Here is a 61,293-nt window from a genome sequence, read left to right on the forward strand (position 1 = left end):
AACAATTCGCATCTTCCAACATTTTGATTCTCTCTTCTCAATCCATCCACCCATCCACCCATAAAATTGTTCTTTTGTAACCAACCCAATGCTACTTATTGATATAATATTGCAATACTGCAATAAAGGCAATCAACTAAAACAGCAGTGAGATGTTTATTTCAAAAGTCCACTTTATTTGCAATAAATATATTTTTAAAATGGGACTATTATTTAAATAGAAGCCATAATGCTCTGTACAACTGCGGCACTAAATAATATCTCCTTTATTGAAAGTGTTCTCCCAGCAGGCGACTTGGTTCTCAAGCGCGGAAGGGAAAGCAAGAGCTGTACGTTGGCAAGAGCTTTCAGAAATGTACCGGGCCTTCGCTGCATCAACGGCAGCCCCTCTGGACACCATACAGTCCTTTCGAGTATCAGAAACTCAAAGCATTCAATCAAGATCCATCAGGACTAAAGCACATTCAGCAGGGATGACTAATTAAATACTGTACACGCACACCCCAAATAAATTATCAAGCGTCTCCAATTGCTAGGTGGTTTACACAATTTAACAATAACACATGCCTTGCTCACAGGTTTACAAGCTCAAGTTCTTTCACACAATAGGGTTGCACTCTTGTCACTGGACATAATTGCTGGGTCAAACAACACGTGCTGCTGAATCACGTGTTGTCTTTCTCTCACGGATTTTTAAATAAAATGCAGTTCCTGTCTGAGATGGAAGAGCTACAAGGGAGAGGGTTTTCTAGCCCTCCCTCTCAAGTGGTTTTTAGCAGCAGCTTTCACCTGAATAGCAAGTAACCTGCTAGGTAGGCAGAATCAGGTCCCGCAGGAGAACTCTTCCCAAAGCAGTCAGTGTTGAACATTTTGTGTTGTGGTTTTTTGAAAAAAAAATCTGAAATGTGTTTTGCTTTTCATAACTTCATCGTCCCTGAGCATCCAAAATGGCTCGAGCTACATTAGTCAACAAATAAAACAATCTCAAGGCTTCAAAGAGAGTTAAAAATCCCATCCTCCGAAAGGAGTAAAAGAGTTTATATATCCAATTGGTAAACCTTAAAAATATTTAGAAAACAGCGTCTTTAAAAAAATCATTAAGACACTTTGATTTGTTTGGCAGGTGGGAAAAGGCACTCTGCTTATTCCTGGATATCTTGTAGGGCAAAGCATAGAAGCCCTCCGGTAATCTCCAATCTTCAGCTCAAGAAAGATACTGCCCATTGGAAGTCAACTGCTTTACCAGTCCTTGACCTCACACAGCTCAATCCTACTGCAAACCAGGCTGTCTTCTGGGTTCCTTCATTGCTTTAACCAGATGCTCTTTCCTTTTTTGCCATCCATATCTTCCTTTCTTAACCCATTCTTCACCCCTGGACAATAGCAGTATTTCTCATCTTGACCTAAGCGTCTCTCTGGACAAGATGGAGGAAAGAAAGCCATAGTGGGAGCTGGAGCAGCGAGAGTACAAGCCTTTCTGACCTATGGCTCCAGCAATCTGAATAGCCTTGAATGCCCTCCTAGGTAACTAAACAGAGGTTTCTGGCAAATCTTCAATTTCTTCATATGTATTCAGAGTGATTTTACTGTTACTTCTTGATGCGTCCTGTATTCTACTGTAATCTAAAAATAAAGGGGAAATAGTTCAGCATTACATTCTACTTAAAATTCACTAAATTCTCCACTTTCCCACTAATGCCGTGTTCCAACTTGTCTCATGTTGAGGATGCATCAGTTGTAGCAAGAGGGACTTCTGCTTCTCTAAAACCTTGCAAAGAGGAAACTTTGTGGGTAGGCCTGCTCTACTCTAAGAGAGGGGAGGAAGCTGGGGAATTTTTAAGTAATCGTCCCCAAGAGAAGGTTTGCTAGTGAGACAGAGTTAGTGTGGCTAGATCTGTGGTGAGTTTGGCACCAGGATCATAACACTGGCTTGAAAAATGAAAATGAAGGATGGTACCTGGGGTATATAAACCTCAAATTGTTTGATGTCAAGTGAGTCAAGTTGGGTCTAAAGTTGTAATAACTATGCTTACTGATAAAGGAACAGATGAACAGTTACATATGCATATCAAGGATTTCCTCTGTGTACACACATCTGGTACACAGGGCGGATTCTCCATTCATTTTAGTGGAATTCTGTTCAAGGGCATTAACACATGTTGCCCACTTTAAAATGAATGGGATCCCCAGTAAAAAAAAAAACCCAATCATGCACCACAATGTGTTCAGAAGACCCAATGTGTGCATTTGATCTCTCGTGTCCAGAATACATTATTAAGCTAGAATTGATGTAGCTATACATGTACACACACAAGTCCATTTACAGTGCAATCCTAAACAGAGTTACTCCAGTCTAAACCCATTTATTTCGATGGGCTTAGGTTGGAGTAACTCTATTTAGGATTGCACTGTTAAAGTGTTTCAATTTAAACCAATACTGTGGCCAAGAAGGCTACAGAACTTTTAAAGAGAAGAATCAAAAAGAGTCCAGTAGCACCTTTAAGACTAACCAACTTTATTGTAGCATAAGCTTTCGAGAATCACAGTTCTCTTCGTCAGATGCGTCGGATCTGCATCAGACGAAGAGAACTGTGATTCTCGAAAGCTTATGCTACAATAAAGCTGGTTAGTCTTAAAGGTGCTACTGGACTCTTTTTGATTTTGCTGCTACAGACTAACACGGCTAACTCCTCTGCATTTAAAGAGAAGGACATGAATCTAACAGTGCAATCCTAAGAAGAGTTACTCCAGTCTAAGCCCATTTAATTCAATAGGTTTAGACTGGAGTAACGCTACTGAGGATTGAGCTGTAAATATGCTGCTATCAGGTTGATGGTACCTGTTGGCCCAGGGTCTTCATTGATGAAGGAAACATGGGTTTTCCATTCTGTCCATTTGACTTCATTAATCCTGTTTGCAGAGTATAGAAATCCTGTCGTTATTCAATTTAATCCCCATTGTCCCAGTTTTAGCAGTAGAGAAAAAGGAATATATTTGTTTGAGGATCTGTTTCAGTTTTTAAACATTGGGAACACAATATCATAATTAGCAATAGCAATATTTTGAATTTCTTGTGACAGAATATCAAACACTTAAGTGTGCAAAACAAAATTCCCCCCCCCCATCACTTTAAATCAACATCCTAAAGGGCCTTATGACCAAAGGACATACATTAAAAGTGAATACCCACAGTTATAAGAGATTCACCCTCCTCTGCAGGTATGTTAAAGTAAACGAGGCAACTCAGGAGCAATCAGTGTACAACTACAGGGCCGATTCCAGATGGCCCTCCCCATGCTGAAACGTCACGCGTCGTTGCGCGGAAAACGCAAAATATCACATTTTCTCGCGCGAGTTTTGTGCGACGTCGCGCGACGTTTCGGCATAGGGAGGGCCGTCTGGAATCGGCCCAGATGTATACAAAATCTTTTCTCTATTAAAACACAGCAGCATCGCTGAACCTGGAAGCTAATTACCTTAAACATAACCTGGTATCATTGTCAGCTACTTTGCACCATTCTCCCAGCTGGAATTTCCTCCGCAGCCATTTCGGTAAAAGCTTTTCAGTTTCCACAATGGTCCTTGCTCTCTAGGGGAAACAATGGTGGTGGCAGCATTATGAAGATGCTTTCAGAGGACCGCTTTCAGGATGATGATTGTGTTTGATTAAAGAGTGGCACGTGCACTGCGCCTTTGACCCAGGAGAGACACAGGAGCGATCTGTCAGACTATGGATGACAGGATATGGCAGACAGATCCCTGGATCATCGCAGCAAGACACAGGTCCTTGGTTAAATGACTTTTATTCAGAAATCAGATCTTGTCCATTTGCACAGGTCCATAGATTTACTTAGAGCCAAAGAAGCATCCAAGCAGTACAGCTTCTTCGAAAGGAATAGAGGCTTGAGGAAAGTACAGATCTAAAATACTCAAACATTTCCCTCCTCCCTAGCCCACAGTTTTGAGCGGGAAAAGTCTGGGAAACTTTTGCTCCTACACCAGGTAGACAAGATAGAAAGGGATGCTAACATTTCACACATCCAAGGTCATTTCGGTGAGCTTCAGAGAAATACAGATTACCAGCCGCATTCCCAGGCAGGGAAGAAGAGAAACGAAAGTGATGCATCTAACATTTGTAATATGAAAGCAAACCACAGTATTGACAGTTAGCATTCCCTAGAACCATGACATGGGTGGAGGGGTACAGACATACATGACACGATCTATGCTCAAGCCCTAGACTCCAGCTGCCCATAACTTCAGCGTTCACTGGCTCCCATATTTACCCACCACCAAGAAGCCCAGAGGGGTGCAATGTATTGAGAAGGGACGTATGGATTGGCCCTTGCCACTTCTTTCTTTTTTTTCTGAATCGGTGTGTTTGTGAGCCTTTTTGTTTTGCCCATTTTTGTGGCCGGTGTCCCATTTGTTTCTTTCTTTTGCATCATTTTAGTGGCATCTTTACAGACGCAAAACAGACATGACTTTTAACAGTAGTAATTCTGAATTTTGTTAGTACATCTGGAGAAACAGGTGGTTGCAATTTCATCCTGAGCAGGGAGAACCCAGAGCAGAGATTTTCTATTCTGTGGCCCCCAAATTCAGTAACACCCTTCCCTATTTACTCACCTGGAGCCTCCAGATATGCTCGCTCTCCTTGGATATATCCTCCACCGTCTCTCCCATCAAAGCAATCAACATGTTAAGGAGCAGAACAAATGTCAGGACAACGTAGAAGATGAGGAGCAGGAGGAAGAGCACTGGGTATTTTGCCTTCTCGTGGATTTCCAAGTCGCCAAGTCCCAAGGTGAGCTCAAAAAGTTGAATCACCACTGTCCCTAGGCTGCTGTTGGAGTGGCACTTACTGTCATCTGGATAAGTATCGATCAGTGCGGCAAGGGCTGTGGTTAAAGAAGAGGTGGGAGCATAGTTTTAGCCTGATATTATAACGTAGTTCTCAAGTTACATAGGGGACAAGCCTGGACGTGGTTCGACCTTAAGGAGGCACGGCAGATGAGTTTCCTACTGCTACCTTTCTTCCCCTAAACACCATGAGAGCATGTGGGAGATGTTCAAATGTGCATGCTTGATTCACAGAATAGCAATGTGGGTGAAGCAACGCTAGAATGTGCTCCGGAATTCATAGCAATATGCAGCAGTGCTATGGCAGTCAAAGCAGTGGCATTGCTCAGATAACAGTTGCACATGTACTGATTGTGCAGATGAGGGAGGAGAGATTATTCTTGCTTCCTCTCCTGACCATTGCATGTCCAGTTGAATATTTGAACAGAAGCTCTGACCGCAAATAAATTCATTCATTCAACAGAAGCTCCTGCATTTGATTGTATTATGCACTTAGCTGGGGGTTCTTCTATTTGAGCAAAGAGCATCTACATTCTATTCAGACCTTAGATGAAAACATGAAAGTCAGAAGCAGGAACAGGGGCTGCGATTCCCGCCCCCCCCATCCCACCCTACATGCTTGTGTTCACTGAATGTGTGAAAAAGACTAATGTTGAGAAGTTTCCTTGAAGGAAGGTAGTTTGAAAACCAAAACAGGCCAAAGGATCCACAAGAGTTGGTTTTTCTCCTCAAAAATAAAAGAGAGGAAAATATTCAATTACAGCTAGGTAGTTACGCCAATGCATTAGGACAACTTTCCCAGGGCCTGTGAGTTTCAATGTAGGCGTCCTGGTTTTACAGCTTGGCGCTCCATTACAGCTGCAAGACCAGGATGCCTACATTTCCCATCAAAACTTGAGGGAAGCTGACAAGTGTCCAACCTGTGTCAGGTGTCACTTGTAGCTTGGCTCAGACTAGCTCTGGGAGACCCAGGTTTGAACCTCCACCCTGCCATGGAAGCTCACTGGGTGACCTTGGGCCAGTCACTCTCAGCCCAACCTACCTCACAGGGGATAAAATGGAAAAGAGTAGAATGTCGTAAGCCACTTTGGGTCCCCATTGAGGAGAAAGGTAGGTATAAATGAATGAAATAAACGGTCGCTACAGCCAGATGCAGCTAACTGCAGCCGGTTGTGCGCCTGCTTTCTTCCCTGACCCAGCACGCAGCTCTGTCTTTATATAAAATACAGCTGTAACAAAATTAGTCTGCAAGAGCTTCTGCCATGCTCCCTTTAAACAGAGACAAATTTCAGAAGAGCTGAACACTGCATATTCTCCCAGCAACACCTTTTCTCTTTAATTTTACTTTTGTTTTGAATAGCCCCCCTAAGACAAATTTCTTTACAATTCAAAACTTCACATACCACTGGCTGTCCCTAACCAAGGGTGCTATTTTACTGTCTTGGCAGATTTTGAATATTTAATATTAGAGACGACATCGGGATACTGCTCTCATTACATCTCTAATACTGCCATATATTCCGAAACATTCCACAACGGAAGAAGGCAAGCTATTTAGCCACGAAAGGAAAGAAACGTCTCTCCAGTGGAAACTGAAGGAGCCACTTTAATAGAATTAGGGGCTTTGTTGGAAATGAAAATTCTTCTATCTCTACCAATCAGATTGACAGGAGAATTTATTTTCAGAAATGCTTATGCAATATTGTTAGGAGAGTAGGAGATAGAAAGTAGAAAGGATTATATGCAGGGCTCATTTCGAGGAGGAACGCGCAGGAACACAGTTCCGGCAGTTCCCCAAAGAGGACACATGACAGGTGGCCCTGCCCACCTGACCCTTGGCCTTTTTGGGTCCGTTTCAGCCTGGATTGGGGCCGAAATGGCCTGGATCAGGCCTCTGACAGGTGGTGAATCACTCTCCCACTCAGCAGCGGCCCGATCCTGACCATTTTGAGCCCCTTTTCAGCAATTTTCAGCCCCTTTTTTCCATTTTGGGCCCAATTTCGGCCGTGAATGGCCAGGATTGGGTCCAAAACAGCCAGGATAGGTGATGTCAGGGGGTGTGGCACATGCAAATCAGTTATGCTAATGACACACTTCTGCTGATGGCAAGGGGTGTGGCATATGCTAATGAGTTATGCTAATGTGTTCCTGCAGCTCTTTTTCTATGAAATGACCCGATTATATGGAAAATATGCGGGTTGCTATAAGAGTAAGAAAGCTGTTACATTTCACAGAACACTGGTGAACATTTAAAGTCTCTCTACACAAGACATCTTACACAAGTAGGATCAAGTGAAAGATCTTCCATTGTGGATACACGTGCGCCGCTAGGAAGACAGAATATAAGACCACATAGAAAGTAAGTCACTTGAGCATCCCCATGTAAGAGTCTGTCTACATAAGATGCCTCAGCGAGTATTGGTCAAGTGTAGGGAGATGCAATGTTAGCCAGGAAGCGTAGTTTAAAAAGACAGAACCAGTGGAGATCACTCCTCAAACGGTTTGTTAAGTTTCATCTTTGCCTCCAGGAAGGCTCTATCAGTTTCTCTAGTCTAAAACTGTGTGGGATCACAACCAGAGGGCAGCCAGGAATGGAAATTGGCCGGAGCTGCCTTCCAGAGTTGGGCTTGGACCTGGAGAGGTTATAATGGGCTAAAGTTTCCTTTCTGGCGCTTCATAGCTCCTTCACACAGCTCCAGTATATAGCAAAGCCGCCGGCTCTGTCTTTTTAAACTACTATTCCCGGATAACGTTGCATCTCCTGACACGTGTTCTTCACGTGTCAGATGTCTTATGTAGAGAGACACTGTCTTGTGAAGAGAGACTCTTAGAAACCATTTCAAAATCTTATTTTACATAAGTTGGGTCTTGGTATCAACACGGCAGCCACTGCGGGCCGGTACAACCTGTGGCCCACCAAACTGAATGCAGGGTAACAAGGACTTAATAAACCTCTCGTTGTTACTGACTGCCTTCCTCAAGCTTCTGGTAGGCTTCCAGATCGAGCTTCTGGGTTGTCTTCATCTCAGTGGGCCATAATTTATGCACGCCTAAACTAATTGAGATCAATACCTCATTTTAACCCACAGTAAACATTTTCACAAGTTTCCCAACTCTCTTGCATATAACCCTGGAAAGATTTTTACCTACGCCAAATCCAAGCAGAAATACGAGATACACCAGTAAAAATTTGATCACGTCATGCAAGATGACCTTAAAAAGGAGATAAAACATTCATGATTAAAATCTAATTTGAATGCATGAAACAGTTTTATACTGAATCAGCTCCTTGGTCCATCAAGATTAGTACTACGGTCTATTCTGACTGGCAGCGGTCTTTGACATCACTTACAACATGATCTTTTTTAAAAGACTGACGATAACGGGGATTGTACCCGGGACCTTCGATTTGCCAAGCAGATGCTCTGCCCCTGAACCACAGCATCTCCTCATAGCCCTTTGTGTTACACCCCTGCCGGCGGGCCAAATGCACCCAGACTGTCCAGCCTGCCAGCTAAAATCTGCTTCCCAAGGCCTACTCTCTGGGCCCTTACTGCCTTCGGAGGCTGGTGAGTGACTAAAGATGGGGCATTTTTAAAAATTAATCTATTTATTAACAGGTGTGTCTACACAGCTCACAAATTTTAGACAATAGAATTTTATATAAAATGCAAAAATACATAAAATAGAGGTTTTGAGGTAAAAGACAAAACCAAACCTCCAAGCTAAACAACCATACAGGCAGGGCTTTTTTTCAGCTGGAACACGGTGGAACAGTGTTCCGGAACCTCTTGAAAATGGTCACATAGCTGGTGGCCCCGCCCCCTGATCTTCAGACAGAGAGGAGTTGAGATTGCCCTCCGCACTGCTAGAGCAGCACAGAGGGCAATCTAAACTCCCCTCTGTCTGGAGATCAGGGGGCGGGGCCACCAGCCATGTGACCATTTTCACCAAGGGCGATTTAAACTTTTAAAAACTCCCCCCTTTTTCCAGCTGACCCAAAGTGACACCATTGGTCCTGGGATCGTGTGCACTTTGCATACGTGCATGTGGTACCAGGGACACCTCCTCCTGCCAAGAGTTGCCCCCTGTACTGGTAACCCACTGAATTCCACCACCTCTTTTCCCAGAAAAAAAACCCTGCATATAGGCATTTGTGAAGGAGCTTTTCAGGTCACTTTATCACCACACAGGTTTTGTTGGCTATGTTTTTAACAGGATTATGTATCCCTCATCTTCAGGCAGGGATCAAGCTTCAATAGAGAATTCACCTCCTCTCACATCCCCTCTGGGGAATTTCCACCAGTTCCTCACCTATTATTGTCTCATTTCTGAGGTAAATATGTGAGGGGAGGAATGGAGGACATTTTTTAAAAGGGTTAGAAATGCACAGAAGTTATTGTTATATTTAAAAAATTGGAAAATTAATAAAAATATTTTTTTAAAGAAAAGAAATGCACAGAAGAAAGATATTTAAATTTGTGTACCGGCAAAGAGGAGATGGAGCAGAACATGATAACATACCATTGGACCAAAATAAAATCTTGTATAAAACAGTCAAAAATTTTAAAACTCCATGAGCGCAATCCAGTCAAAAGTTTAGGTATTTTTTTTTAAAAAAAAGATGTGAGAAAGATGGAGCATTTTCAGTGGCTGAACAGTTTTGAGAGCCGGACTCTACAAGATGATGGAAAGGCAAACCAACAAATACTTGAAATTCAAATCGAGCCCTTGCCTGTTGAATCATAACACTGTAGATTCCCATAGATTGCAATCCCCTGGTGAAGTACAGCATGTTCGCCCATCCTAAGGACATCGCCAAGACGAGGCAGGCCAGATGCTCTTTGTAAGAGAGTAGGTACAAGCAGACGGAGAAGATAACCAGCAGAGCTTGGATAAAACTGTCAAAAATTAGCATTAAAAAAATGGTTACAAGAGGAAAATGGAATAATTACAAACTGGCTAGATTTTAGAAAGGAAGTCACATACAGCTATTGAGACGCAAAAACAGTCTTCTGACACCTTAAAGACCAACCCATTTTTACTCTTGCAGAAGCGTTTGTGGATTAATGCCCACTCTGTCTTGCAGCTCATACACAAGCCCACAAAAGCTTCTGCTAGAATTTAAATGTGTTAGACTGCAAAGGGCCAGAAGGTTCCTCTTTGAAATGACCCAGAATTTCCTTTCAAATGGTACTGTTTCTTCTAAAGCTCAGCATGCCAGATATGCGGCAGGTGAAGGCTCTTTCGTGTATGTACAGAGCTACCCAGATTATTTCAACTGAGGGCCAAACTACAAGCGACGCCTGACACTAGTTGGACACTTGTCTGCTTCCCTCAAGTTTTGATGGGAAATGTAGGCAGCTTGGCGGAATGTTGGACAAGTGACAGTTGAAAAGTCCATTGGACAGCAGTCGGAGAGCCAAGCTGCAAGACCAGGACGCCTACATTTCCCATCAGAACTTGAGGGAAGCTGACAAGTGTCCATCTAGTGTCAGGCGTCACTTGTAGTTTGGCCCTGAGAAGACAATCCCAGTCATGGATCCCTTTGTGTGTAGACAGAGCTCCCCTTTCCAGCGAGGGGAATGGTCAACAGGCGGAGGTAGAATTTCTGAGCCTTCATTGGACGGCATGTAGGGCTTGGGCGGGGTGGTGGTGGTGGTACAGATTTGGATTCTATATAATTACTTTTCAGCTTTGGTGCACTTCTTAATGCTGGCTGCAAATTTAGCATAGATTCCCAATTGCACATTCTGGAATAACTGCTTGGCTCTCCCCTCCTACCCACTCATTTCATTTTATAGATCCATATGAAAGTTGGATTTAACCAGAACATTCCATTTTTAATTCAATCAGGTAGCCAGTTCAATAAATATCAGCACAAGGCACTTTATTGCTGATCAATTAACTTGAATGTATTTTGAACAACACCAAAGTTGATGGAACACATGGCTAGGGAAGTTCAATAGGCTCAACACGGAAGTAGATGGTGTCTTAAAAAGCCTTGTCATAAACAAGACTTCTTTAACCGGAACAGTCATGTCACTTTATGTTTCTACACAGAAAAGTGAGGAAAATCTGGAATGGAAAAAAGCAGAGGTATCCAAGAAAAGCATGCATGTGGAATATCTTTGACAGTGCCCAGGACCTTTCTCCCTGATGTCAGAAAAGCACCTGGTCATAAATTACATGTAAATTGTTACATCAAAATTATGTCTCAAGTCAGGCTCTTACTGATAAATGATCCAAAGAGAAATGTAGGAAGGCAGCTGTTAAAGAAAAATGCATTTCCTGTGAGCTAACAGTTCTGTTGCTGAGAGGCCAGATGGTATTTCAGAGAGGCAATCATCTGGATTCGTAGGCAAAACTTACAATGCAAAATGAAACCAGGCATCTGATAGAATTGTTTGGAGATCGGAAGGCCTTAGCAGGAAAATGGCTACGCTCTATGGGTAGAAACATAACAAAGAGATTACTAGTAGCAAACACTGAGGACAGGAGATGTATATCCCGCGCAAAGGCTTCTAGGGAATCTGGATTACAGCATCTGAAGAAGTTTCCTATTTAAACAAGAGCAAGCTTCTAGTCCTTAATGACACAAAGACAATCTGGGCAACTCCTGCTGAAGTGTCCAAAGGTGGAAGCATGAGTGACTGAGCAACATTCCCATAGTATGATCGTTTGTTTCTCACTGAGGTGCAAGGCAGATTACAAAGTGTACGTAGCAAATCAATGGAATCAATAGGATGAGACCTCTAATAAACAATGTACTCAGGCTAGGAATATTGAACCCTAAGAGCCAAGCTACAAGTGATGCCTGACATAGGTTGGACACTTGTCATCTTCCCTCAAGTTTTGATGGGAAATGTAGGCTTCCTGGTCTTGCAGCTGTAATGGAGAGCCAAGCTGTAAAACCAGGACGCCTACATTTCCCATCAAAACTTGAGGGAAGCTGACAAGTGTCCAACCTGTGTAAGGCGTCACTTGTAGCTTGGCTCTAAGTCTAAAGATCACCCAAGTACTTGGTGCTGAATGTAGTGGGATTTTCTAGTGCATAGCACCAGGCTCCAAAATTGTGTTTCATAGAACACCAGAGCTCCTGAGAAACTTTTCAGGAGCTACACGAGTAGAGGCTAAGCTTCCTTGAAGGACAGCTTGTCCAGCCGAACTAATTTTCCTCTACCACGTGCAGCAATGGAGCTGAATTCTAAGGGTTAAGGTCTGAGAGAAGCCTACCATGGCCAGTGCCCCAGATGTCAGAAGCTGGTTCATGGAGCTGCCACTTTCCCAAGGCAGTGGCGGGGGGAGTCAAATTATTGGGAAATCAGAGATTCCCATCTACCCAGTGAAAGCTTTTATAACCTTCTCACCAAAAGTATTTATGTGCTGGTATCTAAAACTTAATTAAGTCTAAATTAAGTCCCTACGCTTTTGCAAACTTACAATAACCACCTTACTTAAACAAAATACTTAAATGATCTTTTATTCCCTGATACGTTCACAACCAGCGTAGCTAAAGAAAGGAGGGTGTCTTTTCAAGACAACGACTTTGACAACTCCAGTGTGGGGAATCTTGGATGGATCAGACGGGCAGAGAATGGAGTATTTTTGCAGAGGATGGTACATTAGATGCTACTTGTAGGAAATTAGAAAACTTTTGCTTGTTCTAAACTGAATCTTGGGTTCTTTAAATAGAGATGTCACAAAACCCCTGATTTTAAAAAAATCGAAGGCAGATCAGTGTTCCCAGCAGGGATCTCGGGAAAACACCCTGGTGACAGCCCTGTCTAAATGAACAGTGTGTGCCCAATGTGGCCTAATGCTCTGCCTAAGACAGAGTCTCTACATGAGACATGTGACACATGAAGAACACGTGTGGAGAGATGCAATGGTAGCTGGGAAGGGTAGTTTAAAAAGACAGAGTTAGCGGCAGGGCAAAGGCGTTGCTATACGCTGGAGCTGTGTGAAGGGGCTGTGAAATGCCAGAAAGGAAACTTCAGTCCATTATAACTTCTCCAGGTCCAAGCCCGGCTCCGGAAGGCAGCACCAGCCCATTTCCATTCCTTGCTCTCTGGTTGCGATCGGACTGGAGAGGTGAAATTGACGGAGCCTTTGGGGAGGCGAAGATGAAATTAACAAACCCCCTCTGAGGAGATCTCTGCAGGCTCTTTTTTTTTTAAACTATGCTTCTCGGCTAACATTGCATCTCCCTGCACTTGACAAACACATGCCGAGGCGTCTCGTGTAGAGAGACTCACAAGATCAAGCCAATCAATGTGGGAAAAGTTCTCTTCAGGAAGAAATTTCCTAAGCCTCTGGTACAGCATGCCACAGCCCAGAAAGCACAGCTGGCAACCAGCATCCCTGAGCGCGCACCACAGTTATTTATTTTACTTTATTTAATTTATCAGTTATCTGATTCCTTCCCTTGAAGACCATTTGGAACTACTGGGTGGCTCAAAAGGGAGCAGCTGCGCGGTTAACAAGGGATCTGCCACAGTGAGCGTATTTCACCAGCCTGGAAGATTGGCACCAGCTCCCAATTTGTTTTCAGCTGCCACTCAAAGAGCTGGTCTTAACCGACGAAGCTCCAGATGGCTTTGGGGCAGAGTATCTGAAGGACTGCCGGCTCTGCTGCTGCAGCTCCTCTACTTTGACTTGAAATTCCGCCTTTATTTTGTGCTTCCCCCTTGTGCAAAATCAAACTCACGAGCCAGCTTTTTCTTGCCATTTTCCGGGGCCTTTTACTATTTTTATTAGCACGATTTTAATACTATTCTGGGTGCATAGGTAGTACGAGAGAAACAAATGAAACAGGACACCAACCGCTAGAATTGCCAGTTCTGGTTTGGGAAATTTTGGGATTTTGCCAATAATAAATCATTCATTCACCCCAAAAGATCAGCTCTAAAATACATATAGTAACAGAAATGTTTGGGGTTGGAGCTTGGTGTAGGCAGAGAGTGGAAAGAGGAAAGAGCTCGACAGGGATGTGATTTCAAACCGTTCACCTTCTAAAGCTGCCATTTTCTCCAGGGGGACTAATCTCCGTAGCCTGAAGATCAGTGGCAATCTAGATCTCCAGGCCCTACCTGGAGGATGGCAACTCTCTCAACAACAAATAAGTCAACTCTGACTACATAAGAAAAAGAAAAGAAATTCATCCACAGCCACTGGGGCTGGAGCAGCTGTTGTCCCAGCTCCAGCCCTTCTACAAATTATAATAAGGCACCAGACCTGATTGGCTGGGGTAGTCAATGGTCCACCCTATGGAGGATGGCTACTAGGAAAGCATAAAAGAAGGCTTCCTGTCTTCTTCATTTGCCATGTGCTGCTGATCCACCCTCCCTCATAGATTAGCTGGATGCTTCAGATCCGAGCAGGAATTTCGGGGTCTCCTACGGTTGGCAGGTTTCGGGGACTATTTTTTTGCCTGCTTCATGTTGTCACAGGAGGGGATAGATAGACCCAGTCTATGGACTGGCTAGGCCATAACTAAGGGTGGCAAGGCTGGTTACTTGTGATGGGTAAAGCAAATTGGCGAGCACACTTAGGTATCTTGTAATGATCGAGGGCCACTCCTGCTACAGCCCATCGTTCATTGTGTGGTGGGGTGGGTTGAGAGAGAAGGCCCTTAATGGTGAGTGGCATCAACCAAATCCTTAGATGTCTGTGTGGCAAGTTGGGGGAGGGGGATAACCCTTGGCAGCTAGGAATGCCATTTACCCAGGGCTGGTGGGCAATCTCCCACTCCTGGGCTCTAAGCCCCACCAGAGCTCTTCCCTCCATGAGTGAAGATAAAATAGGCAAAATGCAAAGCATGCATCCCCGGAGGACCCTCCGATTAGGACAAAAACAACTGTTATCGGTCCCTGGCTCCAAGGAGGCCCGCCTTGCCTCGACTAAAGCTAGGTAGAGAGTCCTGGCTCCTACCTGGTGGAACGCTCTGTGTACCGAGACCAGGGCCCGGTAGGATCCCAAGCATCTTTCCGCCGGGCCTGTAAGACAGAGTTGTTCCGCCATGCTCATGGCTGAGGTTGGGCCTCTGCTGGCCGGAGGATGCAACACCTACCCCCCTCCCTGTGAAATTTGCCCACCCGTTTTTTTTTCAGCTGCTATTACTGTGCTGCTATATCTAGTTGTACTGCTGTATTGCTTGCTAACAGTTGTATTGCTGCCACCAGGCAAAGAGTGCTGCTATTTTTATATGATGTTTTAATGTGGAACGTTTTTAAATGATTTTAAGGTTGTTATCCGCCCTGAGCCTGCTTGCGGGGAGGGCGGAATACAAATATGATATAAACAAACAAACAAACATTGGCAGTGGGGGGAAAGCAAAAAGTGTAACGATTGTCCCCTAAATCCATCTCTTTTACATGCACGATACATCCAAGACGACTGAACAACTTGACTCATTTGCAGGTACCTCTTTGATGGCAATAAAGATGGCTCCCAACATCACAATCACTTGCCCCGACAACTGCAGCCAGCTCAGGTGGTCCATCAAAGCCAAAGGATAGGGAGGAGGCTGAAAAGGAGGAAAGCAAGAGAATTGTACCAGCAGCACACATCAGGTGCAAAAGGTGATGCAACAAAAGTGTGATGTACCATCATCGCCACCATCGCCACCACTTGATAGGTGGTAACACCCAGTGACAACTGGCAGTCCTTTAGACTCCCCAAACTGCTCCCATGTAAAGTCACGTCATCTCCAGTTAGAGGCTGACTCACACATAATCACATTTTTGTGATTATGAAATATGTACTGAATGTTAATGTTGGTTCAGGTATCCAGATACTAAGTATGTACGACGAATTGCACTTTGTACATGCCCTGTGTCATTGTCCTGTATTTTAACAGTATGTTTTATTAAGATGATGTACTAATTAAGATGATGTTTTTAAGATGACGTACTAATTACCAATTTATATTCTGCTTTAATTGAAAGATTCTCTTGACAAAGCTGTATGTGAGAGGCACAGAGGTTATACTATTATTAAAGTTTCTTTCCTTTCTGCCCCTTGCTGTTTTTCCTTCATGTACCCTGGTGCCAACGTGCCAGTGGTGAAAAAAAGAATATGCTTGGAACACCTCCCTCTTCCCAGGGATTTCTGCCTATGCTTCCTCCAGTACAAACGGCGGCATGTTCTACTACATTTGTTGAAATCATTCAATCTGCAATGGTTCATTTTTAAAAACCAAGAAGGTACTTGTTTCTTTCATTAAAGATATTCTAGAAAAACGTAATTGTCTGAAAATCTCTCTCCCTTGGGAGGACCTGATGTGGGGTAGAAGATCTGCCAGATTGTAGGAGCATTTCTGTGCCTCCTCCACCTGCGCATTTGCAAATAAAGCAATGCTACAAAAAATGCCAGCCCCCTGAGACTTAACAGCGGAGCTCATTTGCAGGCTATGGGGGTGGGGTGGAGGGCAGGGTGGCATGGCGGCCACCATATTGGAAGGCGGCGTGGGCTCTCTGTGGTCAGCGGGGCAGCCCTTGCCGCCCAGATTCAAACTGCGGCCGGCCAATCAGAGCAGACTGGTTGGGGCAAGGAGAGGGCTGCGGACCTGGGTCCTCTCAGGTCCCTCTCAGGTTCTGCTGCCAGCCTTTGTAAAGAGAGGCGGGCCCCAGCCTCAGCACTTGGCTCGTGGCCAGCATCCCGCCTGCCCTCCTTTTCATCACAACTTTGGAATGGAGCATTGGGCACCGATCCATTTGGGGGGAAACAGGGCCCGTGAGCTCAGCTTCCCTATTATGGGGATCCCCTTAAGGGGTCTGGGGAGTGCGGCAGGGCAGGTGCATGTCCAGCTCGGGGGCTGTCAGGTCCGCCTCACTCCCAGGTGGCAGGGGATCCACGCAGGGGTATCTGCCCACGTGGTATCCCACTAACTGCCATCCCATGATTCAGCCTGGGTCTGAGGGGGTGCAGCGGTTCATTGGCTGGCAGGCAGGTCAGCTGATGCTCGGATCCATGCCCCATGCAGCACCAATGCTCTGTGAGCTGTAAATCCATAAAGTGGTGGCCTCTTTCCATTCCATCATAGGTGTCTGTGTATTCTGTCACCTCGCCCCCTTGCTCTCCTCCCGCCCTTGATGCTGCCCTGCAACTACATGAGCCTCCAAGGAGAGAGAGCTAACCCAGGAGAGCACTGCCGGTGGACTTCTCCCTGCTAGGGTTGCCAGCTCCAAGTTGGGAAATTCCAGGAGACCTGGGGGGTGGAACCTGGAGCAACTTGGAGAAAGTGGAGTTCGGGGAGGGAAAGGACCTTGGCATGGCATAGTTCCATACAGCACACCCCCAGGGCCGGATCTAGGGTTGTCGGCGCCCAGGGCAACCCAAGTCTGGCTTTCTCCCCTGCGCACGCACTCCCGGCGCTGCGTGATGACATCACTTCCGTGACGTGCAGGTAGGAGCCTGCAGGCAATATCACCAACCTTCTCTTCTTCAGGTCTGTAGTAGGAAACCAGTGTCAGGATCACATTGTAGATAAAGTATAAAGTGCACGAGAGAAAGAAAACGTGTCTGGCAAAGTGCTTCCACTTCATCCGCAAGAGAGAGTGCAGCGGCTCCAGAGCCAGCATCTCGTGGCGATTCTAGAGAAGAGAACCGACGATGTGAGTGTCTCAGCGAATCAATCTGTGGAACGAGGCAGTCCCTTGCGGCCTTTGCCAGGTGTACTGCTGCACTTTCTCAAGTGTAACAAAAGACAAATGTCACATTCACTCCCAGAGAGGCAGCCACATGAATCGGCAGCAGCAAATTCCATTATCTATATACTTGAAAATAACTCGAAAGAAGCTGGACCCTCGTTTTATATCCTCTGCTATTAAATCCTTCTCAATGCCCACTGTTTGCATCTTTGTTGACCCTAGCAATGCCTGGCTGTGCAGGTAAGCCTCTAAACATTTTGTTCCTGATGGCGCAAGGACGTACCCCAATGTTCGTATTGTACACTATAATATCCAGGACGGAATTGGCTGAGGTGGTATCCAACTCCGTCAAGTCGTAAAGGGAGGACTGGACAGGCCCATAAGCCCAGTCCGTAAACTTCCTGGAAAGGCTCCGGTGGGCTTTCTCCTTGATTTCTCTGGCCAGAATATATTTCAAAATCTGGAAAAAAAACCCCACAATGATCAGTGAACAAATGAAATCCTGACATGAAAGAAGGCAGAGAGTAGAGAAGAGCAGCAAAACGTCCTTTATTGTATTTAAATTGTGGTTTTTATGATTTTATGATGTTGTGACCTGCCCTGAGCCTGCCTGTAATGATTTCAAGAAATGGGTGCAATGTGTCTTTAAATGTTTGGTGAGATAGGTGAAGAGTGGGGGGGGGGGGTGAAAGAGAGAGATGGGTGAGTGATACGATTGGTTGATGACAGAGAGTGGGCGGAGTGAAGGCAGTTTGAGACTGAGAGTGGAGAGCCAAAGTTTCAGTCAGGGCCAGAGAGGCGAGCTGTGTGCAGCCTGAGTGTGTTCATGTATTTGTGAGGGAAAGGCAACCTGAGGGGAAGCCTGAACTGAGTGTGTCTGTGAGACTATATATTCACACTATTTGAAGCAGGCAAACTGTGTGTGCGCCTGAGAGAGAAAGAATTGAGAGAGAGAAGAAAACAGGCTAGCTGTGTGCTGTCTGAGGAGTTCTCTGTGAGAGAAATATAGAGCCTAGAGAAAGAGGCTAACTGTGTGTGAAGCCTAACAAGAGATCTGTGTGAATGAGTTTGGATGAAGCAACTAGAAGAACTAAGAACGACTTTTATGTAACCAATACGCTTCTTAAAAAAAATAAACTTTGTTTTGTTATATCCCAGAGTTATCTCCCATTCCTATCCTCAGGGCCACATAGAACCACGAAGGAGCCTGACGCTCAAACACGTTACAAAAGGGAAAACTTAAATAAAACATTTTGGAATAATATATTCCTGGTGGCAGCAAACTACCCAGAGGGTGTAAGGGGGAGATTTAAAGCAAAATCCACCCTAAAGAAAGTACAGGTCATAACACTGCCTGTGGGGAGGGCAGGATATAAATGGAACAAAATAAATAAATAAATAAAGCTACAAAGTCATAAATCCTTTTGTTTGGGAAAAAGGGCCTCTTCTCCTTTTCTTCTTCTGTGTTGATAACATCCCCAGATTCCGCACACATTGGATAATGCACTTTCAATGCACTTTAGCAATCGTTTGGAAGTGGATTTTTTGTTTCACACACGAAAAATTTAGTTCCAAATGATCTCTAAAGAGGATTGGAAGTGCATTATCCAACGTGTGCGGAATCAGCCATTGTGAGAAAGCAATCACGGGAAGTACACTGGCATTTTATTTTTGCAATTTAACCTTGAACTTCTGCAAGGAGAGACATTGGGAAATCAAGACTCTTGGACCCTCAACGGGGCATCAAAAAGAGATTTTGTCAGCAAAACAATTGGGTTCTCTGTGCTCCCTCAATGTTCCCTCCTCTGGAGAATGTTTCAAAAACTAAAGGTCAAACTACATATTATGATTTGTAACATATACTGTCATTAGATGTATGCAAAAAGTTTGGGAAATAAAAACATATTATTCCAATTTAATGAACGCGTGATTCACAAACGGAGTTTGATCATTTCTGTTTGTTAGGAGTAAACCAGTGATTTTTCTTTAATCTATTCAAATCCTCACCTGGAAAGGTGGCAATCCCCAATCAGGGAGGGAGGCTGGTTAGGGCATAGGGCTGTCAACTCTAGGTTGGGGAATACCTAGAGATTTGGGGGTGGAACTTGGGGAAAGCAGAGTCTGGGGAGGTAAGGGACCTCAGCGAGGTATAATGCCATACAGTCCGCTCTCCAAAGCTGCCATTTTCTTCAGAGGAGCTGATCTCTGTCGTCTGGAGCTCAGTTGTAATTACAGGACATCTCCAGGTCCATGGTATTCCCCACACCATGGTATTCCCCATTACTATGCATGGATGGAAAACTTGGACAGTGAAGAAAGCTGACAGGAAGAAAATGGATTCATTTGAAATGTGGTGCTGGAGGAGAGTTTTGTGGATTCCACAGACAGCCCAAAAGACAGAAGTGGGTACTAGATCAAATCAAGCACGAATTCTCCCTTGAAGCTAAAATGAGAAAACTGAAGCTATCGTACTTTGGTCACATCATGAGAAGACAAGATTCTCTGGAAAAGTCAATAATGCTCGGAAAAGTGGAAGGCAGTAGGAAAAGAGGACAACTTAGATGGCTGTTCTCAATAAAAGAAGCCACGTCCTCCAGTTTGCAGGATCTGAACAAGTCTGTTAATGATAGGACATTTCGGAGGTCTTTCATTCATAGCCAGTTTGGTGCGGTGGTTAAGAGTGTGGGACTCTAATCTGGAGAGCCAGGTCTGATTCCCATCTCCTCCACTTGAAGCCAGCTGGGTGACCTTGGGCTAGTCACAGCTCTTTGGAGCTCTCTCAGCCCCACCCACCTCACAGGGTGTTCGTTGTGGGGATAATAACAACATACTTTGTAAACCGCTCTGAGTGGGCATTAAGTTGTCCTGAAGGGCGGTATATAAATCAAATGTTGTTGTTGTTGTTGTTGTTGTTATTATAGGGTGGCCATAGGTCAGAAGCGACTTGATGGCACATAACACACACACGCCAGGCACAACTTAGAGGTTGACAACCCTACCCCTCACCACTAGTCCTCTGAAATCCACAATGGCTTCCCAGCCTGCACTCAATTTATCCTTGTAGTGCAGTCCTTTGGCTCCCTCCCTCTGCTTCCTTTGGAACAAGGCTTACCTCTAGCTTTCCTGTTTTTGCGGCCAGCTGCAAAGGTGTCAGCCCGTCTTTATTCTTCATCATCTCCAACTTTCGGCTTTGACTCTTCAAGAGAATGGTGTCATACATCCTCCTGACAAAGTCATTCTGCGTTTTAAAATCTTCTGCCACGGTCACCAAGGCATGCAAGATATTGTTGCCTCTCGAATCCTGGGAAGTGATGTCTGTCTTGTTGTTGTCCATTAGTAGCTGGACTATGTCTGGCTGGTTGGTGCAGGCAGCTAACGCCAGCGGTGTTTCGCCTAAAAAAAAAACTCCCATGACCATACAATAAGATTTTTAAAGCATGGATTTTTCCTTGGTTTTCCTCCTGTGGGATGCCTGCCCCAGAGCAGCCCACCTTTCTCCATCCCTTCTGGGCCTCAGGAAAAATTACAACATCCTTTGGAAACAATAACTGTTATGTCTATAGCAGCTCATTTTAAACCAGCATCTGCTGCGACCGTCCCTGTGGAGAGGCTATTGAATTGCATAGCCTGGCTGTTTCGCCTCAGAAACTCACATTTCACTTTTGCTTCTCCCTTTTGAGAACTGAATCCACGAATCTTTATTTTTGCACCATTTTCTCTTGCCTTGTACCGAATCTTTTCTGGCGACATGGCTGTATTTATAAATGCTATTTTGGCATCCTTTGCATATATAAAAATGGCATTGTGGACCCATAGCATCAAATGTATAAACAGTACAAAAATGGTATAGAAACGAAGTAAAATACATGCAATAATTGAGAATGCTGGCAGGGAAAACGGATGAAACTAAAAGCCTCCCAAGGACATGAGGCTACAGCTGGTCCAAAATGCAGCTGTGTAATTGCAAGGGTCCCGATTAGGGAACATATAACACCTATACTACGCCAGCTGCACTGGTTACCAGTTGAGTACCAGGTCCGGTTCAAGGTTTTGGTGTTGACCTATAAAGCCCTATATGGCCTGGGCCCAGCATATCTTCAGGACCGCCTCTCCCCATATGTACCCCAGAGGATGCTTTGTTCAACAAATAAACAACTGTTGGTGGTCCCTGGCCCAAGGGAGGCCCGCCCGGCCTCGACCAGAGCCAGGGCCTTTTCGGTCCTGGCATCGATCCGGTGGAACTCTCTGTCTGAGGAAACCAGGGCCCGGCGGGATTTGTTATCTTTCCGCTGGGCTTGTAAGACAGAGATGTTCCGCCAGGCATATGGTGGAGGCTAGGTTGGGCCCCCACCGGCCACACTAAAGATCTGTCCACCACCCTACATATGAGCCAGGGCTTGAAAAGCAGTATTTTATCGTCGCCATCTGAAGAGAAGCTGTATTGTATAAAGTTGTTTTAATGCCATTTGTATAACGTTTTATCTGTATTTATCTGTATTTATGTAATTTGAAATGTTGTACTCCACCCTGAGCCCACCTGGCGGGGAGGGCGGACTAAAAATCTAATATAATAAATAATAATAAATAATAAATAAATAAAGGGAAAAGACACCTTCAGCAATTCACAGCTCTTGACTAATAACCCCTGGCCGGAGACACCCTACCTGGAACCTATTAGAAATAGTTATATTTCGTTTGGTAAAAGAGTTACTTAGTCAGAAGTGTTTTCCCCAACATGCAGTAATTAATCCTCAGGCAATCAAATTGTAGAAAGATAGAACTTACCATTTATTGAGATAGAGTCACTTTCCCTATAAATACTGTGGCCAGATAGTCCGGCAGCAGGGCTGGAAGTGGGTCTGTGGATGAGGTCTTCATGGCAGGAGCTCTGAGAAATACATTTTTCCCTTTGAACAGCCATAAAGGCCTCATCCACAAACCTGCCTGCAGCCTTGCCACCAGACTATTCTGGCCATGGTATATATAGGGAAAGTGACTCTTTAGACTAGGACTCTTTCTTTCTACTCCAAGATATTGCCATGAATGGAATCTACCTCAATAAACTAAGTTCTGTCTTTCTAGGGCAGTCTTTTCTGATGGTGATTCTGAGGCATGGATCCAGGATGGGGCCCTCAAATCCCTGTTACTGATGGATAGGGTAATGTCAGAACAGTGGTTGGAAGTGGGAGAGCTGCCCCGGCCCTGCAGCTGATAGCCCTGGCAGTTGCCTGAGACTCAAGGAGCGGCTAGCAAACACAATCAGTTGCAAGACAGCAGGGGAGAGCTAAGGTTGCCAACTTTAAGTTCGGAAATTCCTGGAGATATGAGGGTGGACCTGCAGAGGGTGGGGTTTGGGACTGCAGCGGAGTATAATGCATGACAGTCCACCCCTCCCAATCGGCCATTTTCTCCAGGGGAACTGATTGCTGCAGTCTGGGATCACTTGCAATTCTGGGGGATCTCCAGGCCCTGTCTGGAGGCTGGCAACCTCACCAGCTACCCTGATTGCTCACCTCTGCTCGCTCTTGCCTTTGTTGTTGCAACATCAGAAGAGACAGCTGGGGCCATTGCCAAGCAGGGCAGCTTGGCAGTTGCCTCCCCCCCATGGTCTCCCCCCAGCATGGGGGCTCAGGAAAGCATGACCCAACTGCCCCATAGCAGAAATGCCTGTGTAGATGTCAGGAACTGCCATGCTTGGAGAATGTAACCTATGTAACGCCATGTTAATTTCTGTAGTTGTTTAGTATTTCTCTTCCTCCAGGTTCCTGCAGGTGCACCGCACTTTCCATGGGAGAGAATGCGGCGTCTTATCTGTTCCTTCCTAGACGGCCTTGATGAGCCAGCGTTCCCACAGAGAAGCTCTCCTGCTGTGTGAACTCTGGGGGGAGGCTGGAGTCTGAGGGTTTGATCTGTAACAACTTTTGCTTTGTAACTCATTCCTAACAATGCTGTGCTCAGCCAGGGTCTACTTGATTCTGGAATATGGACTTCATGGCCTGCTATCTTTCTAACAAAACCTTTTGAAATCAAAAGACCTTGTCTTCTTGCAGAAGGAAGGAAGGCAGACTCTGCCAACTGGAGTGCCATAGCCTGACAGTAGACGCCCTTCTTTCCCAATTGTGGCTCCTTTCTGTTCCCTTCCTTACACCACTCCTTTTATCTCCACTGGCACTCACTGCCGTCAGCAGCGCAAGAAACAGCAGTGGGGCTGAGTTTGGCCTGCAGCAGTACGCCGGAGGCCTGACAACTCTGGCCTGGAGCAGCACAGTGCCTTGACTGTTTAAACAAAACGTAATTCATGTCTTATTTCCTTTACAAACACAGCTTGTGCCTCATCTGATGCATAACACGTTCCAGTGAACACACAACTCACATGTTTCATCTCTTAGCAGCAGCTAGAGTTGCCAGCCTCCAGGTGGTGGCTGGAGATCTCCAGGAATTACAACTTATCTCCAGCCAACAGAGATCAGTTCTCCTGGAGAAAATGTCTGCTTTGGAGGGTGGACTGTATGGCTAACCCCACCTTCTCCAGACTCCACCTCGAAAATCTTCAGGAATTTCCCAACCTGGAGCCAGCACAATATCAAACGTGTGTGAGTCAACTTTAGGGGAAGCTAAATCTGGCTCCTGGGCAAGATGACCCACAATGTTATGGCAGTGCCCTGATTGAGGCTGGATCTGCTCAGCACCTTGACCTGGATACCTCTGGTAAGCCAGATCTTGTCAGATCTTGGCTGCTAAGCAGGGTTGGCCTTGGTTAGTAATTGGATGGGAGACCTCCAATGAAGACCAGGCTTGCAGAGGCAGACAACGGCAAACCACCTCTGTTAGTCTCTCGGCATGAAAACCCTACCATGGGTTGCCATAAGTCAGCTAGGACTTGAGGGCACCCTCCACCACCATACATGCAATAAATAAAATAAGCATAAACTTTTAATAAAGCAGACTCTAGTCCCTCTTGTGCAAGGGACATGCATGAAAGTGTGTGAGCACTGCCTGCTGGAATCTCGTAAGTCAGACCAAGATACTGAGTGCAAAATTCAGCTTATTGTGGGCACAAGATGCCGATCTGGTAGGGAATTTCCTGGATAGAAAACCTCCTGGAACCCCTCCTAGAGTTTCATGATAGAAGAAAAGTGGGCTCTAAACTCAAGGATTAAACAAGGATTCAACTGCTCGGTTTTGTTTGGAAGCAAAATGCCTTTCTAAGAGCCAAGCTACAAGTGATGCCTGACGCGGGTTGGACACTTGTCAGCTTCCCTCAAGTTTTGATGGGAAATGTAGGCATCCTGGTCATGCAGCTGTAATGGAGAGCCAAGCTGTAAAACCAGGACGCCTACATTTCCCATCAAAACTTGAGGGAAGCTGACAAGTGTCCAACCTGTGTCAGGCATCACTTGTAGCTTGGCGCCAGAACTGTCCACACAGAGAGTCTCCATACAGGATCCCCTGTCAGTGCGGAGCACGCCTCCATTTCCACAGCCTCCCAGATCATTGACTCATCAGTCGCCACACTTACCGAAGTAAAAGCCTTCGTGCTTCCGTTTAGGGCTGAAGAATACCCCCTGGGCATGGGCGTTCACATCAGCGCCCTTCTCAATCAGGGTCTGCGTAATGTCAAACTGCCTTCTCTCGATAGCAATGTTTAACGCTGTCTGCCCTACAGGGGGAAAAAGAAGATAATCCTTGCTGATGGGTCACAGGAAGATAAAATATCTGGATGGTAAACCAAGCAACAGTCCCATATCTTCCATCTAGTCAAGGTTTCTCACACCTGACTAGGAAATTGTCTTCTGTTGACATAGCAATAGCAGAAACCCTTAATGCTTATTAGCTAGGCTCCTTTGACAAGTTCAGGCCAGTCTCCCATTAAACTCTTAAGTCCCTCCGGTTAAAGAGGAGATTAAGAACACGGGGGAGAATTATTACCATAGAGTTTGTTTTATTGCCTCTTGCTTTTATGTCCCTGTCCCAGCAACCTGAAATCTAAAATCTTCTTTTCCTGCCAGAAAGTCCACCACATCCCTGCCACGAGAGGGTCTTAAGATCATGATGTCCAAAAAAATTTACTTTCCCTCTCTTTTTTATTTTATAATATCTGGCCTGATGAAGAGTTCTAGGAAACCCAAAAGCTCGCTCACTGTTGTGTGTCCTTGGGTTCGCCTATGGTTGCCAACCTCCAGGTGGGATCTAGAGATCTCCTGGAATTACAACTGATCTCCAGATGACAGAGATCAGTTCCCCTGGAGGAAATGGCTGTTTTGGAGCATGGCTTTATACCCTGCTGAGGCCCTTCCTTTCCCCCATCCCTCATCTCCCCAGGTTCTACTCCCCAAATCTTCAGGAATTTTCTAACCTAGACTTGGTAAACTTAGGTTGGTCTAAAGCAGGGCTTTTTTTCAGCAGGAACACAGTGGAACGGAGTTCCAGAACCTCTTGAAAATGGTCACATGGCTGGTGGCCCCACCCCCCTGATCTCCAGACAGAGGGGCATTTAAATTGCCCTCCGAGGGCAATCTAAACTCCCCTCTGTCTGGGGATCAGGGGGGTGGGGTCACCGGCCATGTGACCATTTTCTCCGAGGGCAACCCACTGAGTTCCACCACCTCTTTTCCCAGAAAAAAAGCCCTGGTCCAAAGGTATTACTCAGATAGCGTTCTTGGCTTTCTGGATTTCCCCATAAATTGCCTTTTTCAGTTCAGACAAAAAGACGACTATAAGTGAAGCAAAATAAAAAATAAAGTAGGGGAGGGCAGCATGGTTCATGGCATTCTATTAGCTTTTTCAGTGCCACGAGCTTTTTTCTCCTTGTATAAAAGAACTTGGGATCAGCCAATGAAGTCGACGGGCTGCAGGTTCAGGACAAACATCAGGACGGACTTCTTTACACAACACATAATTCGCTCGTGGAAACAGGAGGCAAGACCAGATGAAGCAACTTTGGTCTGATCCGGCTGAGCTCTTCTGATGTTCTTATGCACACATTGCTGCAATAACTCCCTCCATCAAAGAGATCTCAAGACTTGTTCTATTTATTCTGTACTTCCAGTTGTTTAAATCTAGGAACATCCTTTAAGCATCGAGGTACTTTGATCTGTCCTCCTCCCCCACCATACTCAGATTTAATTGCTTTGGGGGGAAAATGCCAATATAAAAATCCTCTCAAAGCCTTAATAATACTTAATAATATAATAATAATACCCAATAATACCTCTGTACGCCTCTTCTGTGTATGCTGCATTAATCAGCCTTTCTAAAATTTGGGTTTCTTCTGCAAAGGAAAGGAGCAAATTCACAACCTCCTTTGTGTTCTGGTTGATATTTAATAATGCTTTCATAAGGCAGGTCTTGCCTGTATCGGAAGAGGTCATTTTTTTCATCAGGTAGTCTGCAAAACAAAAAACAGGCATATAAGAACTATGTTAAAATAGGCGCCGCTATGAGATAGGTGACCAGAAGTTTCCCAGAAGTACCTTAGGGCTGAGTGAAAATGGCTTTGAGTGGAATCCAATCACTCCCTTCCACAAAGGAAGGAAATCATTGGATCGAATCCTCATTTTATACTGAGAATATTTTCGTCTTTTTTTTAATTAAGAGTTTTCTATAATAAAAAAGACAAAACATAAAGATGCAATTACACAAAAGCTATCCAAAAAACCCACAACTAACAGACAAACAAAAATAACAAGCCATACAAACAGAACAAAGACTAAACACAGAAAGGAAAGAAAAACTATATAAACTAAAAGAAGGCTTCCGGTTTTCTTTGCGATAAATATTAGCATTTTCAGATTTTCTCTTACTCTGTGTTAAAAATAAAAGTTCTCTTTTTTCTAATGTCCAATATACTGGAACATTGGAAAAAAGAGAACGTTTATTTTTAACATAGGGCCAAGCTACAAGTGATGAATGACACTTGAACGGCAAGTGAACAGACTCACATGTATTCCTCCCTGTTTGCTTGTACTCCACTTGCACTCCACTTGATCACTACGAGATCGAGGTTTTCTGACACATGGGCCCTCGTCACACAGCCATAAATTTAGCGCCAAACTAGCGCCATCTCCTGCTGAATGCTCACCTTATTCCGGCTCTCTTGCAATTTCGCCATTCTCCCCAATTCATGCTTTGTGTCTCTTTATGTCGTCTTTATCCACTTCCATGTGAATGCCCTGGATCGACTGTGAACGCTTTGCAACACCAAAACACTCACTCTCCCTGATCATCTGTCTCACCTAACACTGATTCTCCTACCCTACACTCCCACAAGCCCCAGCACGACCCGCAATTAAACCTCAAAGTAATTATTTTTTTAAAAAACATCAGCCTTATTGCGCTATAGCACTATTTTGCCATGGGCGGGAAACCTCTGCTACCTATCACGGTTGGCTTTTGGGTTGGCCCAACACAACATTGGTATAACAGAAGAGTGATATAGCACAAATAGGCGAAATTTTTTTAAAAAAAATGGGGGCAGGAATTTTAGAGCCCCGTTTCCAGATGCACTTTGACTGACCGTCGAATTGCGCTTTTCCCTTTTAATGTGACTGACCGGAAGCGCAAGCAGTCGTCAAAAGATGGGAGAATCCATTCTAATAACGATAACAGAAGAAACGATTTCTAGTGCAAAACTGACGCAATAAGGGCCCGTGTGACGACGGCCATGGATTGACAAATCACACTTTGGTTAGGTCTAGCATAAGTGGATAGGAGGTAATCTAAATTTAGAACAATTTCTGGATGTACGAACTCTTACATGGAGTGCCTACACAGAGTGCCCACCTATCAAACAGAGGCTCAAAACTGTTATTTCTGACATCGCTAATCATGAGTGGCGTTGCCAACCTCCAGTAGAGTCTGGAAATCTCCTGGAGTTACAACTGATCTCCAGACTAGAGAGATTAGTTTCTTCCAGAGAAAATGGCTGCTTTGGAGGGTGGGCACAATGGCATTAGACCCTGGTGAGCCCCCTCCCCTTTCCAAACTTTGCCCTTCCCAGGCCGCGCCCACAAATCTTCAGGAATTTCTGGCACCCAAGTGGGAGGGACTAAGGGTGCTTTTGAAATTCTGCTGCTCCATATTTCTACCCAGATTCAGGAATTCTAAATTACTACATCATGTTCCATAAGTAGAAGTGATCCATTCTTGTCATTTGGTGTTCTTTTTATTTCTGATTTTTCACAGTGCTGAGAATACCTGCTTGCTACTATTTTGCATTTCCTTCCGTTCATTTGCAACATTTCCCCTCTCCGTGTTAACAACGGGCCCATGTACAGTGATAAAAGGGAAGGGAGAGAAATCCTAATGCTATTGTACAGTTGAGAAAATCCCACTGGACATCGGGAAATTGTTGGTTAATTTGTCAGATCCATACAAAAAGAGCAGACGCAGGCCCGATTTAGTTAGGTGACAAATTCAGCCAACCCTGCTGGAGAATTTTACGCATACGAGAAAAGCTCTAGAAATAAATTTCATTGCACCTTGGACAGTCATGTTCTTGCACGAATGGGACCGATCCTTCACCTCAACAAGGAGGCGCTGGAGTTCTTCCACATTGCCCTCCGACACGGCCCTGAACAAGTATTTCTTCAGCTTTTTGCGCCGATTGCTTTGCTGAGCACTTTGAGACAAGTTGGTGCTGGATTAAAAAACAGAAAAGATGGCGGCCTGTTTGTCAAGCTTGTGAAGTGCCAGCCGAGAAACCCCGCCCCCCTGCAAATCTCACCTCAGCCACCAACTCTCTCAGGGGACCAAACTCCACGGAATGCTGGGGGCGGTTTCTGACTGAAACTCTGGGTGTTATGCTATGAGAGAGCAGCAAGTCCAGGAAGGAGGCTGATACAAATCAAGCCCTCGAAACAGGAATCTTAAGTCTCCCTCTCATGCCATTTTCTTGATTGGAAATAGCACATCGCCCCCCCCCCAAGGCTTCCTTAAGCCTTGGTAGGTACAAGAGCCAGGGCTAATAAGCAGGGCTCGTTTGGAGGGGGAACGCACTGGGATGCCATTCCAGTCGTTCCCCCAACAGTCAGGTGGCCCCGCCCACCTGACTTTGAAAAATTTGGGGACGTTTAGGCCTTGATTGGGGCCGAAACGCCCAGATTGGGGCCGAAACGGCCTGGATCGGGTTGGTGCCAGGTGGGGGAATGCTCCCCTGCCCGGCACCAACCCGATCTGGGCTGATTAGGCCCCGATCTGGCCCAAAATGGGCCCAAAATGGCCATTTTGAGCCATTTTGGGCCCCTTTTGGCCTGGATTGGGGCCAAAACAGCCCTAATTGGGCCACTGCCAGGTGGGGGAACACTTCCCCTCTGGCAGCAGCCGAATCCTGGCCATTTCGGGCTGGCCAAGGGGCGTGGCATATGCTAATCAGTTATGCCAATGAGTTATGCTAATGAGTTCCTGCCACTCTTTTTCTACTAAATGACCCCTGCTAATAAGGGCCCTTGTCTTTCTTCCATAAAAGGGATTAAAGTAGCTATGGGGAGGCACAGATTCATTTGTGGAAACTGTGCTCAGAAGAAGAGTTAACCCCTCCCTCCCCCTTGATCCATATACTTTCAAGGACCCAAATAGCTCATCATAGGGCTACCAGGCTATGGTGAGAGACTCCCCAGCGTTAGCCTTATTTGTCCACTTTTTTTTAAAAAATAGCACCATTGCCTACATTGCAACATCACTTCTGGGGAAAACCCAGAAATGACATAGTTACTCCCCCACCCCACTCCCCATTTCCCCACTTCCACCCTTCCCCGCTGGTTATCTGGGATTCCAGTGTCATGCACAGAGTGGTCCTGACTCCTGAGGTGAACTTAGCGCCAAGCTACAAGTGACTTGAATGGCAAGTGATCAAGTGGAGCGCAAGTGAACAGGGAGGACTATATGTGAATCTGTTCACTTGCCATTCAAGTGTCATTCGTCACTTGTAGCTTGGCCCTTAGGCAAGCTGCTGTTCTCGCTCAGCCTGCACTCCTCCACTTGCAACCTGCAGAGCTGAATCGTGGCATAACTTCCAGGGCTGTTGTATCAATTAGTGAAATTCTATCGACAAAAAAACCCACCTCTGAATGTTCTAAATGCTATTGAATCAAGAACTTCGGATGTTTAATTGGTTTAATTCAAAATAGTTTCCTATTTTCCTATACTCTGATCTCAGTATTTGAAGGTGTGACAAGAGAGCCAGTTCGGTGTAGTGGAGAAGAGCGGCAGGACTGTAATGGAGAATCAGGTCTGATTCCCCACTCCACCGCCTGAAGCCAGCTGGGTGACCTTGGGTCAATCACAGCTTTCCCCAAGCCACCTCACAGGGTGATTGTTGTGAGGATAATAATAACACACTTTGTAAACTGCTCTGAGTGTGGCATTAAGCTGTCCTGAAGGACAGTATATAAACTGAATGTTATTATTATGTAATTATTATTATGTATGGAACCAAGGTTTTTTTCCTAATCATCAGCATAGAAATGTACATGGTTTGTGTTCCTTAGACCTGATCTGCTATCGTGCATAAGTTCCTAAGCTATAGTTAAGCCAGGATGTGAAACAGTGGTTTGAAGTGGGAGTGTTTTAACCACGTTAAATATCGCTACAGCACAAAGCAAACCATGGTCACGGCAGATTTCCCGTGTCTCCTCTAGCAAGGTGACAAAGCAGGTCTCCCCATACATGCCTCTGAGGGCAAGACTTAGCTCAGCAAACACATCTTCACTATATATTTGGGGTTTTAACATCTCTTAAGGCAACAAACCAGGGTCAGCACAGACTATGGATAAGGATTCATTCTTCACTGGACCCCCCTTCTCTCTCGTATTTTACATGAACTTGCTTGATTTGCAGGTTTTTTTGTTGGTAATCATTCCTAAAGAAATGCACAAATCAATATCTGATGCCTGCAGAGTGCAGACCTTAATTTTAACCACAGTAGGGAAAAAGGAACATTTAATCCATAGAAAACCACAAGTCTGGCAATACGTGACGTGCCCACTCACCAACAGCTGTCTGCATTTTGGGTATACTCCGTCATATCATCTTGGAGGGACTGGGGAGAGTCCATATCTTCGCAGTTTGCAGATGCGCTGGACGAAATCCAAAACAGGAGAGAAAATGCTCAAGTCAGGAGACTATCAGAGCAAATTACACGGAGAATCAGTCAGCAGCTGGGAGCAAACCCTTTTCATCTCCTCCTTCATTACTCCCTCTGTCCATGTGTTAAGATACAGCCTTCAGGAAGCTAATAATCTTCATTTAAATTCTAAGCTTTAGAAAAAAAAGGAGTTGATATTTTTTTCACTCCAGATTGCGGATGCTACTGAATTTCATGGCCACTTTATATTGAAAACCCCAATTTCTGACATTGGTTTTCTCTGCTCGGGATGAAACCGCAAGGGTATCTTTTTCCTGACTTCACTAAGAAAACTGGATAGAAATATTACTGTTAAAAATGAGTCGGGATTTTGTATCAATCGGATAAAATGATGTAAAGAATTGTGTTATAAACTGCATATACTGGGAGACTGGCATCAAACAGCATTAAAAACAAATATGGAATTGCCAGCAGAAAAAAAGGGTGAAATAAAAAGGCTTTCAACGACCATGCAGAGGAATGAACAGAAACTTTATGGGCAGATTCATACATTCTAATGAAGATATGGAATATAAGATTTAATGTCTACATGTCAAGGCTGGCATCAAGGATCTGCATGGATGGGCACAGCCTGGCAAAGAGCCCACCTCTCTGCCTGGTCTATTTCCCATGTCTCAGAGGGAGAAGTTCCTGGCAGAAGTACAGAAAGCAAAGAGCAGAAATATTGTTGTGCTCTGCTTCAAAGATCTCTTGCATGCCGCTTTTTGACTTACCCACACTAGTGGGGCTAAAAAGGTACACGAGTAAATCTCAGTTCCCTCCAGAGTTGCTGCAGAAAGGGGGAGGGAAAGGGAGCTGTATTGGGGTATTTGGGAAAGGGTATTTGGAGGGAAAGGGAGCTGTGGAACAAAGGAGCTACTGCACACAGGTCTATGGACACCCTGTTGCCAGCAAAATCCTGGAGCCAGCCTTGGCCTAAGATAGCAGAAGGAGCCAGACCGCGGGTCTCAGGGTAGAAATACACGTTACAAAGTACCAAGGGACGCTCACATGAACGTCATTTCATGTGTCCCCCCGTTCCATCTTCCCATGCACTTGCTTGCACAGTCACACTTTAATTTGCTCCTCATGAGTACTTTTACGCATTCGATATCAGCCTACAGTACTTGTTCTTGCAGTGAAAACAGAGCTGAATGGATGCTTTACTCTCTGGAATCACTTCCAGATGCATTCATACAAAGGGAGCTCCCGTGAAAGAGGCATTCACGTGCACTGAGCAAGAGACAGCCTGCACATGAATTGAGGACCACACATACAATCCTGCACTTGCACATTGCCAGGTAATTCGCAACGTGTATTTCCATTTTAAGAGAGAACCAAAGGGAAGGAAGACTCTTGAGCACACGGGGTTTTGTTCATGCCTTGTGCTTCCAGTGTGAGGGAGGCACATGTCCCAGCTCATTCGTACCATGGGCGGATATTGGAGTCCATCGGTTTGGAGAAAACTGGCGGAGAAGTCCGGTTCGGTGTGATGTTAGTCTCCAAGCCTTCAATCTCGAGAAAGAAGTGTGAACTGTTGAACACATGATTGGATAAAAGCTTTATTAGTGGCAAGGCAAAACCAATGGTGTCTCTGTGCAAGCTTCGTATCACATAGCTATCCCTGGTCAATATGGCTTGGGTTGCGTTTCGTCACTGTTTTTAGATAATGCAGTCCTATATTCTCCCTTCATTGCATTCATTGGATATAGAACTGCCAGGGACAAAGCAGTGGCCCATAGCACCCAAGTCCGGACCTTTAGGCCCCTTCGGTCAGCAAAGTGGGCCAGAAGCTGGAGAAGGCAGTGCCTTGAGGCATGGCACGCAAAAGGCCAGGCCAAGGCATTTATAACAATCTGAGACTTCATTAGGGTTGCCAGGTCCCCTAACCCTCTGGGTGGGAGACAGGAGACACATCACTCACCTGTTTAGATGTCCTCATGCGCGCGTGTTCCTGGGCTGCATGATGACGTCACTTCTGGGAAGTGATGTCAACGCACAGGCCTTGCACCACCCCTGGGAGCAATCCTGAGCTCCGGAGTGAGCTGATTTCGTCCTGTTTAGGGCCAAATCAGGCCCATTTGGGACCCAAATTGGTCCACTACGGAGTGTGGGGACACTGCTGGTGTGATGGGCCCTAGAGAGCTCCTGGACCTTGCAGAGGGCCGACTTCATCCCCAAACAGGCCCGATTCCACTGCACAGCACGGGAGGGCTGCCAGGAGGGTCCTGGCGAGCTCCTGTGCTTTACAGCGGGCCAATTTAGGCCCTGAATGAGCCCTATTCGGCCTGTTTGGGACCCAAATTGGCCCATGGTGGAGCACGGGAGTGTGACGCACCACCCAGGAATGCACCCCGGGAGGTGCGTTCCCCTGTCTTTTCCCCACCAGCCAGGTAAGCGGGGTGGGGGGTGGGGGATTCCCCGCTCCCGACAGGGGACTGGCAACCCTAGGCTTCATAGTGCCGGCCAATCAGAAGGGCTGAGTGAGGTGTGGCATCCCTTCTGTGCCTGATCAGGGTTCTGATGTCTAAGCACTCACAGTCCCAGGTGGTGGTGCATCAGACCCCAGTTCAGGCCTGGTTCACACAAGCAGGAGAAGGAGGTGGAGGAACAGACTGCAGCTGAAGAATCACATTTTGGAACACGCCCCTTGCCCGTGATCAAAACTCCAGACGTGTACAAAACCCGCTAGCAAACCAGGGGAGGGGCTTTCCCACCGCCGTGCTCATTTTCTATTTGCATGGCATGCTTTGTATGGGGGGCTTCCAGAGCCATTCTGAGCAGAGTTACACTCATTGAGTGATTGGATAATGCACTTCCAATCCTCTTTATAGATCCTTTGGAACGGATTTTTTTGTGCGTGGAACAAAAAATCCACCTCAAACGATTGATAAAGTGCATTGAAAGTGCATTATCCAACGTGTGCGGAATCAGTCATTGATTCTGATCGGCTTGTAAGGATGCAACTCCTCTTACAATAACACTATTCATAACTTAAAAAGTACAATTCATAACTTACTACCACCTAAAATACTGCAGAATATTTTCCCACTTCTTTCTCTGGCATTGCGTTAACCAGGTAGGGATCCCATTCCCCCAGTGAGGGTGGGGGATCCCCTGCTCCCAGCCTCCACCCCCCCCCACCATTCACCTGGCTGGTGGGGGGGGGAAGGCACAGGAATAGGCCTCCGGGGGCAAACTCCTGGAACGGCACGACGACATCACTTCTAGGAATGATGTTATCGCGCAGACTGTGGGAGTGCTCCCACGCTTAGCACTGGGCCAATTTGGTTCCCCGGAAGTGACATCATTGCGTCGGTGCCAGGAGCATGCGCATGCAAGACTTGCTCAAGATGATTGCTGGGTCCCTCCCTCCCGCCAGGAGGGTAAGGGGACCAGGCAACCCTCTGCCACCCTTCCCAAGCCTCCTGGTTTAAGCCCCCGAGCCTAGAGTTGCCAACCTCCCGGTGGGCCTGGAGTTCTCCTGGAACTACAACTGATCTCCCCTGGAGAAAATGGCAGCTTTGGAAGGGGGTTTTCCTAGGACAGGATCCCTGCTGAACTCCCTCCTCCCTCTAAACACCACCCTCCCCAAGCTCTGCCCCAAATTATTTAGGAATTTCTCAGCTTATAGCGGGCAACCCTTCCCAAGCCCTTGACGAAAAGCAGATCTCTGGAACATAACATAATACATGGGGTATTCTTTTCAGTTTTGGGGTGTGTGCACTGCATGTTTTCCCCCTTTAATGAATAGGTCTGTGTGCATCTAGACATTTGCTTTGTTCATGGATAAAGAAACTGCAGCTATCCACTCACTAAAGCATTTGTGCAGGATTCATTCCCTGTTTTATAAATGACCAAATAATTACCCGAATGCCAGTACATGTGCCTGTTGCCCCTTTTGGAGAAATGGAAGACAACATATTACCGTTACCATTCATAGTGTGGAATGCAAGTCATACCTACCTGCCGAGGTTGGAGACGAGACCGGGGTTCTGCCTAGGCAGGTCGGGCCAAGAGAGGAGAGAAAAATAAATAGATTTTAATCTGGCCGGCAAAGGACTAAGAAGTATGACTTTTTGGAAGAAGCAGGTAATGGACAGTGCTGGGGAGATGCAAGCATGTGCTCTGTGTGTGTGTGTGTGTGTGTGCACGCGCGCGCATACATTCAACACAATGCTGTATTAAGGACCAATGTTACCCATGGCTCCATATCTACACACTTTGCAAATTTCCCAACAATGTAGAGCTTTTTTTTTGGCCAGATTCAATGTAACGCCATCTGTAATCCTATACAGAAGATTCTAAAAGGTACCCTACTCAGCTAGATATTGTTCTTGTAAGTTAAGTTGTATTGAAACCACATATTCTTTTTATTGTCTTCTCTATGTAAAAATTCATACTAAATATTTAGATCCTATTTTTGTAAACAGGACGGGACTCCCTGATCCCATTAAGATTCATTTTATTTTGAATCACCTTTAAGACTAACCAACTTTATTGTAGCATATACCTTTGAGAACCACATCTGCATTGGATGAAGAGAGCTGTAGTTCTCGAAAGCTTATGCTACAATAAAGTTGGTTAGTCTTAAGGATGCTACTGGACTCTTTAATATGTTGCAACTGCAGACTAACACAGCTAAACTCCTTTGGATTTATTTTGAATGACTCCTCTCTGGACATCTGAAAAGGTGGCTATATTTCTGCACTGCGACATAAAGTTGCGTGGTAATAAGATATAAAGAGTTAAATTGATGGTATATTAATCCAACTGTAACCTCAAAGCAGTTTGTGTCTTATGATCCATCTTATCTGTTCTTATGCCAATGAAGGATTACCGAGTTACCGAGACCAGTGTTACCCCCTGATGTGCTATCAGAACAGATACGACAACCACAGCATCAATCTAGCTAACATCATCTGGTAGGAGACTTCTGCCTTGCTCGGTTACCTTGGGCCAGTCATACACACTCAGGCCCAAACTAGACAAGATGGCAGCCACATATTCAATATGTAGCCACCAGGGCTCATTTTGAGGAGGAACGCTGCTCCAGCAGTTGCCCCAACAGGTCATGTGTCAGGTGGCCCCGTCCTCCTGACTTTTGGCCATTTTAGGCCGTTTCAGTCTAGATTGGGGCCAAAACGGCCCTGATCGGACCACTGCCAGGTGGGGGAACACTCACCCGTCTGGCAGCAACAGAATCCTGGCCATTTTGGGCCTGATCAAATCAATTATGCTAATGACACACGGCCGGTGATAGCAGGGGGCGTGGCATATGCTAATCGGTTATGCTAATGAGTTATGCTAATGCGTTCCTGCAGCTCTTTTTCTACGAAATGACCCCTGGTAGCCACCAAAGCCATTTTAGAGGGCTGTGAAACCATGGCACAATGAGACCAGGCAACGGCCCCCCACCCAAGCCTTTTAAAGTGCCAAAAGAGCCACGGGAGGGTGATATTGGCACTTGAGAAGATGCACTTGGCTCTGTTGCACCATGGCTTCACAGCATTTTAAAACGGTCCAGTTCTTCTCTACAATGGTATCAATGGCCATGAGCCAGATCTGTAGCCACCATGATGTCTAGTTTGGCTCTCAGCCTAACCTACCTCACAGGGCTGTTGTGAGGATAAAAAGGAGGAGAGAAGAATGACGTATGCTCCATTGGGTGCCCATTGGGGAGAAAACTGGAGTATAAATGAAGTCAGTGAATAAATGTGTGGCCTTGGATCTGGGAGAGTTCACCAAAGTGGCTGAGGCAGTGAGATGAACCGGAGAGGCTCTGAGCCCGGCAATGCCAAGAGTGGGCAGCTCACACCCGGCACTCCCACCCTCAGGATGCAGATCCCAGTGCCAGCTTCTTACATTGCTCTGTGCTTACACAATGGAAACAAAGCACTGGCGTGGGGTGGAGGGTGCCAGGGAGGGGGGAGGAGAGAAAACCAACCCTGCATCGTGTCCTGCCAGGAAACAGGGGAGTCCAGGCTGTGTTTCTGAAAGCACTGTGGAGCTGGGAGACTGGAACAAATGATTGAACATTGCTAGGAACAGTTAAAAAACCACAGACCTATTTCACCCGGCAGAGCTAAATGGCAGATTCTTGTAAGCAGGCAGAAGGAAGAAGTGGCTGCATCCTGTGTGCTTCTGCTCAAGCCCAGGGCAAGAGGGGAATTTCCAGCTGGGCACAGCTGGGCACACAATTCAGCATCCTCAGCTTGCTTACTTGCTTTTTGGCAAGCAATTTTCTGGTCCTCAAAGAGAGCCAGACAGATGTAAAAAGTGTGTGGCTGCTGCCAGGAACAACTCAAAAGCCAGGGGCAGGGAAGTCTCTGAAAGCTTCCCATAGATCCAGTCTCTAAACAAGACATCTTATACAAGGATGATCAAGTGTAGGGAGACACAATGAAAGCCGGGAAGTGTAGTTTAAAATTTCACCTCTCTACACAGAGCTGGCAGAGATCACTCTCAGAGGGTTTGTTCATTTCACCTTTGCTTCCTGAAGGGGAGGTGAAATTGACAGAGCCTTCAAAAAGGCGAAGATGAAATTAACAAACCCTCTGAGCGATCTCTGCTGGCTCTGTATTTTTAAACTATCCTCCTGTAGAGAGATGCAATTTAAACTACACTCCCCAAATAACATTGCATCTCCCTACACTTGAGTGTCCTCGTGTAAGATGTCTCATGTAGACAGACTTGCAGAAACAAACCCAGTTCATCATCATCATCATCATCATCATCATCATCATCATCATCGTTTATTGTGTATAGGCATAGGCCGTCACAAGATTACAAAGACCCTATTAAATAAGATAAAAATTAGGTAAAATATAATTATATATGCAATATAGATTGGCCAAAACATGGGGTGAATTCCACTAAATCAGACCCAGTTCTGTCAGAAGTGTGGCCTCTCTCTCTCTCTCTCTCTCTCTCTCCTGTCATTTACATGTCCAAAATGTAAGAGTTTTTTTTTTCCTTTTTGGTGCAGATGTGGGGTTTTCCCCTTGAAACAATTATATATATGTTTAATCACCATCAATACTGAGAGTAGATCCAGAGGAGTTAGCCATGTTAGTCTGTAGTAGCAAAATAGAAAAGAGTCCAGTAGCACCTTTAAGACTAACCAACTTTACTGTAGCATAAGCTTTCGAGAATCACAGCTCTCTTCGTCAGATGCGTGGAGGGTAAGAAGAAACTGGTCAGATATATAGGTGGAGAGGGGAGGGGGGAGTATCTGACCAGTTTCTTCTTACCCTCCATGCATCTGACGAAGAGAGCTGTGATTCTCGAAAGCTTATGCTACAGTAAAGTTGGTTAGTCTTAAAGGTGCTACTGGACTCTTTTCTAACACTGAGAGTGTAAGCTACTCGGGACAGGGACCTGGACTCACTGTGGATGCATGTATTACCCTGAAATGCACTGCTTACTTTGATGGCATCGTGCAAATGTCTCTTATTATGAAGAGTAATTAGCCAAAGACCCATTCACGTTTGATGGCTGGAGGTGAAGGCTGAGGGAGAGCTCACTCCCTGCCCCTCCCATGGCTGCTCCTTAGCCTCCGGTCCATCACTGACTCCACAGAGGTGGGTGGAGCAAGGGGTGGGTGGGGCTGGCAGACTCCTGCTGGGGCCTGGAGCTCTCCCAGAATTACACCCGATCCCCAGACTACAGAGTTCAGTTGCCCTGGAGAAAAAGGGCAGTTGTGTGAGGTAGGATCGCAAACTCCAGGTTGGGAAATTCCTGGAGATTTGGGGGCAGAGCCTGAGGAGGTGAGGGAGCTCAGTGAGGTATAATGCCATACAGTCCTCTCTCCAAACCTGCCATGTTCTCCCGGAGAGCCCCTCTTTCTAGTCTGGAAATCAGTTGTAATCCCAGGAGATCTCCAGGCCCTACCTGGAGGCGGGCAACCCTATTTGGAGGGTTAACAGTATGGCATTATGCCCTGCTGAGATCCCTTCCCTCCCCAAACCCCATCTTCACTAAGCTCCCCCTGCCCCAAATCTCCAGGGATTTTTCAACCCGAAGTTGGCAACCTTGAGGGTGAGGCTAGGCCTGGCCATGTTCTAGTTCCTGAGACCAGGCAGGGTGTGAGGTGAAGGTCAGGAATGATTCTCTTATCAATCAAGACTAAGGCCAATTCCAGACGGCCCTCTCCACCCCGATATTTCGCGTTTTCCGCGCGACAACGCGCGACGTTTCGGGGTGGGGAGGGCCGTCTGGAATCGGCCTAGAATTTGCACTCAGGCTAAAGATGCACGCGTTTCCTTTTCTCTCTCAAACCTCCGCTCCTAATTTCCTAGTTTCTAATGTGTTTTTATGTGTTATATGCTTTAATTGTTATCTACTTAACAACAACAGCTCCACTTATATACTGCTCTTCTAAACAGCGGTGAACAAGTTAGTGTTATTATTCTCCCCACAATACGACTGGGGAGCTGGGGCTGAGAGGAGTGGCTGACCCAAGGCCACCCACTGAGCTCATGGCAGTAGCGGGATTCGAACCAGCAGAGTGCTGATTTGCAGCCCAACCACTTAACCACTGTATTGCTTTGAATGTAGTAGTAGTAGTAGGTTTAATTGTATATGGCCAAAGGCCATCACAATACAGAGTTAAGAACAGTAAAAATAGAAATTTATCATACAAGCATAAAATACAGTTATTAAAATAACAAAAACAAAATACAATTAAAATAGAACCTTAATAAATACCAGATAATTAGGGGGGAAAGTTAGTTTTCTGAGGAAACAATCTTGGCCCTAATCTTTTTTGCAGCTAAGGCAAACAGGGATACTCTGCTAGTGACAAATGAATCGGTATCAGATAACAAAAAAACTAATTTGTCAATATCAGAGGTAAAGTTATGCCCCACTAACAAATTAGCAAGAAATTTAGCTCTAACCTCTGCATACATGGGACAAAATAAAGTGTAATGTAGAAGATCCTCAGGAACTGAGGCACCGCATATACAGAGATGGAGAGCCACTGGGGTTTGAAGGTTTGACCTGCTGGCCCACCAGTCACTGGTGACCTACAGGAGGTGTGCTGCTGCCTCGAGAGACCACTGCCACTGGCAGGCACCCTTGGAATATATGTGGCACGCATGGTCCTAGCAGATGTGACTACACATCACTTTCAGAAGTGATGTTGTTACACTGGCTGCAGGAGTGATCCCACACTTCGTTTGGGGCCAAAATCAGCCCTGTGCAGAGGGCAGGAGCGCTCCCACGGGCAGCGTGATGATGTCACTCCCAGAAGTGATGTCATTATGCAAGTGCCGGGAGTGCAAGCACACTTTGCGCATGCCTCAAAAAAAGACACATGGAAGGCATAGATAAGTGCCTGCCTGGAATCCTCTCCCACAAGAAGGGTATAGGGACCAGACTTTAAATTATGTTACCTTGGAGACCCTGAATGGGGTCGAAAGGTGGCACAGAAAAATGTTTTGAATGAATGAATGAATGATGAACTAATTAGCTAACGAATAAGTACCGTTCTCCCTCCGCAGCCTAGTTTTGGAGATAATTTCATTCCAGGGTGAAGGGACGTTAGGCCTTTCCTGATAGTCGGAGGTAGTTGCGGAGGCCACGGACTGATTTCCTGTGACCTGTTGCTGCATAATCCCAAAGGGCTTTCTATGCCCCCATCAGAATGAATGGACCGGCAAAATACTGTAGGTTTTATATAGTCCAGAAAGATAAGCAACTTTTTGAAAGCACACGCAGAGTCAAGCTACAAGTGACTTTTTTCACGCGTAGAACACTTGATCGTTTTCGCAAGTTTTCCTGGGAACTGAAGTCCCAGTGTGCTTCCCCTCTCTGTTAGAATCGCTGCCTGAAGAGCCAGAGAAAGCCAGCGGCAGCAGCAGCTTTTGCAAATCCAGAGCAGCTCCCCGGGAGCAAGACACCCAGAGAAAAAGTTGCAGCTGCCCGCCCCCAAAGATTGTTGAGAGCAGGCTTGTAGCTGGAGGAACGATTTGCAAAAGCTGCTGCTGCAGCTGACTTTCTCTGGCTCTTCAGGCAGCGATTCTAACAGAGAGGGGAAGGACTCTCAGACTTCAGTTCTCAGGAAAACTTGCAAAAATGATCAAGTGTTCTACGCGTGAAAAAAGTCACTTGTAGCTTGGCTCTCAGAGCCAAACTACAAGTGATGCCTGACACAGGTTGGACACTTATCAGCTTCCCTCCAGTTTTGATGGGAAATGTAGGCAGCTTGGCAGAATGTTGGACAAGTGACAGTTGAAAAGTCCATTGGACAGTAGTCGGAAAGCCAAGCTGCAAGACCAGGATGCCTACATTTCCCACCACAACTTGAGGGAAGCTGGCAAGTGTCCAACCTGTATCATTCGTCACTTGTAGCTTGGCTCTCAGTCCAAAGCCAAATTGCCTGATGTTCACATGGTATCTCTTCTGGGCACTTTTTCTCCAAGAAAGACCTTGGTTAAATTTGAAACAACACTATAAAAGTGTGGGGGGGGGCCACTTGGCCACCCCCTGGACCTTTGCTGAGCCACAAGGTTCTTTCAGCTCAGAAACCAAACCCCAATTTGATTTTTGCCTCTTCCTTTTGGAGGAAGAGTCAAATCTATGAGTCTCTATTTCTATGCCATTTTTTGTTTCCTTGCACTGAATTTTTCCTGTCAACACAGCCCATTTTAATTTAATTTTTTTGCATCCACTACATAAAAACGGTGTTAAAGAAACAAACAAAAAGGCTCCTCGCAACAACATATGTAAAGTTAAAGAAGCCACAACTTGATTCCAATCTCCCAGGGCAAAATCACCTTCTTTAGTCACACCCAGGTACACCCCAACATCCCGGTACACCCCAACACCCCAACCTTGTCAAGAAGCGTTTGGAAATCTAGTCTGTTGCAGAAGTGATCCTCAGAAAAGGAAACAATTTGGCATATGGGAGGGAAAAGATGGGAGAGGAGAGATTCCTCCCGGAAGAAAAAATCCACCTGCCAGAGCACCAGGTTCAAAAATACTTCAGAGGAATTAGAATCAGGGAAGCAGCAAGACATGTAATTAAAGACAGTCAGGGAGTGCATCTTTGCAATTAATGCTCACATGATCACTGTTGCTTGCAAAGAAAGAATGTGCTGCGCCACACCCATTGCCCCAGAACACGATAGGAAAGGATCCCTACGCACCCACCCACCAGTGCCATTCCAGAGGTTTAAATCTGGCAAATAAATCTTTGGCTTCTCACAGTTGTGCTGACATGTGCTTTCCCTTTGGAAAGCTCTTTCTGTGCCTCATGGCACGTCTCCAACTCTAAGCACGCATAGATCCAAGCGACCCAGCGAGGGCTGATAGCCGTTTCTCCGTTTAATATGATACTTGTGGGGTGTGCATGTGCAAGGGCAAATGAACTCTGCCTAGGAATGTGCTTGGAGCATGTGAGCACATACAGAAGAAGAGGACACTTGGGAACGCACAGAGTACATTTCCCTCACCACTAAGTGGGAATACATAGAGTAAAGGTAGTATAAGAGAGAGGCCGTTTTCACATGGCCACGCGTCCAGAAGATCGTGCGAAACTCACGGCATAAAAGTGTCTTCCTAGCACGATTTCCCAGCATGATCCCATTTAATGGCGCTTTTTCTGACGTCATTGGGCCATGAAAGGGGATCGTGCCGGGAGCTCGTACTAGGAAGACGCTTCATGCCGTGAGTTTGTGTGATCTCCCGGGGTGCGAGTGAAAACAGCCATAGAGCGTTGGGTTTAGGCCTGGTCTCGACATGCAGTGTAATGAAGTGGCAGAATGGTCTGTGCAACTAGACAGAAGGGAAGGGATTACATATTTCACAGCCCCCCTCCATTAAGAGTGCCCTGTAAATGGAAAACTAGCTCAGCAGCTCAGGCGGGAAGGGGTCACACCCAGCCTGGATTGTGGATTTCACCTCTTTCATGACTTCTTGTAAATTATTTACATTTACATGACCCTTGCTCCCTGCACCCTCTCCCCGCTCCCCTCACCACCTATATATCTCTGGCCAGTTTCTTCATACCCTCCATGCATCTGACGAAGAGAGCTGTGGCTCTCAGAAGCTTATGCTACAATAAAGTTGGTTAGTCTTAAAGGTGCTAGTGAACTCTTTACTATTTTGCTACTACAGACAAACACGGCGAACTCCTCTGGATCTATAGTTCAGCTTGTGAAAGGCTACGCTGGAACTTTTCTTCCTGATGTGCTAATGCGCTAATTTGCAGGAAGTCTTTACATGGGGGATTTTTCAAGATGTGACTGTCCCTACCTACAGTCAGAAGTGGTACAGCCCCTTCTGCTGCATGTATAGAGCAGGCTTTATGGAAATCCAGGCTCAAATCCTGACTCAGCCGCGAGGCCTGAGATTGCCTCAAACCTAGCCTGCCTTACAGGGTTGTTGTGTAGATCAACTGGGAGAAATTACACGTCTGTTCCTTGAAGAAACAATAGGATGCAAATGTGATGAGCAGACAGACTGAGCCTGCAACTGTTTGATTAGCAGGAACTCAAGAGCTGGTTTAGACCTGCTGCGCATGATTGGAGCCCAGAACAAGTTCCCTCTGAATGCATGAAACAGATTCTGGTTATAAAAAAATGCCCTTGAGGTGACATAACGTGCAGGTTCTTTCGCTTGTGTGTGTGTGTCCCAACGGATGCTCATCCTGGGTCATCAAGTGATAGGCTTGCTTGTGTTGCCCTTGAGTGAAAAACGCATTCCCCTCCCCTCCCCCGAAAATGGCCACCACTGAAATGGCAGCCTTGAGTCCAGCGCCCCCTTTCCTTTGTCTATAACACATTGTTCAATTGACTATGATCTGGCATCATGAGTTTCCCAGCTCCTCCTTCCCCATTATGGTGTGGCGAAGAGAAGTTGACAGTGTAATGGAGGTGAGGGAGACACCACACACCACGGGCTATCGTAAGGAGCAGCCCCTCCACTTTAAGGTGTCATTTCCCTGAAAATCCTAAGGGGTGTAAAGCACAGTTCCATATGAATTGGCAAATGTTATGTGTTACGTGCCGTCAAGTCGCCTCTGACCTATGGCGATCCTGTGAATGAGAGACCTCCAAAACGTCCTAGCGTTAACAGACTTGCTCAGATCCTGCAACCTGGAGGACGTGGCTTCTTTTACTGAGCCCAGCCATCTCGTTTTGGGTCTTCCCAGGGCTTTTTTTCTGGGAAAAGAGGTGGTGGAACTCAGTGGGTTGCCCTCGGAGAAAATGGTCACATGGCTGGTGGCCCCACCCCCTGATCTCCAGACAGAGGGGGGGGGGTTAGATTGCCCTCCATGCCGCCAAGCCAAGTGGCACAGAGGGCAATCTAAACTCCCCTCTGTCTGGAGATCAGGGGGCGGGGCCACCAGCCATGTGACCATTTTCAAGAGGTTCCGGAACTCCATTCCCCCGCCTTCCAGCTGAAAAAAAGGCCCGGGTCTTCCTCTTTTCCTACTGCCTTCCACTTTCCCTTGCGTTAGCAATTTGCACTTTTCCTAGCATTAGAATTTGCAAATACGCCTGCACATTTCTGTCACTGGCAGGTTGCTTGCTTTCCCCCCAGCCGCGATCCTCTCTCTTTCCACCAGTAGGAACTGCTAGACAGCAGCTCCAATTGTTCAGGAGAGCCCCCCCCCCCCGCCCGCCTTGTGCCACCAGGGCCTACCTTTTCTTTGGGGGGGTGCTTTCAGCTGGCCTCTTCTCTGGGTTCCCTGCAGGTGGAGCAGCAGGCGGGTTCTGTTTCTTGCCCATCAGGGGAGCCATCTCCTTGTTCTCCTTGATCATCGTCCTAGAACAAATTGGCTGGCTGGTGACCTTTTCAATTTCATTTGGTGCCCCAGTTTTTAAACACAAAATTAAGACAAAATGATGTCCTGGGTTCCGTAACCATAACTGCAAGCCTCCTCTGAAGCAGGGTTGCCAAACTCCAGGGGGGGGGGGCTGGAGATCTCCTGAGATTACAACTGTTCTCCAGACTAAGGGGATCAGTTCTCCTGGAGTAAATGGTTGCTTTGGAGGAGGAACTGTACGGCCTTCCACCCTGCTGAGGTACCTCCCCTCTGCCAACCCTGTCCTCCACAAGATCCAGGCCCAAATCTCCAGGAATTTCCCAACCTAGAGTTGGCAACCATATTGCAATTTAACCACAGGAGAAATCCCTCCTCAAAACCCACCTTCTCCATGAAGTTCCTCCTCCATCTTCATCGTGAATCAAGTCTGAATGAGGGTAACGCTGCTCATTCAGACTCCCGGTTCCTACCCTCTGCTTTAACTGGGATACTGTGTGCTTGGAAAACACACCATTTAAATAATCATGTAAACGGTACATTTTCCAAACGCGCAGTATCCCTGTGAAGTGGAAACCACTGGAGAACTGCAGTGCCTGTTTGCTGATGACCTGTTTATTTGCACAGGGACAGGGGTGCGCAGGGATCCAGGCCATGTGCCAAAGCATGAGATTATTCCCCAACTAGTGCCCTAATAGCCAAGAAATCATTTCCACCAGCCAGAATCCTGCAAGCAGGAGAACTCGGCGCATTTTAGACTTCACCAGGCAGGAAATGATTCAGGTCTTGGCATAGCAAGAAACTTTAAGCTTTTTGACTTTTGAGTCAAAGGAACACCCAAAGGATCTCGCTGGATCAAACCAGGGTGGCTCACTCTCCCACTCAGCAGTGGACCGATCCTGACCATTTTGGGCCCTTTTTGGCCATTTTCAGCCCGTTTTTGCCATTTTGGGCCCAATTTCCGCCCTGCATGGTCAGGATTGGGTCCAAAACAGTTAGGATAGGTGATGTCATGGGGTGTGGCATATGCAAATCAGTCATGCTAATGACACACTTCCGGCGATGGCAAGGGGTGTGGCATATGCAAATGAGTTGTGCTAATGAGTTCCTCCAGCTCTTTTTCTACGAAATGATCCCTGCCAGTCAGTCAGTCAATACCCTTTATTGGCATAAAACAAAATAAAACAAGCCTATATTTGAATATGCAAAATACAATCAGAACTTGTATCCTATAGTCTCTAATTCTCATAGCAATTAAAAGAAACCTGGCTACTGAGAGAGTAATATGGGGACACTGATCCGATAAAAGAAGAGAAGCAAGCCTCGCGTCTGGCAGACCGTGCTTATTATACAAAATGGATTAATTAATACTTCCCAAATTTGACTGAAAACAAAAGGAAAAAGGTTTTAAAACTCAACCCAAAAAGGAGAATGAACTAAGAGGGTCAAGCTAACCTATAAAAGTATTTAAAAAATTATTTATTACAAATTGCATACACAAACACCATAAAATAAAAATATAAAAGTTTAAATATCAGAACTTCTATAAAATACACACAAAGTTGAAAATCTCATAAAAATTGATGGAGAATCCAATAACCATATATATATATACATCAAACAAATACTATATCATGAATAATACAGTATCTAAAAATAAATTGACCAGATGCATTTCGGCCCGTATCGGCCTTCCTCAGTGGTCATTAAAATCCTAAGTACAACCACACCCAGGAATTAATTATTCCAATAATATAGTTGAATTAAAAATGGATTAATAATCAGGTGTTGGTATTAAAATAGCTTTCATAATGTGTAGTTGTGAAGTTTTAAACATATTATCATGGATAAACTCTCATGGTTGTTTCACTACACATCTAACTATGCCTTCAATATTATTCCGGTACAAAATGATACCTATCACTGGAGGTGTGACGTCTCCATCAAAGATAGTAATGAAAATCACTTCCCAAATACTTCCCGTATTTGGACATAACATTCGCATTGGAGCAAAATATGAGCAATCGACTCTGGCTCCCTATTATTGCATGGGCAAGTTCTTTCATGATAGGGCAATTTGGCAAATCTTCCATAAAGAACTGCAGACGGGAAAACATTAAATCTTGCTAACGTAAAAGCACGACATAAATGTGGCGCCTAAAAAGGCCTTTCAGAAAAGTTACATCTTCAAGTTGCACAGGATGGCCAGCAAAGATACGACCCAAGGGAGAGTCTTCCATGTTCTGGGGGGCTACTGTTTAAAAGACCCTGCAGTTGACTCAGCAGCACCCATCTATTTCACCTTCGACAGTGCTAAGCTTCCACAGCACTTCTTCAGCCGCTGACATCAACGCTCAAGCAGGTGCATCGGGCCCTCTTGGTGCCTTGGAACTAACTTGTTTAGGGCTTCAAGGCCTTAAAGATAGCATCAGCACCTTGGCTTGTGTTCGGAGGTAAATTGAAAGCCAATGTTGCTGACACAACAGTAACATGACAGGCTCAAAATAGCAGCTCCCCTCCCACGACTTGGCCTCTATATTTTGTCTCAGTCATTATTCCCAAACTGTCTTCAAGGACAGCGCCATAGATAGTGTTAAAGTAATCCCACCTGGACATTACCAAGGCATGTGTGACTATCAGGTACGGTTTCTATGCAGTTGGTATTTCGGCTTATCCAGAAACAGTGATGAATCTGGAAACACGTCCGAACTGCTAAGCTGATACTTCAAGGGGAATGCAATCCCATCCAGAACAGCTTGTGCACCCATTCTGGGGTCCTGATTTGCAACTGAATCAGACCCTTGGTCCATTGAAGTCAGTAGCTCTTGGGGGCCTCAAGTAAAGGTCTTTCACATCACCTATTGCTTGGTCCTTTTACCTGGGCCGTTTCCAGACGGCCCCCCGCCTCGCGAAACGTCGCGCGTCGTTGCGCAGAAAACGTGAAATATCGCGTTTTCTCGTGCGAGTTTTGCGCGACGTCGCGCAAAACTCGCGCGAGAAAACACGATATTTCGCGTTTTCTGCGCAACGACGCGCAACGACGCGCGACGTTTCGCGAGGCGGGGGGCCGTCTGGAAACGGCCCTGGTGATGTTGCAGCTTGAATCTAGGACCTTCCCTCTCTTATAATATTCTGCCTGCCATACAGAAGCTCTTCCACTAAGCCATGGCCTTTCCCTTTCTGGGTATGGGCACTTCCATTTTATCTGGATTAAGTTTTAGTTTTCATTCATTCTTTACTGAATACACTTCAGGGAGTCCACCAGCTCTCTAAAAATTTAGATGCAGAGATATGATAGAGCTGGGAACTGCCTGACTTGAGATGTCTGGTTGAGTTCTTCTGTTAATTTCATATAGGGGTTGAACAGCATGGGAGACGAAAACAGAGCCCTGTGGAATTGCATGCCACCCGTATGCTTACAAAGAAACGGTTTATGATAAAAGCCACCCTGTATTTCCCATAATCAGGGCTTTTTTTCTGGGAAAAGAAGTGGTGGAACTCAGTGGTGGAACTCAAGATCACACAATGATGTCACTTTGGGTCAGCTGGAACAAGGGGGGAGTTTTTTAAAGTTTAAATTGCCTTTGGCAAAAATGGTCACATGGCTGGTGGCCCCGCCCCCTGATCTCCAGACAGAGGGGAGTTGCGGCACGGAGGACAATCTAAACTCCCCTCTGTCTGGAGATCAGGGGGCGGGGCCACCAGCCATGTGACCATTTTTAAGGGGTGCCGGAACTCTGTTCCACTACGTTCCAGCTGAAAAAAAGCCCTGCCCATAATCATTCCCTTTCCTTGTTACCTAAAAAGACCCAATGAGACATCGTCTTCAAGAAGCCATGCACCCTATTATGGCGGTGGAGGAAGGAGTGCTCCCAGCTGCTTTCAGGGTGATATATCTCTAAAGGGTCTTGGCTTTTTAGCAAGAGATAAGAAACCCGGGTGAGGTCAAAACCCGATTATTACACACAGAGTTTGTGAAACTCTTTCCTGACACCTCATTTGGGAAAATGTGGATGGAGCCTCACTTCTGCCTAAATTAATGGGGTAAGCCAGAACTCTTGTTCTCACTGGGTCTTGCCTGGAGCATCTAACCATGACTGGCAGGTTTTGGGGATGGAGTGTGCTGTATCCTTCTTGTAGAACTTATTATTCTCTCTGTAACACTGACGGCACATGCGATTCACACTGTGCCCCTGCTGCCACTAAAAAAACCCCAAAGCAGACTTAGGGGGTTGAAGCCAAGCTGAGGAATTAGGAGGGGCTGCTCCACTTTTGCCCTTTCTCCATTTTTACATACAAAATGGTACCCCCTCCCTTCCCAGCCACTTTTCAACCCATGAGGGAAAAGGTGGGGATACTTCTAGCTTTCCCCAGATGGGTGAGGAAGGGGGAAGCCGCTGGGGCATTTTGAATGGGAAAATAAATGGAGGGGAAAGAGTTATGCACTCTCCCACCCCCAGTTTTTTTTCTTTTGCCCGCAGAATGAAATTAAATCATGTTGCAGCCTGAACAGCTATGATACAATCAATCCAGAAAACAGACACGTTTGGTTAGTTTCTTGAGGCAAGACCCAGCCATCACAACAAGTTCCCCTTTCCTCACAGCGACTTGCTGTATTAATTCTGGCTGAAAGGGGGAGTGTACAAACTCTTCCTCTCTATTACCCAGGGAAATGGGATCTTCTTCATGAAAGGGAGTTTGGTGAACCCAGGAATTGTATTGCTGTATCAGACCAAACTCCCTCTGCAGAGTCTCTGGCAGCTCACAAGAAGGGTGTGAAGGAAAAAGTCATTGATCTTTGTCATATGACCCTCAGAGGTAGGCTGCTTCTGAACATGGAGGATCTATTTAACTCTCAGCTCTAACCCGTTTTGTTAAAGAGGCATAAATGTTTGTGGCCATCCCCCTTTACATCTTTTGTACTAGTGAACGTCACAATTTAATTTTGGGCTTTGCAAAAAAGTGGGGTTTTTTTGCTTGTCCCAAGCTTTCGGCCCATTGTCATATTTGGGAGATTTCCTCCTACCCGACATCAGTGTCTGGTATTATAAGAAAGATTTCTCTATCCAGTGTCTCATCATTATTAACAATTTTAGAAACTATTGTCCTCCCCACCCACCCCTGTTCAGTCATGTTTTTCTCTGGCACCATTTTTTTCTCCCAGAGAAGGTGCTCCACACACACACCCTCGACTTGGTGGATTTCCCCTTTCTGCCCCTTTTCCTCCTCTGTGAAAGACTTTTTGAGATGGGCAACCAGAATCATACAGAGTATTCTAAATGCAGCAGCACCACAGATTACAGCACTTGCAGTTTTAAATTAAATCCTTTTCCTGATAACCTCTAACATGGAATTTTAAGAGCGCAACACAGTGGTGGCGTTGAATTGGAAAAGATCTGTTCACTAATATGTTCAGAATATACCGTCTGGAACCAATATACAAGCCCCTTATAACATCATAGCCAAACCCAAAGTGTTCAAATCTCCCTCAGTCACTAAATTCACTGGATATCCTTTTGCATATTATTTGCTGTCAACCTGGCCTACCTCACAGAGTTGTTGTGAGGATAAAGGGAGATAATCCCATAGATACAGTGCGCTGAGCTCCTTTGTGTGGGGATGGGATTCACATACTCCTTTGTCACACAAATCCTCTTTTCTTTCCAGCATTTGTACATGAATGTTCTTTTAAAACTTTTTTAGACTTACTAAAGTCACTATAAAATGTATCCTAACATCTACCTAGATTTCCAATAGTTTACCTCATCAAAAAAGAATACCACATCATAACTCTCCTGGACAATGCCAAATTTCTCAACACCAGGATTTCAACCCAGAAACTCCCATTTTGGTTCTATTGCAAAAACTGGACCCAGAGGTTTTTATTTGCACACCTGTTTCTTTTCCTTGGTGCCAATTTTTCCCAATAAACTTAAGCAATTTAGTATTGCATCAATTGCATATCAATGATATAAAAGAAACAAACTTCTCAGGAACGTGAGAAACAAAAACAGAAAGGGCATCTCCTTCTATTTTTAAATGTCACAGATTTACATTCTTTTTCTCATATGTTATTTATTAAAGCCTTATTATCTTGTTTATCCCGTGTGGTTTATAGGGATCCCACCCCCATCCCCCAATACACAGTGGCTTGCAATACACTTAAAAATGACAGAAAATATATTCCAAAGGAATATCATCTGAATGAAAAGGCAAGAGTGTCCGGAGTTGAAAGAAGCTGTTATTCTTAGATCCAAAAGCTTGCCAAAATTGACAGATCTTCAGTGGCTTTTTACAAACTGGAGCCAGGTGGGCTTTCTTGGGAAGGGAATCCAGTTACCAGAAAAGAGAAATATATTTTGGAGACTTACCGCTGTTAATGAATCCCCATCTGCTGAAAGAAGGGAAAAAAGGGGGACAGAATCTCCCCCCAAATCCAGGCTGTTATTGATTCAGTTGCAACAACCTCCAAAGTGTGAAACTGCCAAATAAATATACAGTCTCTTGTCGCTTAAAATAATCCCAGTAACGTGAGGCACCCTTCCTGTCACTTGGCTGACTTGTGGGTGCAGTTTCCCTGCCTAAGTATAGTGTTAAGAAGCTTTCAACTACACCTGATCTAAGAGAGAGACAAACGGGCTTGACCAGAAATCTCTTGGCTACTCATTGCTGGGGAGGATGGTACCTTTGACAATTACACATGAAAACAAGACTGAGTCATATGGTGACGAGTTCAGAACTCCTGTACATTATTTAAATGCATGATGGCTTTTGCAATTTGGATTTTTTCCCCCTTCCCCTTTTTTTGGAAAGCAAAGAAGTTACAGTTAAAGAAAGCTCTGCTGGTGTTGCCAGGCTGGGCAAGCCTAGCTGGTTTGTGCACATTAGGATTCTGAAATGCTTCCATACATTCATGTCATCATTTCTGTGATGGCTCCATAAGACGTAGCAAAACCTCAATGAGGGAGGCCACTTGAGGCCACCAGCTAGGCTTGCCAGCTCCTGGTTGTGAAATTCCTGGAGATTTGGGAGATGGAACTTGGAGAGGGTAGGGTTTGGGGAGGGACCTCAGCTGGGTATCATGCTATAGAGTCCACCTTCCAAGGAAGCCATATTCTCCAGGGGGAAGCGATATTTATCGCCTGGAGATCAGTTGTAATTCTGGGAAATCTCCAGCTACCACCTGGAGGCTGGCAACCCTACCACCAGCCCCAGCTGATTTCCCCACCCTATTTTGCCACTTTTCACTGCCCCCACCCAGAAGGTAGATGGGATTACACTCTTCCCCCTTCGTTCCCCAGAAATTTGAAGCTACACATTTCCTAGCTCCCAGTGTTTGGATGAATAGGAAGCCCTGTTGGGCAGGCACAGTTACGTATTATGTATGAGCTCTCCCTCCTGGGTGAAGGTAGCAGAGCCAACCCTGATAGTGAGCGGGAGACAGCGGAAGCCGCGGACCCCAAAATCCACCACCTGAGGGCCACGCCTCATCATGGCCTCCTTCTGCAGCTCGAAGGCATTAGAGGCTTTAATTTCCTTTTCTGAGGTCCAAGCTACAAGTGACAAATGACACTTGAACAGCAAGTGGATTGAGTGGAGGGCAAGTGAACAGGGAGAAATACACTTGCCGTTCAAGTGTCATTCGTCACTTGTAGCTTCGCCCTCATTCTGACAAATTTGGTTGTCAAATGTGGATTCTTATGGCTCTTATAGGAAGGCACTTTTTTGCTTTAGCCTCTAGGAAAATCAGAGCAAATGCTCCGCTTTCCAAGAAAGCAGTTAGATGAAATGATAGGTAACTTTTGAGTCTGGATGAGAAATTTTAGAGATGGTTGTAATACTTAAAATTTTTTTAAAAATTAGGGCTGTAAATTTATAAGGCCTATGGCCATATAAAATAAACTTATTACCTACCTACCTACCAGAACAATACGTATATCGCCTTCTTTTCACTGTACTGCCGGTGATCTGTTATGGTGTTCAGCTTCCATCATTTGTTATCAATTGTAGTTGTTTGGATCGTGATCATAGAATGCAAACTTATGGCCTTGCCTATGTGGTGCCCACCGCTATTTCCCACTGCTTATCAGGCCTAGGGTTGCCAGCTCCAAGTTAGGAAATTCCTGGAGATTTTGGGGGTGGGGGCTGGAGAAAGCAGGGTTTGGAGAGAGGAAGAACCTCAGGAAGGTATAATGCCACAGAGTCCACCCTCCAAAGCAGCCATTTTCTCCAGGGGAACTGATCTCTGTGGCCTAGAGATCAGTTGTAATTCTGGGAGATCTCCAGCCACCACTTGGAGCCTGGTTACCCTACCAAATGTATGGGGTGGGCACTGCCCTGCTAAGTTTTCCTTAGTTGGGTGAGAGGTGGTCCTAGCCAATAAGCAACCAGGGAGGCTGTGCCTAGCGTTGCCAGGTCCAGGTTGGGAAATTCCTGGAGATTCTACGGGTGGAGCCTTGAGAGGGTGGGGTTTGGGGAGGGGAGGGGCCTCAGCTGGGTACACGGCCATAGAGTTCACCCTTCATAGCAGCCATTTTCTCCAGGGGAAGTAATCTCTGTCACCTGGAGATCAGTTGTAATTCCAGGAGCTCTCCAGCTACCACTTGGAGGCTGGTAACCCTAGCTGTGCCAGGCCCTGCAGTGAGGGGCGGGGGGCTGCCTACGGACCCGCCACCCTGGATGGAAGGGCGAGGGGAAGACGAGCAGCAGCTTCCCAATGTTGTCACTCATGGCCACCTTGTTCAGGGATCATGCTGCTCACATTTTCCCAGAATCGCTTAGGCTGCCCCTGGGGCAGTCTTACAATATTACAGGGGATGGCCTGAGCAGGAGGAAGTTCTCTTGCGATTTTGATTGGCAGGAGGATGCCCTTGCATCACCCAATCATAGAGCAGCCTTGAAATAATCCAACCAGTTTGGCTTCCACGGTAACAAGGTCCCAATTAAGCATCCCCAAAAACTGCTGATGGAAAACTCGAGGTTGCACAACTGTCAGCTATAATTATGACAACAAAGAAGAGCTTTGCCCTCATTAGGAATTTCAGCAGCGCAAGTGGATGCCGGCTGCATCTGTGGAACTCAAAGGGAGGAGCCGGTGTTTCCGGAAGGAATGATACAAAGGCAACACCAGGAGAACACAGTTGCCAGCTCTGGTTTGGGAATTATTGGAGATTTAGGGGTAGTGCCTCTTGGCAGAGTATGTACACAACAATAGTCATGCAAACTTATTAAAGAGTAAAGAAAGTATATTTAGGAACTAACATACTTTATAGTTCAAGATGGGTCACCACAGTGTTAGTCTGTAGCAGTAGAAAAGAGCAAGAGTCCAGTAGCACTTATAAGATGAACAAAATTTGGGGTAGCTTTCGTGAGCCACTACTCATTTCTTCAGATACTTGATAGTAAAGTGGGAAGATATAGACTTCTTGCTATCCAGCTGACTGAGAAAGAGAGGTTCCAAGAAGAAGCAGGATATTGCCCTGGAAGTACCAATCTGGAGATAAGAAGGAAATGACACTCAATAGAAAGACAGGTGCTGTCCTCATATTCCTATCCAGGACCGGATCGAGGGGGGGCAGGGGGGGTAGTCTGTCCCTGGTGCTGCCGGGAGCGCATGCGCGCTCTGCACGCTCGAACAATCAGACTAGGGTTGCCCTGGGTGCTGGCAACCCTAGATCCGGCCCTGTTCCTATCTGACTAGCCTCTGCTGTAGGGTCTTCTTCTCTTTCTTTTTGTGCACCAGACATTGCTTCTTTCAACTGTGCCCGAGGAAGGTGGAGTTTGGGGAGGGGAGAGAGATCAGCCAGGATATACTGCTCTAGAGTTCACCTTCTGGAGCTGCCTTCCTGCCAGAGGAATTGACTTCTGCAGCCTGGAGATCAGGTGCAATTCCTGAAGAACTTCAGGCCCCACCCTGAGGTTGGTAATCCTGTTCAACAGCAAGGAATAGTAAAACAATTATTCATATGCGGGTGGAGCTGGGGTTACCACTATGCCCCTCTTTCCTATGTGAAATGCTAGTGGGTAAGTGATGGGCATGGGAATGGGCAAATGCCCAGTTCCCCTGGTTGCCAGCCTCCAGGAGGTGGCTGGAGATTTCCTGGAATTACAACTGATCTCCAGGCGACAGAGACCAGTTCCCCTGGAGAAAATGGCTGCTTTGGAAGGTGGACTGTATGGCATTATACCATTCTGAGGCCCGTCCCCTCCCCAAACCTCACCCTCTCCAGGCTCCACCCCCCAAAATCTCCAGGAATTTCCCAACCTGGACCTGGCAACCCTACACAATTTCACTTCTTTCTGTTCCACCCTCCTTCCCAGCTGCTTCTCTTCCATGTATCTTAGACCATCACCATGAGCAGATCAGAGGCAAGGTCTACACACCTGCGTTGCCTCTTCTGCCCCACAGTCCTGAAACCTCTCATAACTTCCAAGGAGGAATGATTCTTCCCAAACTCAAAGTTTCATTCTATGACCGATTAGGAATTAGTAAATCCTGCTATCATCATCAATTTATTCTGCTTATATGACCATAGGCCTTAAACCTAATTTAACATAATTAAAATCAAATATTAATATATAATCACCAGATAACATTACATTAAAAATACAAGAACAGAAAGTGAATGATAAATAGTAACAGGGCTTTTTTCAGCTGAAACACAGTGGAACAGAGTTCTGGAACCTCTTGAAAATGGTCACATGGCTGGTGGCCCCACCCCCTGATCTCCAGACAGAGGGGAGCTTAGATTGCCCTCTGTGCCGCTCCAGTGGAGATCAGGGGGCAGGGCCACCAGCCATGTGACCATTTTTGCCAAGGGCAACCCACTGAGTTCTACCACCTCTTTTCCCAGAAAAAAAGCCCTGAATAGTAATACTTTACAGAGTAAATATTAAATAGAACCCGTATAACTAAAATTCAGCATTTAAATGTAAGGAGAATCAAAACTTTACAGATTCTAAGTGCAAATGACAGCACAGAGTCTCACCTAAAAACTAGTTTGAGACTGATTTTGGTGTGAATCCTACTAGAACAACAACTACTACTAAATAATAAATAAATTAATAGTAATAATAATGTTGATAGCAGACAATATCATAGTAAATTGCAAGCAAAATTTGATATGTTTGAAATTCAGTATCAGCATTCACAAAAAATAATTCTAAATGGCAAATGTAACCAAAATATTGGCCCCACCATCTGTTTTGTTCCTTTCAGATCAGATACAAATAGGGACTATAGACTATACTACTCTTTAATATCTGTTGCTGTAAGTATGCTCCTTCTAGGTAATTTTATTTTTTAACGTCATGTTTACATGCTTAGGCTTTGTTTCAGCATTATTATCAGCTTTAAGACTAACCAACTTTATTGTAGCATAAGCTTTCAAGAACCACAGTTCTCCTCATCAGGGCCGATTCCAGACGGCCCTCTGCATTCCGAAACGTCGCACATCGTCGCGCAGAAAACGCGAAATATCGCGTTTTCTCACGCGAGTTTTGCGCGAGGTCGCGCAAAACTCGTGCGAGAAAATGCGATATTTCGCGTTTTCCGCGTGACGACGCGCGACGTTTCGGAATGCAGTGGGCCGTCTGGAATCAGCCCAGATCTGACGAAGAGAGCTGTGGTTCTCAAAAGCTTATGCTACAATAAAGTTGGTTAGTCTTAAAGGTGCTACTGGACTCTTTACTATTTTGTGACGACAGACTAACATGACGAATTCCTCTAGATCTATTATCAGCTTTGTATCTGCTTGTTTCCAAATGTCCTTATCCCAAATTCTATTGCACACTGTTTATTGGATGTTCCATCCTGTTGATTTTATTTGACTTATGCTATGTAATCTGCAGGGAGTCTCAGTGAGAAAGGCAGACACAAACAAACAAACAAACAAGCAAACAAACAAAGGCCGTTTTCACATGTCTTACCAGCTCCAGCACATTGCGCAAAGCTCCCGCAAGGACAGTGTCGTCCTGGTGCGATTTCCTGGTTCTCGTACGAAATCGCACCAGGAAGAAGCGGTAAGACGTGTGAAAATGGCCAAAGTATATCCCAGAAGGATTTTTGCCTACTTCCTCACCTTGAATAGGAGATTATCAGAGATGGCAAAGAGGCGCTTTGGTGAACAGACAGATGTGCTGCTGTTAAACTGAGAGCCAAGCTACAAGTGACGAATGACACTTGCCTGGCAAGTGAACAGACTCACGTGTATTCCGCCCTGTTCACTTGCCCTCCACTTGATCGAGTGGAGCGCAAGTGAATGGCAAGTGAACAGGGAGGAAAACACGTGAGTCTGTTCACTTGCCAGGCAAGTGTCATTCGTAGCTTGGCTCTGATTCTCATAAACCAGGGAGAGGCAGATACCTTGATTCCCAAACCAGTGCTGGAATACAGTCCTCTAATATAGGGCTGTCTTCAGGGGGCAACACTGGGCAGCTGCTGGGGCAGAGCCAACCCCTGAAACTTGCAAGAGCGCAGCAGCATGTTGTAGCCATTACCACTTGCTTTCTCTCTCTGGGCCCTCTCACCCTCGAAGTGCGTGTTGGGTGGCTCTTCCTCTTCCTCGCCCTGCCAGACAACAGAAGTTGGAAGTGTGGGGCTGTCATCCAAAGAGGGCCAACTCCCCACTTTGCTACAACTGGGCTTGCTGCCCAGAGGAGAGGAACAAGAGGGCAGAGGTGGGAGGGCAGCGGCTGCTCCTAGCTGCCCTCGGCACTTGCTCCAGGAGGTGAATGGGCAAGGATGGAGAAGTGGCATCCAGGAGACGTTTTTACCAGCAACACCTGGAGGACGGAGCAGGGTACGACACCTCCATGTTCCTCGGAGCCCCTTTGGCAGGATCAGAAGGAAGGGAAAAGAGCCATGATCGGCCCCAGGTGCCTCTTGCAAGAAATGGGAGAACATCCCAGCGGGTGGGGAGGGGGCAAGGCGTTGATCCTAAGCAGACGAATTGGGGGTTCACCAGTACACAGGATAGTCCCTCTTTTCACTTGTCAGGTCAGAGGGTGCTGTGCGACTTTTAGTTATTTTAAGTGGAAGATTTGTCATTTAGAGATGGAAATGTTTCCTGACCCTCAGAATGTTTCTCAGAGGTAGAAAATCAAGGCCAGATGTTTTCTTCTTGTTTGGTGTCTTATTGCGAAAGATCCAGAGGAGTTAGCCGTGTTAGTCTGTAGTAGCAAAATCAAAAAGAGTCCAGTAGCACCTTTAAGACTAACCAACTTTATTGTAGCATAAGCTTCCGAGAATCACAGTTCTCTTCGTCAGATGCATCTGACGAAGAGAACTGTGATTCTCGAAATCTTATGCTACAATAAAGTTGGTTAGTCTTAAAGGTGCTACTGGATTCTTTTTGTTACTGAGAAAGGAAGCTTTAAAAAAGAAAAGAAAATGTCATTCTTTTGACTGGGAACACTCACTTCTGTTTGTTATAGGTTGTCTCACGCATCTGTCAAGATTTTGCTCTGGTACATACCTGCCCATCAATTATGATCATTTTCACAGGCCCTGCTCCACCTTCCCTATGGGGTGAAGCAGGTTGGCATGAGAAGCAAAGACTTCTCAGTTGGGGTATCCAGAATATGAACCACTTTCCTCAAGCTACTTTCCAGTAGCAAGCCTGTTGAATGTTCAATGGTGGGTGAAAATGTATTTATTGAGAGCCAGTTTGGTGTAGTGGTTAAGAGTGGTGGGACTCTAATCTGGAGAACTGGGTTTGATTACCTACTTCTCTGCCTGAAGCCAGCTGGGAGACCTTGGGTCAGTCACAGCTTTTTCAGAGCTCTCTCAGCCCCACCCACGTCACATACTTTGTAAACCGCTCTGTGTGGGTGTTAAGTTGTCCTGAAGGGTGGTAGATAATTCGAATGTTGTTATTTGTCCAGATCTTCCTCTCGCTTCTTCCCTCTTGTTATATTTTGCCTGGAGAATATTAACCAATGTTAATGCTGCCTAATATATCTTGGGTATATCTGATTATATATATGTGATTTTAATCTCTGCTGTATTAATTTTAATTGCTGGTTTCTAATTTTTAATATTTTTTATGTTGCTGATGCTGTTTTTAAATTTTTGTTGTTAATATGGATTTTTGTTTTGTCAGTGTTTGGTTGTAATTTGTATTTGCTTTTAATTGTAAACTACCCCAAGACCCACCTGGTTGGGGACAAGAAACACATTTTTAAAAAAATAAGCAACATACAAAGCTTGTGTTCGCACATAAGCTTAATCAAATAAAAGGAAGATGATTAAGCAGCTGAAATTATATAATGATTTGACCGTCCAAATTTTAAAAAGCTCAACATTTTAAAAAGCTACCTGTTCTAATAACTGCAAAATCTGTCCTCAAGATTGTAGGAATGGCCTTATGGGATCACACAAAAGCCCACCTAGTCCAATATTTTGTCTCTTTAAAAAAAAACTATTTAAGAAAGAAAAAATAAAAATTACAAATAACAATAGAAACAGAAAGTGCATAGAACCTTATACAAAATAGATTGAAGCTGCTTAGGAGATGTGAGCACAATATATAACAAAACTTGATATGATACTTTAACCTCTCCTTCAAATTAATCTGTTATAAAAAAGGAAGGGTAAGTAGATTATAGTACTTCTAAATAGAGTATATAATAATATATTTTAAAGATTTTTTAGGGTGGGACTTTGGACATTTTATATTCCGCATTGTGTTCGACTCACAATTGGTATATTAGTTTATTAGTTTAACTGTTTAGCTTAGTTGTTAGTCAGTGTTTTGTCTCTAATAGTGGACAGCTAGGAGTCACAGAGCCTGGCTGCCATCATGGCGCATGGTGCATAGGCGAGCATGAATTCTAAATAATCTAGAAACATTCTTGGAAGAACTAAGGCCTCCTCAAGAAACCAGACTATGAAGCTTGTGGGGTGACCAGCATCTCTCAGCTGAGTCTACCTCACTGAATTATTGTGAGTATAAAATGCAGGGCTTTTTTTCTGGGAAAAGAGGTGGTGGAACTCAGGACTGCACAATGACGTCACTTTGGGTCAGCTGGAACAAGGGGGGAGTTTTTGAAAGTTTAAATTGCCCTCGGCGAAAATGGTCACATGGCCATGCGGTGTGGAGGGCAATCTCAACTCCCCTCTGTCCGGAGATCAGGGGGCGGGGCCACCAGCTATGTGACCATTTTCAAGAGGTGCCGGAACTCCTTTCCACCGCATTCCTGCTGAAAAAAAGCCCTGATATAAGAGAAGAAAGGAAATCAAGTAAGTTGGCTTGAACTTCTTGGAGACAGAGAGAGACAGAAATGTGAGGGCTAGAGATACAGAGCCCACTGAGTAACCCACATTATTGTTGATATGTGTGTGGCTCTTACAGAGTGAGGTAGGCAAATTTAAATAAGTCCTAGTGCAGAGGAATAATAAAATATTTCACTTGTGAGGGGAAAATCAGAGAGAGGGACAAGATGATGTTGCTGTCAGTGGCTTTCAGCTCTTGAAGCTTTCCATTGTAGAAGTGGCCATGGGGATTCATATAATGGAGGGGGCCAAAACTTGCACCCAGAGTGACAGCCGCAATCCCATTTAGTCTCTCTCTACATGAGACGCCTCGGTGCGCGTTCATCAAGTGTAGGGAGAAGCAATGTTAACTGGGAAGCATAGTTTAAAAAGACAGAGGCAGCGGAGATCGTTCCTAAGTGAGTTTGTTAATTTCATCTTCTCCAGAAGGCTCTGTCAATTTCACCTCTCCAGTCTAAATCTGTGTGGGATCCCTACCAGAGGGCAACGAGGAATGGAAATGGGCTGGAGCTGCCTTCCAGAGCCAGGCTTGGAAACTGGAGAGGTTATAATGGGCTGAAGTTTCCCTTCTGGCATTTCACAGCCTCTTCACACAGCTCCAGTGTGC

At 45.6% G+C, this 61,293-nt stretch overlaps 1 protein-coding gene across 3 annotated transcripts; it reads right to left on the bottom strand.

Moving 5' to 3' along the window:
* Positions 1–1,493: 1,493 nt before the first annotated feature.
* On the bottom strand, positions 1,494–51,862 carry TRPV3 (transient receptor potential cation channel subfamily V member 3). 3 transcript variants are annotated; one of them, XM_055001494.1, is made up of 19 exons: positions 51,784–51,862; positions 45,292–45,414; positions 35,605–35,637; positions 33,068–33,172; positions 31,505–31,591; positions 28,997–29,154; positions 26,728–26,904; positions 25,036–25,176; positions 20,629–20,909; positions 17,800–17,976; positions 17,301–17,459; positions 15,290–15,391; positions 11,236–11,309; positions 9,599–9,764; positions 8,010–8,076; positions 4,630–4,901; positions 3,477–3,589; positions 2,840–2,910; positions 1,494–1,623 (listed from the first exon to the last, which is right to left on the bottom strand). In XM_055001494.1, exons 2-19 carry the CDS (start codon positions 45,408–45,410, stop codon positions 1,529–1,531), a joined length of 2,397 nt encoding a protein of 798 aa, XP_054857469.1. In that variant the 5' UTR covers positions 45,411–45,414; positions 51,784–51,862; the 3' UTR covers positions 1,494–1,528. The 3 variants fall into 3 exon arrangements, with proteins under 3 accessions (XP_054857469.1, XP_054857470.1, XP_054857471.1); XM_055001495.1 differs by lacking the exon at positions 35,605–35,637; XM_055001496.1 differs by lacking the exons at positions 1,494–1,623; positions 2,840–2,910 and having other exon boundaries at positions 3,483–3,587.
* Positions 51,863–61,293: the final 9,431 nt, after the last annotated feature.

Source organism: Eublepharis macularius, chromosome 17, assembly GCF_028583425.1.
Source record: "Eublepharis macularius isolate TG4126 chromosome 17, MPM_Emac_v1.0, whole genome shotgun sequence".
Taxonomy (NCBI): Eukaryota; Metazoa; Chordata; class Lepidosauria; order Squamata; family Eublepharidae; genus Eublepharis; species Eublepharis macularius.

Coding starts and splice junctions, on each gene's coding strand:
- TRPV3 (XM_055001494.1), bottom strand. CDS start 45,410: ATGATCAAGGAGAACAAGGAGATGGCTCCCCTGATGGGCAAGAAACAG. Junction 33,173..35,604: donor CTCGTCTCCAACCTCGGCAG/GTAGGTATGACT, acceptor TGTGTTCAACAG/TTCACACTTCTTTCTCGAGA. Junction 29,155..31,504: donor CAAAATGCAGACAGCTGTTG/GTGAGTGGGCAC, acceptor TTTTTAATCCAG/CACCAACTTGTCTCAAAGTG.